The 58,515-nt window shown below is 37.0% G+C and overlaps 1 protein-coding gene across 1 annotated transcript; it reads right to left on the bottom strand.

Moving 5' to 3' along the window:
* Positions 1–19,948: 19,948 nt before the first annotated feature.
* On the bottom strand, positions 19,949–55,076 carry LOC145983704 (uncharacterized). Its single transcript, XM_083116757.1, has 7 exons — positions 54,990–55,076; positions 54,144–54,236; positions 42,457–42,588; positions 26,363–26,494; positions 24,717–24,815; positions 23,934–24,059; positions 19,949–20,044 (listed from the first exon to the last, which is right to left on the bottom strand). Exons 1-7 carry the CDS (start codon positions 55,074–55,076, stop codon positions 19,949–19,951), a joined length of 765 nt encoding a protein of 254 aa, XP_082972883.1.
* Between the last annotated feature and the right edge of the window lie 3,439 nt (positions 55,077–58,515).

The following is a 58,515-nucleotide window of genomic DNA, read 5'->3' as shown; positions in this document are numbered from 1 at the left end:
CAATGCAAGACATTGTTTAAAGCATGCATTTCATTTTCAGTTGTCCCCCTCCCTCCTTCCCCTTCTTTCTTGTCCCTGTCATGTTCTGAACAGTGTTGGCAGAAATTCCCTTTTCCAAGAAAAAAATCCCTTGGTTTACAATGATGTGTGGGTTGCCTCCACTCTGCTACATGATCTCGAATGGAAAGGGATTGCAACACTGCATTTGGAACACAACGCTAGCAGTGAGAGTTTAGCCCATAATACTGCGAGCTAGAAGAGAGAGTATCTTCTCTTTTATTGCATACTGCAATCAGCGGCAAATGTGTGAAGCAAACGTATCTCAGCGGCAGGCATTATTAAAGCAAAGCTGGTGGGACATCAGAACGTTTGATATTTAGAAGATAGTGTTCAGTGAATAAGTATAATAAAATTTAATTGCATTGCAGATTTATTTGGGTGTCTACGTTTGAATGTGTAAATAGACAGAAGCTGCTAGCTACTGCCTGTGTCTGAAAAGTTCTGTGGAAGGTATCAGAAAATAAGCAATACAAAACTGAAAACTGCCAACAAGAGCCTCTTTAGGATTTGATAGCACGTTCTTGGATTGCCACATCCATCAGTCATAGAGTCAGTCGCTGATCTCATGCCAGTGTGTGTCAGTCACACTTGCTTAATCATATCCGGGGTTTTGCTTGTCTACTGCTGACCCGACATGGCTCATCCTCAGCCATTTCCCTTCTTGTCACAGAAGTATTTGAACCAGTCACAAACACATTTTCTGCTCACGGCTTACATCTCATACACTTGCACCTACATATCATGCATCTCTGTTGTCATTTTCCTCAATCTGTAGAACTTGATGTTCACTCGTTGCTCTATTGCACTGTTCCGCAACCGATGTGCCGCGGCACACTAGTGTGCCATCACACGGTGAAAGGTGTGACGCGAAATTTTTCCTAATATTGTAAGAAGTTAATTGTCGATTTTAAGTAAGAAGGTGCTTGTTTATTCTTGCTGATAACTTTTATGTTTTCATAGGAATTAAATGTAATTTATTTACTCAATATTGTTATGTTTTGCTCATCTTATATGTATTCTCGCCTGTAATATTGGGCCAGTTTGATGGGTTATAGGCGGCAAGCTTTGTGTGCCTTTTAGCAGCCCGCACCAATCATACAATAGAGCTAATCAAGCGAGTTCTTTGTTTGTAATACTGCATCTTTTGTGTACGACTGGCTGTTTTGGGCCTGTTTGTCAGCGCTTCTTAAACTTTATTGCCCTTTTCCTTCGCCGAAGGACCCACACATTGTCAGACAACAATTACAGTATTTCAGTTCAGTTCTATCACATCTGTACTCTGCATATGCAGATTTATTTGCAGATGATGAATGGGTATCTAAGTTGGCATATCTTTCCGATATTTTAGTACACTTGAATCAACTAAACAGAAAAATGCAAGGTAGAAACGAAAATATTCTGACTAGTATGGATAAGATTCAAGGATTTATTAATAAGTTGAACTTGTGGATACAGACAATTGAAAATGGATCGTGTGAGATGTTCCAAACTGTATGGCCCCTTGCTGACGATAACAAGGTGTTGATGGACTTAATTAAAGAACATTTAGTACTCTTGCAGCAGACTTTCAAAAAATATTTTGGAGAGAGCGTTGAAGATTTTGACTGGGTTCGTGATCCATTCAGTATGGATTCGAAATATCTTCCGAAAAATTTACGATCACAAGGGGAACTGGCAGATTTGAAAGCAGACAGAACATTGAAATTAAAATTTTTCGAAGTGCCTTTGGATACATTTTGGTTGTCAATAAGCAGTGAATACCCGGCTATCTCCGAGATGGCAGTTAATGTTAAGTTATTACCATTTTCAACTACTTATTTGTGTGAAGTGGGCTTCTCGACGTTGACTGCAATTAAAACATCAAAGAGAGAGAGACTCAAATACATCGATGAAGAAATGAGGCTTGCTTTGTCAATGATTCCGCCATGAATCAGCCGTCTGTGTGCAGCTAAGCAGGCTCAAGTATCACATTGAAGGTATGAGTAGAGTTATTTACTTTAAAATTCGTATTAGAAATGTGTATTTTCTACAGTGAATTAAAGTTAATAAATTTTTAATAAATGCATAAGTCTATTCATGTTTTTTAATAATAATAATAACAATGATGATAATAATAATAATAATTGATTACATAACGACGTAATATTTCGTAATTATATTAAGATTCATATGATTTTGAGGGGACAGACATTTTGGTGTGCCGTGTTGAGTCTAGGCCCGTCTGTGGTGTGTCATGAGTAAAAAAAGGTTGCGGAACACTGCTCTATTGCACTGCTTCCAGTTATATATCTGCACACAAAATATTTACTTTTGACTACTAGCATCGGGTTTACCCTGATGGTCACCTGTACTCCACGCTAGGTGGCACTTCTCAACATGGCTCGCATCAGGGGTGGCTCGAAGGGGTGCTTGCACATCCCTTAATTTTTTTTCGCCCCCCTTATTGAAAACCTACATTGAGAACATTTTGAAAATATATTTTCTGTAATGCATTGTAAATTACCAGAGAGAGACCATCTATGTACTTCAGACTGTTACTGGTAAGCATTTTAGTCTTAAATGCATGAACAATTGTTTGGATGAAAAGAAGCATGCTCATTTGAGAGATTTATGTAATTTTTGCTTTTGGTTTGTTATGAGGTGGATGAATTGATTAAGTAATGTAATTAAACAATATGTTATATATAAATAAATGTATTAAATGTACACAATTTAGTGTTAACATGTTTCATATGTGTAAAACATATGTGGTACATGAAAGTCATACATGTCATATGTACAAAAATAATTATTTCTGTCATGCATTTTCTGTCTTTCAAAAACACAGTTTGTGTGCTTGTTTTCAATTATTAGCTAATGTAAAACTGAACATGTTGAAAAAATATTTCAAATTGTTTGTGCAACACAAATGCTTTAGCACTGACTTCTCCCCTTGCATGCATGCATATTTCATGCTTTCCTTATTTTCAACATCACACCCCCAGATGATTAATCCTGGCACCACCACTTCTCTGGATAACCCATGTGCACATGGCTCATGTTGCCATTGATATATTTGACCATTCACCGAAGTGTTTAGACACAGGGTGTATTTCAGATTGTTGGGTTTATGAAAATGTATTGATCAGCTCTTGTACTGGCGGACAAGAGATTAGTGTATTTAACAATAATACAGAGTGATTCTTATAGAACTGGCCTCATGATTTTGCTAATAATGCTGCAGGTGATGCAGATAAACTGCTCACAATTTTGACGTAATAATTCGTAAGCCACGCTGAACCGAAATGGTGTGTGGATGGTCCGACAGGTGGCAGCACTTATGCTGCAAGGTTCAAGAACAACTAGTGGTGCAAGTACGTAAGCGTTAGCAGTGGTCAGGCGACAGTCACTGTTGAACAGCAACCATGGACAGTACCTTATACTGCCATATTTTCGACAAACTCGACAGTTGGATGACCTTATCAGCCTGGATTCTTTCCTGCGAGGTTTACTGAAGGACAGGCTGTATGCAAACAAGCTTTAAAATCTTCTACTGATATCAGGAACATCACCGGAGAAACACTGCAGCAAATATGCAAACACAGGTAGAGGCATGCATTCTTGAAAACGGCAGACACATTCAACACATGCGTGATCACAATCAACGGCACACTATCCAAGGTATGTCATGTATAAATTACATTAATATCTATATGGTATATTTATATTACAGCACATTTTGTCAAGCTAGTTCTATAAGAATCACCCTGTACCACTAAAAAGAAAAAGAGAGGTTTTGTTAATTTATGTTGTTTTAATTACATTCCTTACAGGCGAAATAGGAACTCTTTCCAGTTATTTGTCTGCACACAAAATACTTACCTTATCATTTAATAAATAATAGGACTTAAAGCCATAGATAAAATGTTAAAATTTCTGTGATGTAAATATTGGAATTACCCCACTGAGTTTCTTTGGCGAAAAGAAAGGGAATCAGGAGAAACCAATCATCTATAACTCTATACAGGGTGTATCATAAGTAAGAGCACAAACTGGCAGTTGAAAGTACACAATAATAGAAGCAAAAAAGTCTCAGTAAACATGAGTCTGCAAACGAGCCATTTTTGTGATAATTGCGAATGTGTGGTTACAAGCTGCCACTGACTTCATTGTTTGTAAACATCGTCTTAGTTGGTAAAATGCTAATAATGTGTGTTAGAAACCATCACTGTTTGCATTTTGTAAACACTGAGTGCATTACCCCTTGAGCCATGTCAGAGTATGTAGTACATGCATGATGGAGCATTGGCACATTTTGCTGCTACTGTGATATGACATCTAACACACAGATATGATCAAAAATGGTGTGGCCTCCAAGATCACCAGATACAAATAAATTGTTTGGATTTTTGTGTCTGGGGTCACCTTAAAAACGTAGTGTACAACACTCCCGTTGACATGGTTGAAGAACTGGAACAGAGAATTGTACATGCTTGTGACCAATTTCAAAATGAACCAGGGATGTTTGAATGAATTGAAAACTCAATGCAGAATCACATATAGTATAGCATCCAGATGCAAGGATGACACTTTGAACACCTCCTTTAAGAGGTACGGGTGTACAGTAATTGTAATATGTAACATACTAACGTAGTACTGTATGCCTTGTTCAAGTAAGTATGTAGAATGTTCAATAAAAGAAATGAGATCTCCAAAGACTTTTCTTACTGTATTATTAGCATTTTACCAACTAGGACGACATTTACAAACAATGAAGTCAGTGGCGGCTTTTAACCACACATTCGCAATTATCTCGAAAATGGTTTGTTTGCAGACCAATGTTTACTGAGACTTTTTTGCTTCTATTATTATCGTATAATTTCAACTGTGTCAGTTTGCACTATTACTTATGATACACCCTGTATAGGTGATAGACTGGGGTACATTTCACCCATTGCCGGTTGAATCCCATTGGTGTCCAATTTTTAAATGCTGTACAGTTATTGAGTAATAGTGTACAGCTGACCGCTCAGGAGAAGATCCCTGACGGAAGTGAAGTGACATAGCAGCAGGCGACTCCACTATTAGGGTCGGGGGTATGCACCCTGAGTGAAAAACACATGTGGGCTCGCTGTAACCGGTGAAGCAAAGCAAGTCGTTTAGGGTTACCAGAAGTTCTCTTTTACCCAGACAACTCCTGTTTTTCAGGTACTAAAAATGCTCCGGGTGGGTTTTTAGGAAAATTTGGAAATATCCTATTTATAGGGGTATAGACAGCTGCTTAAGATTAGTAACAAAATGTTATTTGTAAAGAATTATTAATATTGTTTCCGTTTTCAATTTCAAAGTAAAGAAATACAACACTCTCAGTTGCAAGCGCAAAGAAAATAAACTTTTCTTGCAACAAAGAAAAATTGTTGGACCTTTGCGTCTCTTCTGTTGTCACCACCACGCCACGTGAGGTTTTGATTTCAAACAATTTTTGACATCTAACGCGGCTCTTGGTGGGCAGCAAGTTTCTGACAATACATAAGAATATGCAATTCGCCGCGGCTTACTTTGATTTGAGTTTCATGGCAGAATTCAGAAATAAACAGTATTTTTTAACTGCCGTACTCTTGTTGTTCCATGGCAGTGGAGAAGTGAAAATCTGTCGATCAGCAATCTGAACCATGCCACAATGCAAATGCGTTCTTAGTGACGTCTTACAAAAACGGTTTCCTGACTTTAGGCCTGGGAGAAAAAAACTCCGAGGCAGAATGTCAATTTATGCTATTTTTTTAAAATAAGAGACCAAGCTTCAAAACCGTATAATATTAGGATCATAGTGAATAAATATTAGAATATTAAGACATTTGCCTACAATGAGGCCTATTATTAGTTATACGGAAAAGGTGTAAAATTATTTTACAGGGGTGTGTGATCTACAAGCCCACCAAAACACCAGTAAGCACAAAACGTGTGTCTTCGTCTAAAGTTAACAACATTTTGCAATCTAAAAATGCCTTCTTTTTTAAAGTTTGTCATTTGGTAACCCTAAAGTCGTTGCCGTATATTCTTTTAAAATTCCTTGAAATACAGTCTAAATAATGCACAGGATAAGCAATACAAAAGTATTCTGGCCACTGAAAGAAAAGCAGCAAACTATTGCTGCGAACACACGGTCTGCGTGATTGACGCAAATCAACTCCCACGCACTTTGAAAAGCCGGAGCGGAAGGCTTTCTGCTACCCCTAAAATCTGCAAATGGACCGGTCCTTTCCTTCACACCCACTCCCCGTCACCCCTCGTTTGGGTATCTTCTCGTGAGCGGTGAGCTGTATGTTTGACATAATTTTTTTGAAAAAAATTCTTTCTGAAAAAATGGCTACCAAAATTTTCTTTACACCATATTCATTTGTTCTTTACCCTGACATAGGCATGCTATATCACACGTGAAAGAGCCCTTCAAGACCTTTTCAATGCTATCTGAATCACTTCTATATGTGCCTTGATTGCAGAAATATTTCAATTTAAATCTAACAAGATGTTGAAAAAATGGTCAAAGTCGCTCATTTTGCATCTCTGTAATTTCGGAAAGATTTGGATCTGCAACTTTGCATATTTTCCTACCTTGATGGCCATTTCAGCATGCAGAATTTCAAATGAACAAAAAAAACAAAAATAAGGTTGAAAAGTGCATCTTCATTTATTGATTTCAGATAGAATTGCCCATACTGTGTTCTTTTCAAAAAGCTACACACTTCTTAGACATCATGTATGTATGTAAGGATAAGCAAGTCAAGCAACTATTCCCCTCTGATTGTACATAACATGCTTCGAAGCTTCATATCAGTGGCATCTCGTGTCCTCAAATTTGGCCGGGGCTTTTTTTTTTAAAAAAAAAATTAAAATATAATGACAATTCACATGAATTACAAAAAATAGGTAGTTCCTTTCTTCTAGACTACAAAACTGGACTTACTTTTTTGAAAGAATTTAAAATGTAATGACAAATTACATGAATTACAAAAAAACGGGTATTTATCTTCTTCTAAACTACAAAACTGGACTTATTTTTTTAAATAATTTAAAATATAATGACAATTCACATGATTACAAAAGAAACAGGTATTGTTGTGAAACATACCTTTCTACGAATGTTGACTCCTGTTCTTCTGCTCAGCAAATTTTGTTATTTTGAAAAATGTATTGTTTGAAATGTATTCTTTCTCTAATGTAAGCAAGTGCCAAGGCATTTGGTCTGTCTTGTCCCATTGCATTTCTTAAGCAGGTTTTAATACGGTTCAATGTGCTGAAACATCATTCAGATTCAGCTGTTACCACTGGAGTTATTAAAACTATGTCATTTTTACTGTTTCTGAAAAGGTACCCTCTAAATAATTTTAAATAAAAAATGAATGCAATCTACTGATAGAGTTTATGTTTTTCAACTCTTCACTACAATAAAGAACATGAAGTTCCCTCTTTAGTTTTCCCTCTTCTATGAAGGGATAATAAATCTGGGAAGATGCCTCTGTTTAAAGATTGTTCTCTTTCATTATGCCCTCGTAGAGCAAGTTCATGTCGACCACAGAATTTTAAGCAATCGATAATTCTATTTAATATATGCCTATTTTTTTCAGACAAATTCATTGTGTCTTGTAATTGACAGCCTATGTCCTTCATCAATTTGTGTTTGAACTTCAATCCTGCCAAACTCACTCAAACATAGCGAATGGAAGCCACCAAAACACTACAGAACAACACGCGAGATCGAACGCGACACAAATCCATTGCACTCTCCCCTCTTCTCTCTGCTAGCATGTGACCTTCACTGTAGCATAGGTGGGTGTAGGCCACGCCTTCCTTTGCGACGTGCTCCGGAAAATGATAATTGACATCAATGCCGCTAGGAGCACTGTCGTATCCATTGCAACAGACGATGAATTTACGTGGGTAAAAATCGCCTTTTAAAAGACTGTGTGAAAGTTAAGCGTTATGGTGATTGATAATTACGTGAATACGTCCGTTTTTCTATAGGGGCTAAGCCCCGGAAGCCCCAAGGGACGAGACGCCACTGCTTCATATGTAGAGCTGAAGAAGAAAGACAAACTGCCCCCTTTCTTCCCCTGCTGTACCACCTACAGTAACATTACCACAGGAAGCTTCAAAATCATAACATTACCACAGGAAGCTTCAAGAACAAAATCACTCTCCATTGTACATACTTCTAGTAATTTAAAAAACAGGTCCTTGGGCCATCAATACTATACTTCAGAGTAAAATAATAATAATAATTCTTGCACAATAACTCCACAAATGTGATTTTATTTATTTCACAACACAGAAAAAGAACATCATTACAAAGTTCAATCTAATGCACTGGGAGACATAAATCTAGAAATTCAACACAAGCAAACTTTTCCTCCAACATTTTAATAGTGAATTAATGGAATTAATATGTGATATAATTATATATATTAACTTCATTTTTCAAAAAATAAATAATGACAAACATGTAACTATACTACTGCTACTACTACACACTGTGTGACAGAATTCAACTGACGTAATAATCAGTTAAAGTTACACTTGAAGTTCCTTCAGGCATGCACATAACATAAATAAAATCACGACTATTAATTAAATAAATATAACTCTGTGAGATGTGAATGGCAGAATTATGATATTAGTATTTTGTGTTTACAATAAGTAGACATCATAATTCAACTGAAGAACAACCACCTATGGAAAGAAGAAAATATTTATTACATTTAACGTCATAAGTATCTACAATGTATCGGAACAAATCTTTAAGAAATCAATAAATGCCTTAATTTAAAACACACATAATCTGATCAACACTGTCTTAAATTTCAACTCTCCCACACAATGAAAGACTGAGATGAATGAACATACAATAGAGAGTGTGCTGATACCTTTTCTCTATATAATTATTTTGCCTCCCGATTTCGCAGTGGTTGCATCGTCGCCTTGTATTCAAGAGGTCTTGGGTTTGATACCCGGTGGAGCCATACAGTGGTTTGGATCCCACTTTAAACTGTAGGCAGTCCCAATTAGACTTACTGTGCATAAAGCAGATTTTAAAACACCAACTCAATCAATCAATCTATATTATTATTATTATTGTAACTATTAACCTTTTACCCTACCAAGTTAGAAATAAACACAACACTCTTGCAGATCAACTTAGTAATGTACTATATAATGTCAATACCATGCCAAGAAATCATAATTTGTTACAAAATTTATTAATCACAATATAAAAAATAGCAAGCATGCATGAAGTGGTACATACTCACAATTGGTCATGTGTACAAGTACACATCTAGACATAATTTTCTTGATTAAGATAGTTTTGATGGGAATGGGGGTAGTGGGCATGTAGCATTAGAATAATTAGCTTTTCATTTAGTTCTTAGTCTGATGAAGACCCTGATACAGGGTAGAAACGTTTTTAAATCTCAATGAACTGCCTTGGGCAGCAAATTTAGTGTTTTTAATATGGGAACAAGGCTTAATTATATTACCACTGAAACTATACTATTAAAATATTGAAATATATGTGTAGAAAGTATTTCTACAACTGCTTGAAAACCTTTGGTATGAGGACATTGAGGCTTTGACATGTCTGCCACTTCCATTTCCTCACTGCCTTCTGATTAAATGATAGCAACTGAGAACAATGATGGAATCAACAAACTGGTATCATGCTATGATAAGTGCTTGAATGGGCATGGCAAATATGTGGAAAGTAGAGTAAGGTATGTACTTTCTGTACCACAGATTTTTTTGCACACTTTTGTTGTTTGTGTTTTACACCAAAATATTCCTTTTCTTCTGGATGACCCTTGTAATCTGTTATTTTAACAGCCAATTTTCCAATCATAGATGCCGGCCCCCCAGAGTGGCAGAGTGGTTAACACATCACACTATGATACCAGGGGTTCCAGCCTGGGCATGGATGATTGTGACTGTCAATTCATCAATTTCATCATATCATCACTCATCCTCATCTTCGCAAATTAGCCAAAAATGGCACAAGAAGCAAAGTAAAATAAAGCAATTCAATCAATCAAAAATCCAATCATAGATAAGCAACCTTATACAATCCATATTTTCAGGCCAGGCTACATAACGGAGAAAGTTCTCCCTCCCATATAAACTTTATGATGAGGGCTCGATGTTAAAAGTTACATTGATCAACATTCTATGTACTATGGCAGCTTTCAGATTGAAGTGACAGGAAACAAACGATGGAGGGGTGGTTGCACACCAAAGGGACAAGCGACACAGCCCCTTTCAGTCTGTAAGAAAATATTCACGGCATATGTGTGTGCCCAAAAGACAAAGGTGACACAATGAGAAATGGACCAGTCCAAGCAGAATGAAAGCAACAATAATAGTTTATCGTGTCACTTCAGTTAAATAGGTTGCATTTTTTCTGAATGTTGATTTCCAAGAGACATGTCTCATTTGTTGCTTGATGCATGTCACTTCAGTGCAAGAGATCCCTGTGTTTTAGATTCACTTCCACCTTGTACTATTACTTACAGTAGAATAGGAGAGGAAAAACCAAGGTATGTGTTGTTATTTTCTCCATCTTTAATAAGTTAATTACCTATACCTTGAAACAGAAACTCTTACTTGTAACTTCATTACATCCAAAGACTGATCTCAATGCTTGTAATAGAAGTAAGAGCTGTGATATTTTTTTATGAATATGATAATAACACTGGTCAACAAAAAAAAAATATTTTTTCTGGCATGGACTTTTCCAACTCTTTTAGACTAACTTTAGTGTGCTGATTCTAAATCTGATATCAGATTTGCTCTATCACATCTCATTTGTATGCTATAGGCAAATCCCATTTTCATTGATTGTACCCGGAATTGACCGGTGGTCACTTATGATTACAAGTTGTTGCGAGTCAGTGAGTGCTTTAGTGATAAAATATGACGTTGTATTTGTACGAGGGTCACTATTTATATTTTGAGCCAAACAATGAAAAAACAGGAATTTGGCATTGAAAACTGCTTTATTGTTTTTCGCAGTATTCTCCTTTATGGTCAATACACTTTTGCATTCGTTCGAACCATTTGTCAAAGCAGTTTTTCCAATCTTCTTGAGACACCTCCATAATATGGTTTTTGAACGCATCAACGGCATCTTCCGCCGACGAAAATCGTTGTCCACGCAATTTATTCTTGACATTCGGGAACAAGAAGAAGTCATTGAGTGCCAAATCAGGACTGTATGGTGGATGACCCATCAATTCGATTTTTTGACTGTTCATAAAGTCGGTTGTTAGACGAGATGTGTGAAGCTGGCATTGTCTTGATGAAGAATGATCTGACGGCGTTTGTTTGTTTTCCATATTTGCCCGAAGACCTCTGGCAAACAAATTGTTGTGTACCATTCAGAGTTGACCGTTCTACGTTCCTCTAAAGGCACAGTTGCCACATGACCAGTTTTCCCGAAAAAACAGGCGACCATTTGTTTCGATGTGCTTCGAGCGCGAACAACTTTTGTTGGATTGGGTTCATCTTGAAACACCCATACAGTCAACTGCTGTTTACATTCCAGCTCATATGCATATATCCATGATTCGTCACCTGTTACAATCTTATATACGTCTTTTGAAGCACCACGATTGTATTTATTGAGCATTTGTTTGCACCAATTGACGCGAGCATCTTTTTGAGTTTTTGTCAAATTGTGTGGGATCCAACGAGAACATACCTTTCTCACAGCTAAATGATCATGTAATATTTTATATATGCTAGTGGAACTAATGCCTATGGTTGCCTCAATCTCACAGTATGTCACATGATGATCTTGCAGTATTAGGTTTTGCACAGCATCAATGTTTTCTTGAACAACAACTGATTTTGGACGACCTTCGCGAATCTCGTCTGTGAGCGAATGGCGGCCACGATTAAATTCGTTATACCAGCGTTTCACAGTGGCAAAGGATGGGGCTTCATCGCCAAATGTGGAAGTAAGTTGATCGATGCACTCTTGTCTTGATAATCCGCATCGAAAATCGTAACAAATCATCGCACGAAAATGTTCACGAGTTAATTCCATTTTATTGTTGTCGCACAATTTCCAAGGCAACATAAACAACACAAATGAAGCTATTGACAAAACATTTGAAGTACGTTATGGTCAATAATGCCAGACGATTCTGTGCAAACGTCAAATCGCGCCTAACTTCAATCAGTGTTGCCAAGGCTCAAAATATAAATAGTGACCCTCGTAAGATAGTGTGTTTATAATATGCTCTTATGTAGACATCAACATTTATGTCATATTTTTCATCTGCAGGTCGTGATCTAACAATGGCTACAACATTCGGAAGAAGGACTTGCCGTAATGACGCAGATATCTTCTGCTACATCTGTGGCAGCTTCACTTTGAGGGATCAAAGACACAACATCAATACCTTTGTCAAGAAGGTGTATCTTGCCTACTTTAAGGTATGACTGGCAGACCAAGACAAAAATTGGGCTCCCAACAAAGTGTGCAAGACCTGTGTTGAAACTTTGCGGTCATGGTCTAAAGGAAAGAATACTAAGCTGAAGTTTGGTGTGCCAATGGTTTGGAGAGAACCAACAAATCATTAGGATGACTGCTACTTCTGCCTTGTCAATGTAAAAGGTTTCAATAAGATGAACAAACACCACTTACAATACCCAGATATCCCATTTGCCAGACGACCAGTTGAACACTAAGAGGAAATACCTGTGCCTGTATTTACTGACCTACCAGAGATTGATGTTGAAACCCTCACTTCACTTGTTTCTACAGATGATGAGGATGATGATCTGACTGAATATACACCATCTGTTGCAGATGAAATTTCTCTCTTTAGTCAGCCTGAATTGAATGATCTGGTAAGAGATTTGTATTTGCCAAAGCAGTCTGCTGAAGTGTTGGCTTCCAGGCTGAAAGAGAAAGGACTACTCAGACCTGGCACGAGTGTCTCCTTTTATCGAAACAGAGAAGCAGCACTACGAAAGTACTTCCATTCAGATGGTCAACTTGTTTAATGTAATGATGCTGAAGGGCTTCTTCTGAGTATGGGACTGCCTGCATATGATTCAAGTGAATGGAGACTTTTTATTGACAGTAGTAAAAGGAGTTTGAAATGTGTGTTACTGCACAACAGAAATATATATGGTTCAATCCCAATAGGACACTCTGTACGAATGAAAGAAGAGTATGCACACATCAAAACAATTCTGGATAGATTGGAATATCATGTTCATGGATGGGTAATTTGTGTTGATTTGAAAATGGTTAATTTTCTGCTGGGGCAGCAAGGAGGTCACACCAAATACCCTTGTTTCCTGTGCTACTGGGACAGTAGGGCTACATTAGAACACTGGGTTAAAAGGACCTGGCCACCAAGAATCAGTTTGACGCCTGGTGACAAGAATGTCAAGAATGAGCCTTTGGTTGATAGGAATAAAATTGTATTTCCCCCACTGCACATAAAACTTGGATTAATGAAGCAATTTCTCAAAGCTCTTGATCACACTGGAGACTGCTTCAGCTATATATGTTCAACCTTTTCAAGTGTTAGTGCTGAGAAGAAAAAGGCAGGACTATTTGATGGCCCTCAGATAAGAACACTCATCAGGGATCCACACTTTGTTACAACAAGGACTGCGGCAGAGGCTAGGGCTTGGAATGCATTCTCTGATGTGGTGCGGAATTTCCTTGGGAACAGGAAAGCGGACAACTATGAAGAGATTGTGGAGGAGATGCTCTTGAGTTTCCAAGCACTTGGATGTAGGATGAGCATAAAGGTTCACTACTTACATAGTCACTTGGCCGACTTTCCAGAGAACTTGGGTCATTTGAGCGAAGAGCATTTATATTCATTAAAGGTTTGTTCCTTATTATTGTATATTGTATCTTATCTTATTCTCATCTGTATGTCTGTTTAGCTCTTCATGTTCATAAATGTGCTGTTTTAATTGAAAATGCAATATTTGATATCTCAAAAACCTGATGACCACCTGACCACCGGTCAATTCCGGGTAAAATCAATGAAAATGGGATTTGCCAATAGCATACAAATGAGATGTGATGGAGCAAATATGAGATCAGATTTGGAATCAGCACCCCAAAGTTACCTTAAAACCATTGGAAAACTTTATGCCAGAAAATGTGTGTTGACCAGTGTAATTGATTTGATGTAGGATTCAACGATGAGTGTTACTTTCTGTTCAGGTTGTTTGATATGCAGTCATCAGAAGTTGTACGGCCTTCATTCAACACTTTACTTTGGTTGGCAAGTTTCAGGCACAAACTTTACACTAAATTCAACTATGCTCTATCCAGTACCTTGCAAAAGGACATCAGAACAGGGATGACACTTCCACCTTAATATCATCATGCAAAGACAGTAACCGCTTCTCCCAGTCATGTTTAAAAAATCTCAGAAGAATCCTTTTGAACATTTCATTCATTTCAAATGGCTTTTGGAAAAAAATTGCTCAATTGTTTCCATTGACTACAATGAACAAAATTGAAAAAGGAGACTCCTTACAAAGGAAAATCTGTTTAACTTGATGGCAAGATCATGAGTCAAATCGCTTCACTTGTCCAGCCAACTGAACCAGCTCAGAATTCCATAATAAACACATTTATTTGCTACATACAGATAATACTACCCAGCCATTAATAAAATAATGTCCAAAAAATTATGTAACCCTGTAACAATTATATGACTGAATAAAGGGTATCACCAACCTTTTTACTTCCGGGCCCGTTTCTTCACTGGTGCTTTCCTTGTTTGCGGTTTATTCCAATTGTCATTCTTTCCTGTAGACTTCTTTTGCTCCTCTTTCTTCTTTTTCTCCTCTTTCTTCTTTTGTTCCTCTTTCTTCTTTTGCAGAACCGGAATTCTACTCCTTGGAACTTCAAAGTAAAGCGAGAAAATATAAAGATAATAGGTCTTGAACAAATACCTTACCTTAACCTAATTAATCTAAGATTTCAGGATTACAGCAAAAAAAGCTGTAGATACTCAGGACATGACTCAAATCCAGAAATTTCAAAATGAGATTATTGTGAGTAAAGAATCTAACATGCTCATTTTTGTATCATATTATTCCATGATGTATTTTGTGGAAATGCATTCTTACTTTGGTTGATGTCATTTCCTATTACTTGACTCTAAAATGTGTAACCATATAATATCATTTTCAGATACAATTACCAATATATATACAGGTAATGGACAAAATAATATGAACACCTTGGTTTGCAAAGGCCTATATACGCCGTCGTGGAAAAGGAACAACACTCAGCAGAGATTTCAACCATCTAGTGGCGATGAAAGCAAACATATCAGTATATCAGAAGCTGGTGTGAGAGTTGCATGCGAGCAGTCAGCTATCCGTCAAATGCAGGTATGTCCGACCTTTCAGACTTCAAAAGAGGCATGATCATAGGAGCCCGCCTGGCTGGAGCATCTGTCACAAAAACAGCTACACTTGTTGGTGTAGCACGAAGCACAGTGTCAATTGTTCTGACAGCCTACAGACAACATGGAAAGACAATGTCTGCAAAGGAGAATAGTGGGCGAAAAACAAAGTTATCCAACAGGGATCGATGTGTGTTGAAGCGAATAGTGAATCGAAAGCACAAGACAACACTGTCCCAGATAACCGCAGAGATGAACAATCACCTCCAGGACCCAGTATCAACGAAAACCATTCAAAGGGAGCTGCATTCTGTGAACATTCATGGCAGAGTTGCCATCCCCAAACTGTTGGTGGCTCCACGTAATGCAGTGACATGAAGAAGGTGGTACCAAGAGCACAAGAATTGGACACAGCAGCAATGGGAACATGTGATATGGTCAGACGAATCGTCTTTCACATTATTTCAGACCACAGGACGTGTTTATGTGTGGAGAACTCCTGCTGAAGCATTTGATATTGACTGCTTAGTGCCTACCGTGAAACGTGGTGGGGGGTCTGTGATGGTTTGGGGGGCTATATCTTGGAATGGTGTTGGCCCACTTGTCGTCCTGCGTGGGAGAATCAACACAGAGAAGTACTGTACCATCCTGGGTGACCACCTCCATCCCATGGTTCAGACTTTGTTTCCCGATGCATGCCCCATCTTCCAAGATGATAACGCCCCTATTCACACTGCTAGGTGCATTGATGCATGGTTTGATGAGCACAGTGATGAGGTAGAACATCTCATCTGGTGTCCACAGTCCCCCAATCTTTACATCATTGAGCCTTTGTGGGGTATTTTGGAGGCCAAGTGCGTAATCGGTTTCCACCTCCAATGACACTTTCGGAACTTGAGACTGTTTTGTGCGAGGAGTGGCTACGTATTCCAGTTCACACTGTACAGGACCTTTATTTGTCTATCCCACGTAGGATACAAGCTGTCATTCAGGCAAGGGGGGGCCCAACCCCCTACTAATACAAGTTTTCTGCAATTGCATTGGTGTTCATATTATTTTGTCCATTACCTGTATATACATCTTATCTTTTCCTTTGCTGTAACTTAAACATACTAAAGTAAAGGCCACAAAAAGAGTCCAATGAAGGTTGAAGCTTCCCCTTGCCTCCTCCACACCCCTGGTCCTCCAGGGTTGCCACACTTCTTCTAAGCTGCTCAGTCAACACTTCGTGCTTTTTTCGTATGCAGTTGATTGCATCTTCGCTGGGGTATTGTGTATGGATTACTTGGTTTTGCATTCAGTATGAATGACATTGAGGAGCAGCATCCTATGTGCGGAGCAATAGCAGGTGTTCGTGCCTGGCGAACGGACATTAAAAACAATGTAAGGTAAACATTGGAAATGTTCCCCAGGTTTTTCAGAAATCTTGCATATAACGAAGAAACAGGGAAGAACATCAACTTTGCACAAGTACAAAAACTAACATCAGAAGCTTGTGGGATATCTGAAAAGTCTGTGCAATGTATCAGCAGTATTTTAACTTTGGCAGAGGCTCGACACGTGAACGTTGTCTTCCAAGCACCAAGAAAGAGTTACAAATGGAATGCAAAAACACTGAACTGGACAATTTTTAACATGTGCTTTGATGTAGTAGTGGCAGACTCTACAAAGATCAGCGGCGGCTGTCTCTCCTTTGCCAGCATTGTTGTTAAGAATTTTTTCCCCTTTTGCTTATTCAGCCAGACAAACCCATTTGTCGTTTTCAGTTTACATTTTATAACCACTTTCTTGAAGTGTAAATGTAATATAGTATGCCATTGGCCTTCGTTGAACAAGCCTTGTTCATTTCAAATTACAAAACATGTGTTTGTTGGCTATTTTAAAATCTTGCAAGAATGAAACACTGCCTCAGTGACACAGTTCAGTAAGCAGCTGAATTTTGCTCTCGATACTGATGTTCACTGGTTAGAGTCCCAGCCTTGTGTTCTTTGTGAGTGTCCATTCATCCTCATTGTCGCAATTGGTCAAAGTTGACAGAAAATCGGTGTTAAATGACACAAAAATTAAGCCAATTACTATAGTAGAATTCACTTTCAATGGTATATTTTTAAGGAAACCTACTAAAAGTTGATTGGTAGTAACATCCGTACATGTTTGTTTCATGTTGTCTTCATTTCAACATTGCACCCCCCTTAATTTGATTCCGCATTTCTCCCAGCACCCCTAGATGATTAATCCTGGTGCCACCACTGTTATAGAGAGATAGTGATGATTCTTATTGTGGACGAAGTACAAATATGTGGATTTATGGGAAATATTTTGATCCCCCAGTAAGTAAATGTAGGCGGGCACATGTCACAGGCAGTGCTCAGATGAGCACAAGATCAATGCACAGCAAAACCAGTTCAAATAAAACATAAAATACAGTTGACATGTCACTCTAAAGATGCTGTATGTGTTCCTAAAATTAATTCCAATGTTTTCTCACAGAAAGTTTTTACGTGATCGAATAGAACGAGAGATAGCCAGCAATGATATTTTACATTACATAACCCGAAATTTTTTGTGAATCTTGGAACATTTTACTTTCTTACTTCACATGCCTATACATTTTGTGTATAAAATACATACTGTAAGCATCTATGAAGCATCTTTCCAACCCTCTTGTGTCACTCCGTCCATTATTTTTTACAGTTTGAAGAAAAACAAAATAATTTCCTCGTGAATTTCATGGAAACATGTTTTTATTTTTTCTAAATGGCCAAGAAAGTATTTCAGTCTAAAAAATACCCCGTAATGTTGTTTACATTAAGTACTAATCTCTAACATTTTTTTCAGAATTATTATTGAAAGCTGAAATTGTTGCTTGTTGGCAACACCATAGGTGGGTGGCGTGGCATTGACTGGACAGTTTTCATGGCATTTACTTTAGTGTTTGTAATTATGAATTATGTTTAATGCAGATGTAGAAAATGAAGGAGAGTGTATGGAGAAAATTTGTAAAAAACAACAAAGTAAACAAAAATGCCAGTCTTGATTTGTTGGTGCTTTTCAATAAATTTTAAAATAATATAGATACACCTACATTGACAATATTGGAAATATGTTGGTTTTCATTTCTCACTGGAATAGGAGTTGCCTGGCGTGTTTCACAGGAGCACAAGAACTCTCATTTGCAAATGCAGAATGATGAACAAAATTTTCTCTTTCTTGGGCAATAAAACATCTCACTTTCGCTTATCCATAGTGTTCATAATGCTTAAAATTCCACAAGTTTCCCCATTCTTCACATGAAAAATGCACCAGACTGGGCAAGTACAAGCAGGAGCATCACCAGTGGCATGTGCTTCTAGTCATTCCCAAGCTCCATGGGGAAAGTGTAAACAATAGAACCAGTGACATATTCTCACATGAGGGCCTAACCCAATGGCGCAGTAGTAGCATTATCACCTTGTAATTAAGGGGTCCCAGGTTCGATACCTGGTGGAGGGACATAGTGTTCAGATTCCACATTAAACTGTAGGTCCAGTCCAAATTAGCCTATTTGTGCATAAAGTGGACTTAAAACAAAAAATCAATCAATATTCTCACATGTTACCTGCTTTACTACTGGTACTCCAAATTTTTTATACATATAAAAACTGCAGCAAAATATGAAGTTGTCAGGTTTCTGTTTTTGTTTTACTTGCATGCCTGCATTGGTGTTTTGTTTCTATTATATTTATTTATTTATCTATATATCTAATTAATAAATAAGAATTGTTGCGGTAATCCAGGTCAAATTTTCAGAATATGCTGTGGTGCCTAGTAGCTGGTGTGACTTTGTTAAACTTTTCTTGGTCATAAGTTTCAGAAATTTCAACAAGATGGCAGTATCTGTCAAGTTCGGGTGGAGAGAATTTGAGAGCAGACTTGTCTGTTACTTCTGAGTATTCTTCTTTTAGCTAGGCTTACCTCTAGCCATTTTATGACAATCTGGGCAGGGAAGTAAATAGTGGTGATTTTATTATTAATACATTGCTTCTCAGCCACATTTGGATAATTATTATGATGAGAATGAGAACTGATGAAATTCACAAAGAACACCCATGACCCAAACTGGGACTCAAACCCAGGAACTTTGGTGGCAAGATCAAAAGTTGACCATTTAACGAGCTCAGCCACTGAATGAGTGAGTTGTTGTTTCATGGACTACTGCCATGAACATGTGTCGCAGTGGTCAGATATGGATTTGGTATGTTTATTTCACTTATCTAATGCTGTTTTGCTACCTCATTAGGTTAATCACAACAAAAATGAACAACAATAATGAAACAGGTGCAAGGACAAAAACAGAAGCATTTGTTTGGTTCAGATCAAACTTTTAAGATAAAGGACCAGTCCCAATTATGCTATCTGTGCATAAAATGGACAACTTTGAAATATATCTATCATACCCGATTCTTCAAAGGATAGTAGTCGTGTCACCCGTCGAAGACTATCAAAGGAAGGCCTGGGCTCTGGTCGTGGTCTCCAGATTTCGGAGCTCTCTGCACGAGGGATTGCTGGGCGTCCAACTGCTGTCAAAAAAATATTTATCATGTAAAAGACATATATGTGATGATATCAACATATTTAATCAAATTATTAATAAGATACACAAAACCAATCTTAATGTCATGATTTTTTAGTATTTAGAGGCAGGATTTAATAGCATAGCTACATCAGTAAACCCATGATGCACAAACAAATAATATAGTTACATCAATTCTATGCAAACACAAGATAGGAATTGAATTGGTATTTTAAGTCCACTTTATGCACATTAAGGCTAATTGGGACTAAACCTACAGTTTAAAGTAGGATCCGAAACACTTATGCCTCCACCGGGTATCAAACCCAGGACATCTTTAAATAACACACTATTTACAATTTTTATTATTACATTTATTTTATTCATGTCTCATTTTATGATCTCAATTTTATTAAAGTAATTTTGTATTGAGCAGTTTCAAAACTATTTGTAATTTTTATTAAAAATCACAAGCTTGCATTAGTTGGCATTCTATCCTTTAAAAATCAGTGCCACAGGGGAGGATCAAACTGGGTACCCTTTGTGTGGTAAGCAGGCATCATAGTGACTGAATCACACCGTCGTTCTTGATCTATCGCTTATATGCTCCTACCCATGTGTTGAAACCATATTGCACTATTCTATCTGCTATTCATAGAAAGTATTTCAATTTGAATTAGAGTTTCTCTAAACTATGAAACATTATGTTTTCTTGTTAACTCTACACATTGCAAAGGAGGAAATTTAGAATTCAGTCACAGATAGGATGGCCCATGTTGTGTATGATTCAACAGTCTACCTACAAAGACTGCTTGCTGAGCATGCACAGTTCTTTGATTGGCAAGCTTCATAATCTCTGTCTGAGCCCACAATTCACATAGTGAATGCGAACGTTTTTTCAGCAGTATGATGTCATCCTTGGTTGTTTTGTAGTTTTGGTTGTTTTTTTGTTATAAAGTATCTGGGGTAAGTTGCACTTACACTGAAATAATGGTTATTTTTTCCTAGTACATGCCTCCACATTTTATTTCACCCACCCATTAAACCCAGCATTCACCACTGGATACTTGACTACTAAAAACAAAAAAACGATTTATGTAACAGGCAATAATTCTCCCTGCTCTTATATGAAATACCAAAAATCTATTCTCACCCTGGGTGCAGAAATCTCATCTATGGAACTTAACACATATATAGAGGTCAATTTCATTAGGATTTCCTTATGAGGTAGAGATGTTCTCATAAAAACTGGAAATATATTTCTGGTTTGTTCGTTTGTTTGTGTGTGTGTGTGTGTGTCTGTCGCAGGAAGAGAGAAAGACATTTCATTGATCAAGTGGATCCCCCTGAAGACTGACTCCAAATTATGCCTGTGAATTGAATATTACAAAATGAATTATCATTGGGAAAATAGATAAATACACTAGAGCTAGTAAAAAAGAGTGTGAGTGAGAGATAAGACAGTAGAACAAGATAAAGAGTAGTTTATGCATAATACTCACATTTTTGTTGCTCACATTGTGCTACACCATCTACCCCACTACCAGCCAGGATCGATTGTTTAGCACCCTGCAAAGAAATAATTCATTATGAAGCAACAGGTCACTTCAGAGGACCAGCAATCTTCACTATCTCTCTCTCCCTCTCACATATGTAATACACAGGGTGTTATTGAAATGACCACAGAAATGCACAGAAAACATCAAAACAAACAAACTTTTTTTTTTGTAGCCTATTATCCTGTATTAATTCATGCAGTTCGACTTCCTTCATATTTCTTTTAAATTGGGTGTTATGATTTGTAAGTCACATTATCATATCTGACTTCTGGCTATACTTTGAGGGGACCTAATCCATCTATACAGAGTGATAAGGAGCATTGCTGTGATGACAACAGATTGATGATGTACATTTGTGACCAGGTTCTCTATCAGACACTTTTCAAAATATAAATAAAAATATAAATTGGGAATGAACCCATTACTGAATCCTTCACGAACCACAATGAACCAATATGCCAACCTTGCCATTTTATATCACACACAAAATATCACTGGATTGTAAACATTTCTTTGGGAAAATATTCCTGTCCACAGCCATTTTGTCAGCAAACTCAATAAATCATGTTATGGCTTGTAATTATTTACTGTGCCATGCCACTATGGCATGTCTTCCCAATGAAAATTGTATATTTGTTTCACCACAAGTTTTCCACTTTCATACATGTTATGAATTGTGGCATTGATATCAAATCATCAAGAGTCACATTTTGGTATGGTGGTCTTTTTCATGCTTTCTGGGGGGCATGAGTTTTCTCATTAGTCACTGATCATTCCATTCCAACAATTCTCACTGAATTCTCTTGACTGTAATTTCCAATGAACTTGATGGAGTTTACATAGACAAACACTTCGTGCTCTGTTAAATTGGTACTAAATATTGTTTTACTACAGATGCACAACTACAGACAAGCAGTCAGTCAGACAGAGAGAGACGGAGGACACGAGAGAGTGAGAGAGAGCACAAACATAAGGTGACTAAAATATAAAATATAATAATTAATTTTCAGTAAATTTTCTCATTCAATTTGTATGATGATCCTGTGTGATAACATAGCATATCAACTTATGAAAATTACAGAACTTTGTTTTCCTATCATAGAAAGAGCACTCTGTATGCATGTGTGTATTATTTGAATTTTGGTAATTTAGCATTTGCATATCTGCCACTTTTGACTGATTGCAAGGACCTTTGGAAGTGAGGTTGAAAGTCGGCCACTTAATGAGCTTGGCCACTGAACTGGCATGAACATAAACATAAAACACACATACATACAGGGTGTCACCTTGCAACACTGACAAATCTTTGGAGTGTGTAGATGTAAAAATTTTGTTCCTTTTTCCTTGACCAAAGTTTGAACCTGGGATCTCTGGCTTTTCAACTCCACACGTAAGATCTGCTAGAGATTATTTTCTGTGTGTTACAGGGAAGATGAGCAATGCAACATGAGAGGTTTGGAAATATTGCCAAACCTAAGAATTTTTCTCTCAATGTAAACACAGTAGCTTACTGTCGGGCCTATTATAATCTTTAATGAGATATAACACACTTGTTTAACTCACTTAACAACAAATAGTGTAAATGTTAACTGTATAGCAGTACAATTAATTGGTGGTGGACACTTCACAACAAATTTCTTCAAAATGACAAGAACAAAGCTCAAGTGACCTTAACATCCACATCTGCTGTACAATAGTCAGCATTGATATCACAGAGATGTGTAAGCCTCTGCTGCAAGGGAGAAGCCAGGGGGTGCCAAGGGGTGCTTGTGCACCCCCCTTCAGCACCCCTTATTCAAAACCTACATTGAAACCATTAATTCAAATAATAAATTTAAAAATAACGTCTATGGAACAAATGCTCACACATTAGAAGAACTGAAGGAGAATATCAGGAGAGAAACTGAAGCAATTTCATAAGCTGAACTATTACATGTAAATGGAAATTTCCTGAAATGATGCCAGAAATGTGTGGATGCACGAGAACAACATTTCGAGCATCTCTTGTGACAAGGTACGTGCTTATTTTCATTGTAATTGTAACTGTAATTCTGAGAACTTGGATGTCATTTAGAAGCTAGAGGTTTCCATAGCGAAGATATCACATGCGATTTGCTGAGAGTTGCCATCTGGCCAGCCACCAAGTGGACCTCTGACAGGCAGCATAAGCGATGGAAAAACACACTGTACAAGAAGAATATGTTTGGGTATCATACAAATATCCGAAATATATGAAATCAGTATGAACAGCATAAATACTCAGTAAAAAATATGTTAGAATGTACAAGGTAAAACTCTGTTAAACAAATAAAGTAACAGCAACAAATAAAGACTTACACTTTGTATTTGTGTCTTCTTCTTCTTCCCTTCCCCTTCCTCAGATGCAACTGCAAGTTTAGAATCTCCAATATGTATGTGTTCTGATTCATATTCAGTCACATCTCTAGCTGCTGATTGTTCTTCCTGAAAATGTTAGACCATTATATGTTATTATTTAAAACAATGCTCAAATAATATTTTAACTTATTAACATTTTCCACTTACGTGGTGAATTAGTTACAATAGTCAAGATTTTAGGATTCACATCACTGAAATGTTATATGAAAACATTGGTATCTCATAAGGAATAACCTTAAAAAAGAATACAAGCACATCGTCCCTGTGTGCTGAGAGTAAACTTTGTCAACTTTCTCTAAACGATCTAAACTATGTTGAATATATTAACATGATAGTTTGCACAAACAGGCTTAACACTTGGTATTTGCACATTCACAGAATGTGCCCCATACAAACCTCTCTACCAAACTCTATGATATTCATGCCTCACTATTGACAAAAGATCCAACACCTTGCCCAATGGACTATCTTAAGCTGCTTACAGAGTGAGGGACTGTGAGCTGCTTAAATTTGATTAATTATTAGTATTAAATAATAACTACATTAATAATACTATTAATTATATAAAATTTTCCAGTTTATGTCATGCAAATGTTGTGTAAATAAGTGAGATCCAAAATTCTGAACATTAAATGTAAACTATTTGTAAGGAAAATATGTATTACCAAGAAAATCATTAACTTCGTATTTGTTTTTCTGTTACATTCCAGTTGGTGTTATTACCTTTTCTTTCATTTCTTCCTCGTGCACATCAGAAGTTGCAGGTTCAAGTTCACATACAGCTTCAGGTTCAGAAATATCTGTAGAGGTTTCTGCTTCCTCCTAAAAAAAATAATAAGACATTGTACATACAACATGGCTCAAATATAATATCTAATGAACATATTAAATTAACCTGGCTAAAAAATTAACAACTCGTGTCTATGTCATTTCTATTTAGATCAATTTGTTGAAGCATTACATTCAAAAATCAATATGCATCATGTGTTGATTTTTTTACATTACTTCATATATTTGTGTTTCTATATCTTACAAATAACTGCCATAAATAATATCAGTACGAGGGTTGTTGGAAAAGTTTCTGCAAACTACCACCAACAGTGGCGCTAGCGTTCCGCTATTATAAAAAATAGGAAGAATAGACCCTTTTTATGATTACATTATCTCTGATTATTTGTTTAAGCCTATTCATTTATTTTTCACAGCCGTTTGAAGAAGTAGTTTCGTGTGAGAAATGGAAATTTCTTCTGAACACTCGGGCAATGATTTCTTATGATTTCAAATGTAGTTTAGCACCAAAACAATACATCGAGCGACTTCATTTGGCTTTTGGGGATGAAGCACCATCCAATAGGATTGTGTACAATTGGTTTTCCGAATTCAAGCGTGGTCACACATTTCTCAGTGATGAATTTCGTGAAGGTAGTCCATCCACGTCTGTTGTTGCCAGTAATATTGATGCTGTGCGTGAAATGATTGAGAGAGATATGCATGTGACATACTGTGAGATTCAGGCATCCTTGAACATTGACATGAAAGCAAATTTTGCATGGTCATCTGAACATACGGAAACTTTCAAGCCGTTGGATCCCACAGAACTTGACCAAAGCTCAAAAACAGGCTTGTGTAAATTGGTTAAAGAAATGCTCAAAAAATTCAACCGAGGCAAGTCAAATTTGGTGCACTACATCGTTACGAGGGACGAAACTTGGATCTATTCATATGAACCCGAAACTAAACAGCAATCCATAGTTTGGGTGTTACAAAGTGAGCCGAAACTGCCAAGCAAATGATTGCTTGTTTCTTCGGTTATACTGGACACGTGGCAACAATATCTTTAGAAGATCGAAGGACTGTAAATGCTGAGTGGTATATAACAATTTGTTTGCCAGAGGTCATCAATGAATTGCTTAAAACAAACCCAAATCATTGCATTATTCTTCACCACGATAACGCCAGTTCCCACTCAGCACACCAAACTGTTGACTTTTTGTCCAGCAACAATGTTGAATTAATGACTCATTGTTCATACTTACCTGATGACTTCTTTTTGTTCCCCCATGGTGAGCGATATGTGTCGCCTGAAGCAGCTGTTGATGCATTCTGAACAGCGGTTTGAGGTATCAGCTTCAGGGTGGAAAAAATGCTTTCAAAACTGGTTTCAGTGTATGCACAAGTGTATCAATCTTAAGAGTGAATACTTTGAAAAACAATAAAGCCATTCCCAGAATTTCACATGTCTTTTTTCATATTGATTGCAGAAACATTTCCAGCAGCCCTCGTGTGTACAGCCTAAATAATTAGTGGGAATATGTTAGAATGTACAAAAGAAAACTCTTTAGCAAATAAAGCAACATGTACAAACTTACACTATATATTATAGTCTTCTTTTTCTTCTTCTTTTTACCTTCCTCATGTGGAACTGCAAATTCAGGTTCTCCATCATGTAAATGTTCTGATTCATATTCAGTAGCATCTCCTCTAGTTACTGGTTGTTCTTCCTGGAAATTTTAATGGTCATCATAATATATTATTAAATAAAACACTGCTCACATATGACATTTTCACTTATCAACACTTTCCACTAATGTGGTGAAATAGGACATCTTTATTTACATCACTGGAATGATATACGAATACGTTGGTATCTCGTAAGGAAAAGAGCAATTCAATCCATAAAGTTGATACTTTGTGTCTGATACAAATATTATACAAACACCAGTGTTAAAAGATTAAAAAAATGATAATTTTCAACTATTTAGAAGGAAGATGTTAGAAAGAAAACCTTAAAAGTTGTATTCATTGTCTGATTTGTTTAAGAAACTTACAATTGTTGTTGCTGATTTGCTTTTCTGACTCTTTCCATCTTCATGTTCATCTGAAATGCAGGTTCCTGTTCATGTGTAGGTTCATAAAAGTCGATTCCTACTTGCGCAGAGACTTGTTCTCGTTTGTCTGGTCTACAGTTACCTGGTACAGATAATAGAAGGCCTGTGTCTTACAGTCTAGCCTTTCCCATGTTTGATTGATTGATTGATTTGGTGTTTTAAGTTCACTTTATGCACAGTAAGGCTAATCGGGACTGGACCTACAGTTTAAAAGTGGGATCCGAACCACTATGTGCCTCCACCGGGAAACAAACCTTTCCCATGTTTGAATGAAGCTGAAGTAGAAGGTAGTTGTAAAGAATATCCTTGGAAATAACAAGGCAGATAACTACAAAGAACTTGCTAGGCAATGTCTTGATAACTGAAGAAACTGAGATGTAATATGTCCCTAAAATTCCATTTCTTGGTCTAACATTTGGACTTCCTCCCCTACATCACCACACATACATATCCTATTTTATCTGCTTGCATTACAGAAGTACCATATTTACTCATGTATAACGCACACTTTTTTCCAAAATTTTTGCTCCCAAATCTTTCGTGCATATTATACACGGAATGATTCGGACAGCCAACATGAAACCGTATGGGGCCATTCCATGATGTTGTGACACTTGCATTGATTTTTCATGTTTACGGAACCCTATCATGTTATATCGTTGTAAAGCTTTAATTCTGCGGTTTCTGAATACAGCAACAGTATTACATTCAAGATGGTGAAACTAATGTGCAATGAGATTGAAATAAGCTCATCACAAAATGAAGGAACGTTCTGATTTTTTATTGTACTTTGGGTTAATGAAGAGATAAGGAAAAGAAAATAATAATTAAAATGTATTACTGGCCAAACAATATGACATCCATGGAGTGTGTAAATGCTTTAATGGAGGGTCCGTCCTGAATGTGCCTCTTATAAATATTACGTTCATCATGGAAAATATACACATTTTGAAGTTTTTTTTAGAAAAAGTAAAGAGGAAATTAGCAAAACCATGTATAAAATTCTAAAGGCCATTTCCCATGATTTTTCACTTTGTAGTGTAATGTTCTGCAACACCAAGATAAGCAGCACTGTTTTGGCAGAATTCAAGCATGCACCTTCCATCACATGGGATGTGTATCACTGGTATTTGTTGAGCGAAAAATAGAAAATAACTTCCTGAGCACTGCAAATCCATAATGTAATTTTGATCTCACTTTCTACTATTACAGAATAAATAAGGTGGTTAAAGAGTGAAAGCCTTGAAGTAGTATAAAAGTATATAGGATAAACTCAAGAAAGTATGAACCCCCCTCAAGCAGATTTGGCTATACTTAAAACAAGCTCAACATGCCCATATGAGCTTTTTGCTCAAGTGTGGAACCCCGTCTAATCCAAGATTTTTGTAAAAAATGCCCTCGGGAATTTCTCGGAAAGTATGAACCCCCTCAGATTGATTTGTCTATACTTACAAAAGGCACTTCTGTGAGATTGTTGTCCATAAACTTGTCAAAAATATGCCCCTCTTGATATTTTTTTAGCCATACTTAAAACTAGGCCAAGCTGCTTATAAGAGCCACCTACACACACACCCACACACATATTTACTTCTGGTTTAAGTTCAATTTGATACCAGCTTCAATTTGTTTATTAAAAAAAATGCAATATGCAGAGACCCTCTAGAATTGCTCTGTGACCCTCTCATTTCTTACATCATAAACATATGATTTTTCACCTATGAGAATAACACTACATATGGTGTCATCAGGTAATGCCTCATGGAATTCACAGATAATTTTAATGTTTGTCCTGTCATTAACCACAACTTGTTTTCTTTTTGAAGTGTTGATTACAAACATGGGTCTCTGTGCTTTGAATTCATCTGGTGTGTAATACATGTCAGTATTGCCAATTGTAGAAAACAGTAAACAAAATTTGCCTGTTTTAGAGATAATCCAAAAAAATATATATATTTGATAAGCAACAACAACAGGGCCATCTATGTGCAAATGTCTGAACTCGGTGAACACTTGGGAACAAGTCAATTTTTTTCAATATGTCAATATTTTTAACTCTTTTTGCCAGTAATAGGGAATGGTAGTAAGCATTAGACAAAGTACTTTGCAGCCGAATATGCCTTTCTTAAGACGTCGTATATTGCTAAAATATCTTTAATTCACATATTTCTCATACCGCCGTATCTTGTTCTATTAGGCCTCTTCAAGAAAATTGCCAATTAGTGAAAATTAATTGAGCACAACAGCAAAAGAGGTACTAATAGGGCAAGCATACAATGATATGGGGATATGTGAATTGTTTTTTCTTCAATTCAGATAAATGGATTGAATTGAAACTGGGATATTTTGCATTTTTTTATACAAAATTTGATATTTGTTACATCCAGTTTGTTTGTTGTAATCTATTCATATTTAGAGTCAGGCCTATATCTGTCTAAGTTGTTATATAAAATCAATATACATGGCATTAGGTCAGTGCCTTCTGGGACATGCATGTCTGTGCAGGTATTTGTGCTAGGTCAGTGCCTCTGAAGGCCGCTGAAAAAAAGCCTGCAGCACGGCCAGTTCCTCTGCACGGATCAATACTCGGGCAGTTTCTCAGATTCTCGCACCGAGGAGCTGCGGCACGGCCAGTTCCTCTGCACGGATCAATACTCGGGGCAGTTTCTCAGATTCCCGCGCCGTGGAGTTGTGGGATCAATATTCCCCGCCCGGGCAGAGGAACTGGCCGTGCCGCGGAGTTGTGGGATCAATATTCGGGGCAGTTTCTCAGATTCTCGCCCCGCGGAGCTGTGGGATTAATATTCCCTGCCCGGGCAGTTTTATTCCCGCCAAAGTGGTTCCTAAATACAAAATCTCAAGAACTAATTGACATAGAGCTATGCAGTTTTTTTTGTCTGTACTGAACCCAACTGATATTTTTTATTAAGCATAGAATTTTGATTTGAACTCCAAGAAATTGTATATAAATACCAAAGCCAAAAATATTAAGTGTATACACACATACACACATACACACACACACAAAGCACAGTGCTGAACCCAGCTGATATTTTTATCCAGCATAGAATTTTGATTTGAATCCCAGGAAATTGTATATAATAAACAACAACAAAAATGCCAAGTCAAAAATATTGTAATCAATGCAATAAGAATATATCCAGCCCTAATTGGGCCAAGCACCAAAAGATTTGTAACCCGGACAAATGCAGAACTCCCACAAAAATATGCCCCAAATGCCATAGAAAATATAACATGCAATACTTCACATATAAACATAAAGATACTTGCTCTGCACAGTCATCAACATTGCCCTCACAACCATCTACTTCTGGTCTGAAAAGGAAGCATGAAGCACCTGTTAATGCTAGAGCAGCAAAGCAGCCATGCTATGCACCCATCCATAGCAGTTTTAATGCCCAATTAAGAGATTATCGGTTTGTATCAGAGCCAAGATGTGGAATTAAGACTTTTTTGAACAGTGTAAATCCTGATCTGCAGGCAATTCTAAATGCACAAAATGGCTCTTATAAGCTGTCCCTCAAATTGTTTACACAATATAAGAAACCAAATGGCACAAAATTTACACAGCCCCACATAACAGAAACTGTACCGGTATATTCAAATTCAAATTCAGACAGAATAATAAGCAGGTTGATGGATCAATTGAACATTAAACACTCTGAATTTGCAGCAAAAGAATCAGGATGGAGCCTATGCGGTTCATCACATAAGTTATATGTTAATATTTCTGAATTCAGCTCATTACAAGGATCTACATATGTGCCATTACCTGCAAATATTAAAAACAAAAGAGCCGTGGTCAATATTGAAAATACCGACCAGAAATGCTTTTTGTGGTGTATATTAGCTGCTTTGTTTCCAGTTTCAAGAAATCCTCAGAGAATAAATTATTACAAACAACATGAAAATGATTTTGATGAGGCAATGGAGGGTTTAGAATATCCAATGTCTGTTCAGAATATTGATAAATTTGAAAAAAGGGCCAAGCATATCAATGGCAAACAATTATCTATTAATGTATTTATTTGTTCCACTGGTAATTGCTTGATAGCACCTCTCAGAATCAGTACAATTGATGATGAATCTGCTGTTCCGATTGATTTGCTCTTAATTGAAGGGGATGGCACATATCATTACACTCTGATACACAGTCTTGAAGCTTTAGTGAGAACACAACTAGACAAATCCAATACAATATTCAAGTTGTGCAGAAGATGTTTATGTGTATTTGATGGTAAAAAAATAATAAAAGGGGTTTGTAAAGTGAATGCAGAAATTGCCAAAAACAAGTTAATTGAGCATCTGAAATACTGTGGCAACCATAAACCTGTTCATATGGTGATGCCAATGCCAAGTGAAAATTGCAAATTCAAAAAGTTTGAAGCCTTGTCGGAACACCCAGCATATATTGTCTGTGATTTTGAATCAAACCTCAAACCTCTTGCATTCTGCAATCCAGATCCTGAAGAATCTGCAATTACACCATACCAGCTACATGAACCTTCCAGTTTTTGTTATATAGTTATACGGGATGGTGTAGCTAGTGAGCCACACTTATACATGGGACCAAATGCCATCAAAGAATTTGCAGATAGAATAGAAAATGAGTGCCGTGACATAGCATCTAATATTTTATTAAAATCAAAGCCTATGTTGCCTTTAACAGAGAAACAGATTGAAGATTTCAACAATGCAGAAAAATGCCCGGTATGTGATTCTGAATTTTCAGATACAAATATCAAGGTTCATCACCATTCTCATACAGATGGTAAATTCTTAATGGCCCTGTGTAATAGCTGTAATATTAAGATCAAGAGACCAAGATTTGTCCCCATATTTTGCCATGGAGCATCCAATTATGATTTCCATCATCTGATCAGGTACGAGGGGTTTGACAAGCAGAATTTAAATATTTTAGCTGAAAATGATGAGAAATATATATCTATTAGCAAGATAATTAAAGTTAATGGTGTTCCTATTCACATAAGATTTCTTGATTCTTACAGAATTTTATCTGCTAGCCTGGCTACACTGGCCACTCAATTATCTGATGATCAATTCAAAATCACACGTGCTTTGTTTCCAAATCAGGACCTGAAATTAATTAGGCGGAAGGGTGTATATCCATATGATTATGTTACAGATTTTTCTAAATTTGATGAGTGTTCCCTGCCACCACAAGAAGAGTTTTACAGCAAAATCAGAGGATCTGGAATCACTGATGATGATTATCACCATGCCCAATTGATGTGGAACAATTTAAAATGCCAGACATTTGGTGATTATCACATGGCATATTTAAAACTTGATGTCACCCTCTTAGCTGATATATTGCAGGCATTCAGAAAATCTTCCATGCAAAATTATAAACTGGATCCAATATATTTTTTCAGTGTTTCGGGCCTAGCATGGTCTGCAATGTTTTTCAACACCAAAAAGCTATTGGATCAGATCCACGATCAAGATAAGTATCTGTTTATGGAGAAATGTATAAGAGGAGGCATGGTGCAATGTTCCCAGAGATATGCCAGAGCAAATAACAAATATATGCCTGATTATGATCCAGCACGGCCATCAAATTATATAGTGTATGTAGATGCAAACAGCCTCTATGGTCATGCCATGATGCAAAAACTGCCATATGCAGGGCTTGAATGGGTTGAAGATTTCAATATTGAAGATCTTAAGGACTTTGATGACAGTAATTATGGCCTATTCTTAGAGGTTGATTTGACAATTCCTGATGATTTACACAACACATTTTCTGATCTGCCCCCAATTCCTGAGGTTAAGTGCTCACCTGGCTCTAAACAGAAGAAGCTCATGATGACACTGGAGCCAAAACAGGGATATGTCATATATTACAAAAACCTCCAGTTCCTGATGAAACATGGTGTTCAAGTGACCAAAGTTGGCAAAGTTTTGAGGTTCAGGCACTCAAGATGGTTGAAGCCATATATTGATACAAACACAGAGCTTCGAACATCTGCAAAGAGCCAATTTGATAAGGGCTTGTTTAAATTGATGGTTAATTCTGTGTATGGCAAAACTATTGAAAATGTCAGAAAACATACCGATGTTAAAATAATTACTGACCCCAGCCTGAGCAAAAAATTGGTTGCAAAGCCTAATTTCAATTATAGAAGAATTTATGATGAGCACATGGCACTTTTCAACATGAAGAAAACAAAAATTAAGTTTGATAAACCTATTTATGTAGGGGCTGTGATATTGGAATTGGCCAAATTACATATGTTAACATTGTATTATGATGTGTTGAAACCTTTTTATGGTGATAATATAAAATTGATGTACATGGACACGGATAGTTTTATTCTTGATATTAAAACAGAAGATGTTTATCAAGATATGTCACAGCCTGAATTGTTTCAATACTTTGATACCAGTGAACATACAATAATTAAACACCACAACAAAAAGGTGCCTGGCAAGTTAAAAGATGAGACACTTGGTGATGTTATTGTGAAATTTGCTGGGTTAAGTGCCAAGATGTACACTTTTGAAACATGTAGTGGCGCTGTTGCCAAAAAGGCCAAGGGTATTGGCAGAGTGACTGTTGAAAAAGAGTTTGTATTTGAAGATTATAAAAATTGCCTCAAATCCCAGAATTTAATCAAAACATCAGAATCCAGAATTCAGAGTGTGGATCACTTATTGACTAGCAATATTGTAAGAAAAGTGGCCCTGGACCCACATGATGATAAGAGATGTATTTTATCATGTGGCATACATACTCTACCATGGGGACATTGTGATTTGAAAAATGGGAATCAATGCCCAATTACAGAGCATGATTTGAAATAAATAAACATGCCTATGAACTTATTTGGGTTCAAAAAACAGGCTATTATGGAGCTGCCAACACCACAACCCTCTTCTGATATGCTGTCTAAACTGAGTGCTTTGTTAATTATTCATCTAAACAGCATACTTACAGATGTTGATGATGAAACAGGTAAAACATTGTACATATTTAACAATAATTTAAATCATTACCAATTACCTGTAGGTGGGCAATTGCAATTTATTACAACCCCTGAGGGTGATGTCAAGATTTCAATAGGGAGAAATATTTATAGAATTAAGCACTCAAACATGGTTTCTGGCATTGTTTATACTGTTTCTGCTGGTGACTGCTTATATATTGAGGCCCCTGGATCTTATGACAAGCTTATACCTTTTTTTATAGAATTAAGAATCAGATACTCTATAATAAATAACCACTAAAACAAAAATGCCTAATGATATATTTGGCCATACAAGACATGAAGATCACAGTGATGAGATTCTGATGCTTGATGTCAGAGTCAAGAAATTAAGAAGTGATTTACAAGCTTTACAAACCACACTCAATGCCAGTCTTCAACTAGAAATTACAAATTTACAATCACAATGCATGGACCCTCTTCTTAAAATTGATTCTGAACTCAAATTGTTGCTTCAGAAATATACTGACCTGGCTACATTGGATAATTTTCAAAGTTTGGAAGAAGCTGTAGCAGCTCTTCAAGCCAAATTTAAGACCCAGGCTAACAACTCTGAGCAATTGAAACAACAATTGGAAGAGCAGATAAATAATGTCCAGGCACAGCTCCAAACAATTGTCAAAAGCATAAAATCACAAGAAGATTTTGATCTAGTGATTTCCACTCTAAAAGAACAGATTCAATCACTCCAGATACCTAATCTGGGCCCTCTGAACAATGCCATAACCGAGGTTAAAGAAAAAATTGAGACACTTGAAAATTTTATGAACAATTTGCCATCTTCTGATGCTTTGAGTGCAATAACTCGGAGTGTTGCAAACATCAAGCTGCAACTTGAAACATATGAAGATTTTGGAAAAATTCAAAGTACCATAACCCATCTTGAAGGTACAATAGCAGCAGTGCAAAATGATTTGGCAAATGTACTAGAATCCCGCCTGCCCGGTATTGTAGATACACTTGTCAGTGTCCAGCAACAAATCACAAAGCTTGAAAACCTCAACACTGAATCTGAGCTATCTCATTTTCATCACTTGATCGATGATATCCAAACAAAACTTGAAATTTTACAACAATCCACACCCACTCAGGCAGATATAGCCCTGCTCCAAAATGCTATGCAAAATGTGGCTGATGCTTCTGAATTAAACAATGTAAAATTGGCACTTGAATCTTTGCAAAATACAGTATCAAATTTGCCTACATCACAGGAACTTAAAAATATTAAGAGGGCAGTGAATAGGATATTGAAATCAGAAGATATCAAGAATATCCAGACAGAGATCAAACATCTCACTCAGACAGTGGCCACTCTACCAACTAATCAACATATTAATGAACTGCATGCCCTGTTTGAGGATATCAGAAGACAGGTCCATGATCTTACTGCTCAAAATTCAAAATTGGCAGTTGTTGAAAATTTACAGCAAATTGTAGCTAATATCAAGCAACAGCTAGGGACCATGGAATCCAATCAAGCAAATGCTCTGTCTGTTTTTGCCACCCAGCTACAAGAGATTGTGCAACAATACAAGAAACTTGTTGTGGACATAAAGATCAAGCCAGGCCATGATGATGTTGTTAGGACCATCAATGAGCACCTTGAATCTGTAACAAGTAGATTGCTCACAGCAGAAAAAGAAATAACAGGCATAATCGAGAATCCAAAACATACAGTAATTCTTGAATTGTACAGCATCCCCAACAAAGAATATGATTCACCATTTACACCAGGTGGCAAAATATATATGCTGTCCCCTGCACAATTTTATTACCAGTTTTTTGTTGGGGGCACATTGAGACCAATCAAGATCAAATATTGGCTTCAACCACAGGCACACCACTACCCCACCTTATCAATAACAAATGCTGACAACAAACCAAAAATCACCAGTGTAGAATTGGAGGATTTTACAGATCCCAATACATTAGAAACAGCCTATACTGAAGATGATGGCTCTCTGGAATTTAAAATACAAATAGGGGACAAATTATATTTAGAAAATCCTGCAGTCTCAGCTGCTGAACACCCCATAGTTGCAATATTCTTGTTTACATATTATGTCTAGACAAATTATTGTTGATGAATTACACAGACAGGCCAGACATAATTTTAAGAGACTGCCAGTAGTCACAAAAGGCATAGATGATTTATGGCAGAGCGACTTGATTGAAATGGCAAGTGGACAGTTGAAAAACTTAGACAAAATCAACAAGGGCTACAAGTATCTACTCACTGTAATAGATACATTTTCAAAATTTGCCTGGGCTGTGCCACTCAAATCCAAGACTGGAAAATGTGTTACAGAAGCCATCAGGACAATCATCAATCAGAGTGGAAGATCACCGCGCTATTTGCAAACAGATAATGGCAAAGAATTTTATAATTCTGTGTTCCAACAATTTATTAAAAGCCAGTCAATACAACATTATTCGAGTTACAGTGATCTCAAAGCCTCAATTGTAGAGAGATTCAACAGAACCTTAAAAAATCTTATGTATAAACAATTTACCCTGCAAGGTAATTATAAATGGATTAATATTCTTCCAGAACTTCTACATAAATATAACAACTCGATCCATTCCACAATCAACATGAAACCCTCTGAAGTAACTTCATCTGATGAGCAAAAATTGATCAGGACTGTTTATTATCCTAGATACCAGCCAACAACAAGAAAGGCCAAATACAGGGTGGGTGATCAAGTAAGAATCAGCAAATATAAGCACTTATTCAAAAGAGGCTTTACAAGAAACTGGAGCACCGAATTATTTACAGTGGTTCAAGTTAAACCCGGGACCCTTAACACATATATAATAAAAGACCACCGAGGAGAAATTCTCAAAGGCAGGTTCTATGAACAAGAGCTCAGCAAAACTAAACAGCCTGACACATATCTCATAGAAAAAATCATCCGCAGAAAAGGCAACAAGTTACTTGTCAAATGGCTAGGACTTCCAGAACACAGCTGGATCGATGCAAACAAAGTGATAATATGAGCACCTGGGATGTTATAAAAAGGCTGCCAGAACCTGAACAACAGATTAAGAGAAATGGCAACTTGCTGCCTGATAATATTAGGTGTCTTATTGCTGGGCCATCGTCTTGTGGTAAAACTACACTAATGGTTGATAATTTTTTATTGGCACCCAACTGGTTAGACTGGAAAAACAGGCACTTGTATATCTTCTCTAAGAGCTTGGAACAATTAAAATATCAGCAGCTGATGAAGCTATATGATGGATTGGATATTGCCACTTTTGAACCAGATGTTAAGCCACTTCATGAATGTCTCGATAATTCTGTTGTTGTGTTTGATGACATTATACTGGATAATCAAAACAAGGTTAGAAATTTCTTTACACAGGGCCGGCACAAAAACATTGATTGCTTCTACCTGGCACAGACTTTTTCTAAAATACCGAAGCAACTGATCCGAGACAACAGCAATTTTATATGTGTGTTTCATCAAGATCATACCAACCTCAAACACATACATGATGAATATGTAGGTGGGGACTTGAGCTACAATGATTTTTCCAAGTTTTGCAGTAGGTGCTGGAACCAGGACAGTTATGGGTTTGTCACAATTGATATGACAAGAAAACCCAATAGCGGCAAATACAGAAATAAAATCAACAATTTTCTAGACATTGAAACATAAATAAATAACCATGAAAAGGCCAATCATTGATGATCTTAAGTTAAGAGATTATCTTGTAAAAAGATTTAAGGGATGGAAATCACAGAACCGAGGAATTTATGAACAACACAAACAAACAGAACAGCCTATTATTGATGCTATTAGTGAATTAGGTAAGAATATCAAAACTGTTACAGAGCAAAATCAAAATTTGATCACAGAGCTTGTACCTGTAGCTGCAAGAAACATATTAGATTATCCATTCACCCCACTTTCCAGTATTCATACACCTAGTCCTATTGCTCCTAGAAGAATTGAAGCTACTCAGGATCCTATTGAATTGGGTCTTCTTGCTCAAAAATATTTAACCACACCTAAAGACAACAAAGATGAGGTCTTTGGCTTATATGCTGACACAGAGCTTGATGGCAGCATCATACATAGAATTGGCAATTTCAGAGTAACATTTATGGGAGATGATCTAATTGTATATTCAGAATCTCGTCTCGGAGAAAAAGGTGGTTTTGTTAAATATCCCGGCACACCTGGATTGTGGGAACTGATGACTAGGAAAAGGCCTGGCAGCTATACAGATCAAGACTATGAGCACTACAAAGAAATATTAATAAAATCAGATGCTCTATACCAGAACAATGATCCCACACAAAAAAGAGTCAAGTCTAGCAGTGGAGCAAAATACAATAATTTAATCAAGCCCATATGGTCACAGATTAAGACAGGCAGTGGAATCAAACAATACAACACCCTGCCTAAAGAATTTGTGTGGGTTGATGATGTCAGGAAACTTGTAGATAGGTTATTGGTGATAGCTGGGGAGGAAAATGCTGGCAACCACAATTTTTACAATGAAAAGGTTGGAATTATGGACATGATAAGCACCAAATTGTCTAATTTTATAGTGAATGACACTAAGGGGATTGGATATCTCATAAAAATTATTAATACTCTACCCCCCAAATTTTGGAATATTTCTGAGGGTCGGGGGCTTGTTAATGACATTATAAACAAGCTGCCATTTGAACTACACATTCCAGGCTATCAGTATTGTGGTCCAGGCACAAAATTGGACCATAGATTAAACAGAGGTGATCCTGGTGTTAATCCCCTAGATGCTGCTTGTAGAGACCATGACATAGCATACAACACACATTCCGATCTTGACAAGAGACATGTTGCAGACAAGAAATTAGAAGAGGCTGCATTTGGTAGATTTGTAAGCAAAGATGCTTCTTTAAGTGAAAAAATAGCAGCATTGGGGACCACCATAGCTATGAACACCAAACAAAAACTGGGGTGGGGGCTGTGAATATATATATAATAAACCTAGAATGAAGGCCAAGGGTGTTATGTATCAAATACCTTATGCAGGTCTTAAATCTCTTAAAACTATTGATAGCCTTTTAACCAAAAAGCAGCGCAAGAAAAAAAGCTCTTGTCTTGCAAAGGGCCATGGTATGAAATTGTTGCTTAGTACCCCCCAATTAAAAAAATTACAACAATCTAGAAAAAAATCACATGTGGGGGGTTTCATATTTACTATCCCGGCCATCTTAGCAGCACTTGGGGCTGTTGGGAGCTTGGCTGGGGGATCAGCTGCCATAACAAAAACAGTAATAGATGCCAAGAAGAATAGGGCAGAATTAGATGAATTGAAGCGCCATAACCTGGCCATGGAGAAACAAGGCAAAGGTGTTAAGAGAGCCATGAATAAGTTTAAAAAAAACAAGAGCCGCTTACAAACCAAGATATTGAAGCTTTAATCAAGCCACTGGGCATCAAAAATTTTAGAGGTGTGTACATGTCTGATTCTTTACCAGAACAACCACTCAACAAAGAGTGTGGCATTGTTAATTTGGATAAGTACAAAAATCAGGGCACTCACTGGATTTGTTATCTTAAATATTTAAAAGATGAGGCATTTGTGTTTGATTCATTTGGAGGTGATCCACCTGAAAATTTAGTAAAATATCTAAAATCAGCTAATCTTTATTACAATAATGCCCGTGTTCAAAACTTCGAAGATGTTAATTGTGGACATTTGTGTTTATCTGTTCTTAGATATATGTCTCAAATAAATAAACCATCAATTGAAAATTTTCAAAAGGTCCTGTGGTATTTGAAACATCATGGGGGTATTCCATCTCACCAGCCAAAATTCAATATTGAAACTCAAATTACATGATGATATAGTGTATCCCAAAACAATAGCCCTCAGAGCATTTTATGGCATGTACTTGATCCCTAATATTACACACCACAACAACAAAATTGCAGTAGGGGATCAAAAAATTGTCATCACTCCAGGGCAATATAATCTGTCCACTCTAAATGCTCAATTACCCAGAGGTATAGTGTTAAGTCAAAATTCTGTCACTCACAGAGTAGAGATTGTATCTGCTACAGAAACAGTGGATCTGGGTACTATAGGAGAGCTGTTAGGCTTTGAGAACAACACAAAACTTGAACCAGGCATCAAACACACTGCTATGAATATACCTAAATTCTTAGCCATAGAGACTCTGAATATTCACTGTAATGTGGCTGAGGGTATGATCACCAAATCAAACGGCATAGGCACTCACAAACAAACCGGCATCATTGCAACATTTAAACCTAATTCTGAATTTATGGAGCCAATCATCTACACTCCATCCCCAACATTATATTTTCCTGTGTGTCATAATAGAATAGATAACATTGAATTGATGGTCACTAATGAAAAAGAAGAATTAGTTGATTTTGCTGGAGCCACAACAACTGCAATCATAGAGATTAATATTTAAATAAAAATACATACAATGGAAAATATTGAGAGTTATGAGCTACAATCATTCTCCCCAAACAGGAGGACATTTGCAAATTTAAATCAACCCAACACAGAAATTGAGGTTGATCTTGATGTTGGGGATGGATTTATACACCCCCACAGAGCAGATCTATACATCAAATTTGATGTTGTAAAGCTCGATGGAACAGATTATCCGGCAAATTCAAATATAAGATTGGTGGATAATTTTGTGCCGCATCTGTTCTCTGAAATTGAGATCAGAAAACATGGTGTTGTTATAAACAGAGTGGATTATCCCGGCATTACCTCTACAGCTTTGGCCACATTAAAATTATCCAAAACCGAGGCTTCTTACTACAAAATAGGTGGATTTGAGGCTGGTGATAAAATATTATCTAAGAGTCACACAGTGCTGTTCCCCATGTGCCTGTTGCCAGGATTCTTCTCAGATTACAAAGATATTATGTGGAAGGGTGGTTTAAGAATCACATTTAGAAGAGCTGCCAATGATAATAATGCTTTGATGAGGTACAGTACATTAAACTCTACAGGGGAAGCTCTGCCTAATACCCTACCTGATGAGGGCAAATGCATTATTCAGACTATGGAGCTAAGAATCCCGGTTGTTGAATATGAAGCCAGTTATGCTCTTAAATACAAAGCAGATATTCTAAAAAATCCACAGATTCCTTTACAATTTTATACATATCAATGTGTACAGAAGCCCGCAACTGGTTCTTATTATGAGTTTGATGCTACAAATTCATTCTCCAGTATTCAATATGACATGCCTGATTTTGTAGTGGTACTGTTTCAGAATGGAAGACACAATAATCAGGAAAAAAATTCAAGTAGATTTGATAACTGCAACATCAAGAACATATATCTTAAAAATGGCAGAAATGAGGTATTCCCTAGAGAAAATTACAATTTAGACATGTCCAAGAATGATTTCCTCAAATTATATGAAGCATTTACGGCATTCAAAAGGGTCACTACTGGCAATACTGACATGTATTACACACCAGATGAATTCAAAGCACAGAGACCCATGTTTGTAATCAACACTTCAAAAAGAAAACAAGTTGTGGTTAATGACAGGACAAACATTAAAATTATCTGTGAATTCCATGAGGCATTACCTGATGACACTATATGTAGTGTTATTCTCATAGGTGAAAAATCATATGTTTATGATGTAAGAAATGAGAGAGTCACAGAGCAATTCTAGAGGGTCTCTGCATATTGCATTTTTTTTAATAAACAAATTGAAGCTGGTATCCAATTGAACTTAAACCAGAAGTAAATATGTGTGTGGGTGTGTGTGTAGGTGGCTCTTATAAGCAGCTTGGCCTAGTTTTAAGTATGGCTAAAAAAATATCAAGAGGGGCATATTTTTGACAAGTTTATGGACAACAATCTCACAGAAGTGCCTTTTGTAAGTATAGACAAATCAATCTGAGGGGGTTCATACTTTCCGAGAAATTCCCGAGGGCATTTTTTACAAAAATCTTGGATTAGACGGGGTTCCACACTTGAGCAAAAAGCTCATATGGGCATGTTGAGCTTGTTTTAAGTATAGCCAAATCTGCTTGAGGGGGGTTCATACTTTCTTGAGTTTATCCTATATACTTTTATACTACTCCTTGAGATGCTAAACACAGTGGTGGGAGAAGGGGGAGGAGGCATGGGTTGGAGACTCATTGTTTACACAAGAGGATATTCTCATCTTGGTCCACATAGCAACAGGTGACTCATTGAATAGGCAGGATGACATTCACTTTTGATAGACATAGCAACAGCTTTATGACCTACAAATTTATTATTATTATACTGCGTATTATATATGTCATATAATTTTTGTCACTTTTCCCCAACAAAAAACAGGGTGCCCATTATACATGCACGTGCATTATACAAGCGTAAATACGGTATTATGCAGTGTTGTTCACTCTCTCCATGTGTAAATTGAAGAGTATTTACAGTGACAACCATGAGCATATTTTCCCACCTCCTCATGAATTAAAATGATACAAAAGCATAAATTACTTTAAATTAAAAAATAAACAATAACATGAAAATATTTAAACATACCTCGGGAAATCCAGTACATTCCGTTGAACTGTGCTTCTCTTGTCCCACTTGTATAATCACTGCAGAGCTAGTAGCTGCAGTGGCCTCATTATATGTTGTTGGGAAAGCACTGTGTTTTTCCTGAACTCTTCTCTGAAATTTAAGAATTCATATTTAACCCTTAACTACTATGAACCATCTTTCAGACTGCACTCAATATCTACTTTACTTCATTTTCTCCCACAGCCCTGCAACTACAAGCAAACCCTTCTCCATACCATTTAGTTAGGATACTGGCTACAGGCTGTCAAGGTCACAAGGTCTTGCCTTTGTTGGTTAAAATCTTATAGAATTTTATTTTTGGCAAGCATTCTGGCAGTGACATAACATGACATTTTTGTTACATTATGTGCCAAATGGCTTATAACTCATTTTCAATTTCACTAAAAAATTCCATATTACTTTGAACTAACTACCTCTCTTCCGATATTTAAAAAATTGGGAATTTCAAGAAGAAAAGAAGCAATTATTGCAATTTTGACCAATTTTCTACCCCTCTGCGTAAATTAAAATAACATTTCCTTTAACAAAACAATAATAATTGAAAACTGCTTCACAATAGTCTCTAATAACCATGTCAAGTCACAACAAATGCTTAAGAAATTGAAAACAGTAAAATATCTAGCTCACACTTCAAAATCAAAACAGTGCACAGTGATCCAGAATGCCAAAAAAGTCAGCAAAAATAGAAATTTTGAATTTTTGGTAAGGAGATAAAACATAAAAACTTCTGTACACAACTAAATAAAGCATGAAACTGCAAATTGTTCATTGATATGACAGAATAGGATGTACATATAAATCTAGTGAAAAATCTGTACACGAAACAAACATTTACTAATGCATGATGCCACCACTGTCTAACATGTCCCGCCATCTATGCTATCATATTAACTGCACATAGGTCGATTGCTATGTCACTGGTGGTGTTTGACAGTGCTGTGGAAGGTGGTGACAGAATGTGTGTGGTGTTCATCGCTGTGTGAGTAACCAAGCTGAATTCAGTGCATCAAAATGTCCCGGCAGTGTAAAATGAAACCAGATGTATTTTGTTATATATGTGGTGAACTTACACTGAATAATCATAAATGTAGCCTAACTCCTACACTGAAGAATCATAAATGTAGCCTAACACCTATCAAGGGTGCCCAAAGGGGGGTTTCATGACGTGCCTGCATCATGGGAATTTTATGGGGGACAAAATTTTTTACCAATTCTATATATCTTTTGATTGACTTGTTATTGATTTTAAATTTTGGTTATTATGTGTTTTTCTACCTACCTGTGTGGGACACCGACGATAGGGTTGAAATAAAACACCACATCTTATGCCTTTAGAATTGGTTTGGATGGAGGAGGGGGGGGGTGGTATTTGCATTAATACAAGGTTAGTCGAGCAGAGAAACTGTGCAGAATAAGGTTGACTAACAATGGCAGTGAGCCTAAAGTATCTAAAGTAAACATATATTGCTTAAATATGTCTGTATTATAAAGTGATGCAACCACAGGGGGGGTGGGGGGCATGGGTAATTGCCCCCCCTTCACCTTCGACGAAAATCACATTCTAGGGTAGCAATGGGGGACAAACATTGATGGCCAAGGGCACCTCCGGGGGGGGGGGGGGGGCACAGTGGAGCAATTACCTCTTCGACTTCAAATTTTATGCAAATAAAGTTCATTTTGTCAAGTTTTCTTGCTTGCTTCGCTCGCGTTATCTGCTTTTTTCGTTTTCGTCAAGTTCAGAGCTGTAGTTAGGGGTGGCAGGAGTTGGCCGTGGGTGCCGAATGATCTAGAAAAAGTTTTAAAAGAGAGAATGCAATGGCGTCCAGTGAAATTATTTGCACCCTATTAAATCAATATTGTTTTCAATTGCAATAATTGGATCTAAAAATTTTCTTGCTTGCTTCGCTCGCATTCTGCTTGTTTTCTGTAATGTAATGTATTTAAGTGATATGTCTTGTATATTTCTATTGAATAAACTTTGAAGCTTTGAATACGTACACAATTTAGTGTTAGTTTGTTGCATATGCATTTTCTATTTTATGTGGCATATGTCTAATACATATGTGTACATGAAAGTTACACATGTATCTTCGGAATGCATTTATCATTCATTTTCTGCCATTCAAAAATACAGTTTGTCTGCTTGATTTCCATTATTAGCTAATGTGAAATTGACGGTGTTGAAAAAATATTTCAAATCATTTGTTCCTAACAAATCCTATAGCACAGACTTCTACCTCCTTTTTCCCTAATTTATGAGGATAATAACGTATTTGATACTACTAATACTACTACTATTGTTAGTAGTAGTAGTAATAATAATAATAATAATAATAATAATAATAATAATAAAGCCATTATTAATGTTGTTGTTGTTATTATTATAGTACAGAAGAAATCAAATGAAATGTACTTCCCTTTTCCTACCAACTCAGAAGTAAGTTGGAAACTCTTCATTGCTTGTGTACAGATAAGAAAGTGGGGGAGGGTAGTAGCAGACAAGGCCATCAAGCAAACTTGTTTCCGGCAAGCTTTCTGTAGGAGTCTTGGCAGTTTATTGAAGGATTTTATGTTCCTACCCCCCCCCCCCACCTCTCTCTCTCTCTCTCTCTTTTTGTGTTTGTGTGCGTGTGTGTGCCCGACCCTGTGGCCGAGTGGTTAGCACATCGCGCTGCGACGCCAAGGGTCCCGGGTTCGAATCCCGGTCGGGCTTGGTTGTTTGTGAATGTCCATTCATCTATTTCATCATTTCATCACTCATCCCCATCTTCGCAAATTAGCCAAGAGGCACAAAACGCGAAGTAAAATAAACTAAATCAAATCAAATCAAAATGTGTGCGTGTGTGTGTGCGCATGCATTTATTGCATTTCATTGCATCGACTAATTGCTGTCATGACTGGGAATGAACCAGGTTAGCAATGGAGACATAATGAAGGATTAAAAGTACCAACATTCCTGGCATGAGTAATTAGTAGTAAAGGTAAGGTAAAGTTCCTCGTTCATATAGCACAGTCCCATTAAGATACATTTAGGGGATGTTGCAGTGGCAGTAGGGCTCCACATATTCTCGAGTTCGGCCATTTTGGAGGTCATATGATCAGCACCATGCTCCAGCCATCTTTACTCCCCAGGGTTGTAATAGAAATGAGAAAATAAAAATGTTTTACATTCTGCATATGTGACAGCATTCTTTGGATATTGTCTTGGAAGTATCTGTTAATATCCTAACCCACAATAGACTGTCTTGTCCACTAGTCTTTGCCACATCAGGGTGTATGTTGGGCAGTCTTTGTTGTCTTTACTATTGATTGTTTTGTTCCTGTTTTTACATGCAATGCATGTTTTCGTTTTTTTTTGTCACAGTTTTGGCGTTCATGATTCTCATTCCCACAGTTGGTGCACAAGGGTTTGTTTTAGCAGTATTTTCCTACATCGCCCAGATCTCCACATTTCAGGCAACGTGCAACTATGATATAATATTTGATAAAAAGAGATAGGAATGGTAAATATACCTTTTCTGTGCGGAGAAGGATTTTTCTAATTTTACTTGTGGTTTGTACCACTACTGTGTTCCTGTTTTAAATCTCACATTGAAATCATTTGTGTATTGCCCGACCCTGTGGCCGAGTGGTTAGCACATTGCGCTGCAACGCCAAGGGTCCCGGGTTCGAATCCTGGTCAGGCTTGGTTGTTTGTGAATGTCCATTCATCAATTTCATCATTTCATCACTCATCCCCATCTTCGCAAATTAGCCAAGAGGCACAAAACGCGAAGTAAAATAAAACTAAATAAATCAATCAATCAATCATTTGTGTATTCTTCATATGGAATAGATTCTTGGAGGTTAAGACTGTAAAATTTTGTGTAAAATTCCTCTGGGTCTTTATTGGCCGGAACGTCTTATATGATCAGAAGTGGGTCCTTTTTTCAAGGGTTTTCTACTTGGATGTTATGTTTAGGAAGATCTTGATTATTAATTAATTTCTCAGCTTCTTCCTTGGAAGCTGTTTCCACTATCACCATTTGATTTGTGGTTCTTATGCTTTTGATTTTGATATTTTCCCTCACTGGATTTACTGTGATGGTCAAAATTTTCTGTATCTTCTTAGCACTCATTTTCCTGGCTTTCTGTATTTGTTGTTGTTTGTCGGGTTTCATTGTTGATACAACCTGGGAATATAATACACCTTCTCTAGGGGTTGCAAATTGGACATGGTGATTTCTTTCTTGAAGGATTTTATTTACGGCGTTGAGTGATTTGTTATCCGACACTGTTTCTTCATGTACTTGTTCTAATTTGCTCATCAGTTCTAGGAGGATGGATTTTCTGTCTTCTGATATGTTTTTTTCTTTAGCAACGAGGGTAGTAATTTCTAATACGAGTTTTCTGTGCATCTCTAACTTGATAGTCTGAGAAACGGGAACACTGTCTATTGGAGATACGCCAGTCGTATTGGAATTTGATGTCTGAACATTAGTACCTGGTGTCTGGGAGGAAGGGGTGACTGAGGGGCTGAAAGGGTTTGCAGGTGAGGGGTTGAATGACTTTTTCCAGTGGTCCTGGGGCTGTTGTAGGGGCGAACCTGGCTTCCTTTTTGTGAGACGAGAAGGTGGGGGGGGGGGATGATGGACAGGGCCTCCCTGTCCGAAACCAAAGTGGGTGTTTTGAATTTTTGTTTTTGGGTGTGGCACCACCTGTGGGAGCCATGAGGAACACCAACAGTACTCCAAGTTGTGCGCACTCATGAGATCTGGATTAAAGAAGCCAATTGACGGAGAGCGGCAGTTAACTGCAATGTCATGGTCGCAAACACAGGTTGCCCGGTGCTACGAGAACTGACGCGTATTCTATCATATTGGAATGGACTAAATACTCTCGAGTGACATCACACTATGTGGATGTCCTTTGTAACAGCTGTGTGAGTGAGAACACCCCTAAAACAAAAAGGAAAAGAAATCCACCAAGTAGAAGAAAAAGAAACGCTAGGAGAGCGGCAGCATACCGACTAAAAACAGCAATCGATTTAGTAAACTCTTCCACGCTAAACCCAGAAACTCCCCCTTCATGTACCCATACAGCACATACTTCAATCCCCCGAACCTTCGCGACCTCTCTGCTGAACCGTCCAACCCATCAGAGAATATAAATTCCACTTCTAACACCCATTCCATCCTCAATAACCCTTTTCCAACTCCTTCTGCCCCAATTGAGGTAATAAAACCCGCTCTGACACGGACACCTATATCTGACAAATCATCCCACACCCCTCTCACATTCAAGAAAATTGAACTCACTGCAGAAGACACCAATCTCGATACTGACTCGGAACCTTCATCACCCTCACCAGAACACTCATCCCATCCCTCGGATCTGTACCTAATATATAGAAACTTCGAACACAACTTGAAACTTTCACGCCTAGAAGAGAGAGACATTCTCATTACCACACTGAGACTACTAGTCAGGAAGAAGCATTGCAAGGGCAAAACTATTACCTTCTCTGCAAACATCAGACAAGCAATTGAAAATTCAACACCCAGAAATAATCAAAGGAAAACGAAGGGAAAACCATGGCCAAAGAAACTAACCAACCTCAAGAAACAAATGCAAAAGCCAGGAAACTATATCAAAAATCCATCATCGCACAATATAGAAATGCCAACCTCCAGATTTACCGTGCAAAAAAAAGGCAATACGAAACCAAGCTACTAAATTTTAAGACACAACAATGGAATATCTTCATCGAAAAATGGCTGGAAATAAATGAATGGGGCATCCCGTATAAAATTGCTACCGGCAAAATAAAAAAAACTCAAACCATTTCCACCTTAATTAATGACAAGAACAACACAACTATGACAAAGGATTTCGAAGAAACCATCAACTTCCTAATGAAGAATTTCATACCAGACGACAAACCTGAAAATGACAGCAATGAAAATAAGGATACAAGAAAAATCTATCACCGGCCATATCCAGAATCACCGATATTACCTTTCACTACCCAGGAAGTAGAAAACGAAATAAGCAGCATGAAAATGAATAAGTCCCCGGGACCAGACGGAATTCCTGTGGAAATAATACAAGAAATCACCCCAGTACTTACGCCTTACTCAACTATTTAATGAGTGCCTTATCCAGAAGACATTCCCAGAAACCTGGAACGAAGCAAACTTAATCATCATCAAGAAACTTCCAAATAAAGATGAGACCAGGGGCAATTCATACAGACCAATATGCCTTCTCAACATTTTGGGAAAATTCTTCGAGAAACTTATTCTAAAAAGACTGAAAGAATTCCACCAGGTCAAGCCTATATCAGGGATACAATTTGGGTTCACGAATGGTACATGCGCTGATGATGCATTACGCCTGCTATCGTCTACAACACAAAGCACTCCAAACAAGTACATGGTGGGAATTATGGTGGACATCGCCGGGGCATTTGACAACTTGTGGTGGCCCAGCCTCTTTCAAACACTCAAAAACATGAACTGCCCAGGTACACTCTTTCTACTTCTGAAAAGTTATTTCTCTAACAGAAAAGTTAGCATCAAATATCCAGATCTACAAATGAGTAAGATTACATCAAAAGGTTGTCCTCAGGGTTCCATTCTGGGACCCGAGCTTTGGAATACTAACTTGGAGCCTGCACTTATGAAACTACAAGACCATCCAGATATAGACCAGATCATAGCTTATGCGGATGACATGCTCACTTCCGGTAACTCAAGAAGGGAATTCGAAGATAAAGCATCTACTGCAATCAATATTTTATCTGCTTGGTGTGATCATGCTAAACTCAAAATAGCTTTGGAAAAGACTCATTATATTATCCTTAAGGGGAAGTTACAAAGAAACCCTCAAATCTAACTCAGAGAAAAAAACTCAAAAACAGTAAGTTTCTCTTCAAGAGAAGATGTTTTTAGCAGACACATAGCCCTGGCAACAACCCAGGCTGAAACAACTATAAACAGTCTAGCCACATTGAGTTCTGCAAACTACAACCTTCCACTATCACACATAAAAACATATCTCATTACCATATATAATGCTATTATTTCTTGCGGCTTGCCCCTGTGGGCCATGGAAACCAGTAAACAGTACATTAAAAACAGATTGAGATCTTCACAATGTAAAGTGATACTTCGCATCACGGGTGCATTCAGAACAACCTCAACCCTGGCTCTTCTCATGATTGCGGGTCTACAGCCTATTGAAATTGTCATTAAAACTAGAGCATCAAAATATTACTTTAGAAATAAACAAGAGGATGAAATCTATAATCTAATTGGAATGCACCCTGCCACGGTACCAGAAATTCACCACCACTTGCTTAGCATCTGGCAACAGGAATGGACACAAGCTACACAAGGAAGGAGACTTCACAGCTTCATTCCAAACATAAAAGAGCAACTATCGATGGACCATTTTCACCCCATGAGAGGTATCATACATTTCCTAACAGGACATGGTCCCTATGGCCAACACCTTCATAAGCACAACCTTAGACAGACTGATAAATGCCTGAAATGTAAAACCGAGACATACACACCGGAACATAAAGCCTTCTTTTGCCACACATCGAACAAACAAATTGAAGATTTAAGCCAAAATCTATCAAACTTCAACACATACCAGTTAATAAGAAATACCGAGCACTTTACATTACTAAACGACTTAACAAACCTGGTGTCGAAAGAGGAACTTTCCCTCTTCAAATCCAGCATCACTCACCTCCCTATTCAACCCCTACCTCCAGAATGTAATATACCCCCCAGAAGATCACAAAGAATCCACCTTCGACAAACTCAACAACAACAACAAGACATCCCTCCTTCAGACTAAGATCACCAAGAGGATAATGAAGCAGAACCTCCCACAGGAACATCAAGAAGGATACACTAATACACAAGACAGTGATACGGCAGAAAGAAAAAAAAGGTTACGCCTCCCCAGAGAAAGGCAAAGTATAATACTGCAAGGATTCGACCCAGGAACCAACCATATTTAACCCAGATTTTTCTTTTTCGTTCCCTTCTTTATTCTTGTTACTAAACACTCTGCAAACTCCTCTCACTGATTCTTGACATTTCTCCATATTTCCACTACCCAACATACTAAAGTACCCGATACTTCCCAGGAAATCCCTCCCTACCTCTTTCCTTCCTGATGATGTCCCGGGTACCAACCATCGTACCGATGTTCATCCCAGTCCGACCAACTCTTGCTGGTCTCCCGCAAGTCTCCCTGCATCAAGCAGCACTCGTTCTTTCATATCCCTTCCTTGTATTAATACTTACATCTCAAACCCAATAATACTCTCACTATCTCAAACATAACATACTAGATCCTGCTTAACATTCATAGAATCATGTTAATGTCGATCCCTCATCTCATTCATCAACACTAATGTATACGACACACAATAAAATTTATCCTAACAAAACATTACCCACCCAATTACACACTTATGTAATTTTGTATCTGCATTCATAAATAATATTAATGTTAAACACTAACATATATTTACTTCCTACCATTACTAACCTTTATCTTAATCTTCTTACCTTGTAGAATGATGTAAAACCAACACTGTTCAGGAAAACTGAACAAATTTGGTTCTTCACACTGGGGCATTCATGTCAATGTCACAGTGAATTATTGTAATGAAAAATGGAAAATAAAGGATGAACCAAAGAAAAGCGGGGGAATCCGTAAAAATTCACGGAACTGACACCCTGGGTTAATTGTCAGGTGCCAGGGCATAAGTGCATACCTCTGAAAGTAGTTTGACTACTTTTTGATCCATCCACACACATAAAATAATAGTCTTTCTATGTAACCATATTTTGTATATTGTTTAGGAAAAAAAAAAAAAAGCACCATGCCATGAAGGCATATAGGGGGTATGGGGGTAACGCCCCATACCCCCTATTTAGGAAAATAAAATTTGCTTTTTGTTCAAAAGTCTTAAATGATTTCGCACACTGCTGAAAGTTGTTGGAATTCTAACAGGCATGCAACAAGGTTACACGAAATACTGTTGCTTCCTCTATGAGTGGGACAGCTGGGAAAGAGCTAATCATTATGTCTGTAAACATTGGCCACCACGACAGGTAGGCCTATACATTCCTGGCACCAAGAACATATCACGAGAATCACTTGTGAACCCCCAAAATGTATTTCTGTCCCCATTACACATCAAGCTTGGTTTAATGAAAATCTTCGTCAAAGCACTATACCAAGAACGACAAGCTTGCAGGTACCTCAGGATGAAATTCCTACACTTAAGTGAAGCAAAGGTTTTTATTGGCCCACAGATTAGAGCCGTTCTTCATGATGGTGCATTTGACGCTACACTTTTTGACCCAGAAAAGGCAGCGTGGCAGGCATTCAAATTTGTGTGTTCTAGTTTCCTGGTTAATGTCAAGGCACACAATTATGTGGCCATTGTTCGTGACACGGTGCACTGATTACCAAACTTTATTATCATGTACTTCTATCTGACATGTCCTATACTACAGATGTACCTACTTGTACAAAATTGTAGTCCTTGGATGCAAATAAATCATATCATATCATATTATATCATAGGGTGCCACATGTCCCTCAAATTACACTCTCTGGACTCACATGTCGGCTTTTTCCTGCAAAACCTGGGAGCAATCAGTGATAAACATGGGAAAAGGTTCCATCAGGACATTGCTGTGTTTGAAAAGTGCTTCAGTGGACATTGGAATGGCAGTAGGCTTGCTGATTATTGTTGGTCTATCATCGGGTAGACACACTGCAGATGTGTACAAGTGTAAATGCTCCACAATGTCATTTTCGTAGGTACTGATACTGTGTTTTCTTACTGTGCAGTGCATTGTGATACACCTTTCACACATACTTGTAGCAATGCATCAGATGGCTGTCCAATAAAAATGAGACATGATAGAACCATACAGTTTTCACACTTCAATTCTGTATTGTTGGCTTAGTCCAAATCACACGATTTCATTTAAAGAACAGAAAATGTCTTCAAATTTGTTGTACAGTGTAATCAATTGTATGTCAATTCTGTAGACCCAAAGTGTCAACTTTTCCTTGAAAATGCTAATCTTACACATTTAAAATGATTTAGGGGACAAATAGCAAAGCTTCTGATTTTTGCCGATTTTTTGGCATTCTGGATCACTGTGCAGTGGTCTTACAGACCTCTCCAGAGTAGTTGTGTGATAACGCTGGTCAACAATGATTTTGTTAAATGAATAATTTTCACTGATTCTTGTTTTTCTTGGTGTGCTGATTCTGAATATGACGTCAGAATTTCTGTTTCGGGTCCCAAAACATGAATAAAAGTGACTTGCTTTGCTTAAAATGTTTCTGCGGAAGGCAATTATTGATGACAACAGTGGCATTCTTGACAACAATGATAAAATACTGATTACCAACAGGATAAACAACAATGGTAACATTTCAGTTAAAATCCAGTTCACTTATGTTTGTGTAATTAGCAATTCATTTTTCTTGGAGTACTTCACTTTTCTGAAAATGTTCCATTGCTTTGTTAACACTCTGTTCATATGCGTTCATTTTGCATAATACATAGCCTACCTTCTGCCCAAATGCTATGGTGTCAGGACAAAATGCTAAGTGCACAGCAACTTCTTCATTAAAATTTCTTTGGCCACACTTGGAAAAGTCTGAAAGGAAACTACCGTCACGATACAACTTGTGTTAAATAATTTCCCAATAATGACCTGATGATACTTGAAAGCAACTGAATTTTTTGTTCCGATGCGACGAGGAAGAAATAGTAGGTGGACAAAAAGAACGTGTATCAACAGTGCAAAGGAAAACATGCAACAACTAACACTGAGCTATATATATTTATCAAAAAACAGACTACTTGATATTGATATTGATATGTTGTTTTAAGTCCACTTTATGCACAGTAAGGCTAATCGGGACTGGACCTACAGTTTAAAGTGGGATCCGAACCACTTGTGCCTCCACCGGGTATCGAACCCGGGACCCCTTGATTACAAGGCGACGACGCTACCACTGCGCCATCGGGGAGGCCCCAGAGACTACTTGAAACACAAGAAGAAAAAACTCTTAACAGCAATTCTGAAGAAATAAAGACAAGGGCCACTGATGTTTGTAGACTGCTGACAGTACAGGAAAATAAATGTTGAATCTTTACAACATGCTTGCCTGTTGTAAATAATAACAGCAGACTCACTTCAGTACCTAATATTCGACCCTCAATACGACAACGATATGACATAATTTGACACTGTAAGAGGTAATGTTTTTGGTAGAATATAGGTTTTGGATAGGGGGTGCTGGAGTGGTGAGCAAGCCACCCCTTCGTGCCCTGCCCCTGGATAAGATAAAGCTTCCCATGCATATAACACCATGCCATGAAGGCACATTTAGGGGATGTGGGGGAACTTTGTTTTCTATGTGCCTGACAAAAGTTTATTATAGGGTAAAGGGTGGCAAGTTTACGTGGTCAGGCAAGAGTTTGTGTGTGTGTGTGTTAGTTTTGAACTTGTGTTTGGACCATAACTTTGGTTTTTGTCCCATTCAATCTGTAATTTATAGAGGTAACTGTATGTATTTGAGAGTTTTTACTACACTTAAATTACCTGCTTTTGCTTCATGTTCTCTGCTGATTCCGATATTTTTAATGTTCCTTCGATTGTGATCTTGTTGCATATACACTGAGCATGGAAACGGATCTGGAAGAGAAATATACTATAATGCAGATACAAAACACTAAGATAAAGAAAATCATCACTGATCGAATTTAAGAAGTACACATTAATTAATAGCAGGTAATATTAATACTTTATCTGGATTATTTGTAGTTTGATGAACACTAATCAACCTGTTTATACTGGGTTACAATCAATACCATTGATAACATAGAAGGCAAACTGTCCTCACTATTTTTGTTCCTCTTTATTCTACATCCTACTTTGGAATTTTTATTTGTGACCTTAACATTGCTAAAAGCAGAGTAAATGAAACTGACAATAGGAAATTTGCCTACTTTTCATTTTAATAATTAAAAAAAAAGTTTTTGCAGTTAGCTGTTCCAAGACACGTAAAAGTCCTGACTATTCATAGATTCTGACTTGCACCAGAGCTTATATGCAACTCTACTAAGAGTACATAGCAATCCTTTTCAGCTTCAAGATGGTTAACAACATATTCAAGACACACCAATAAAGAGAAGAGGTGGAGAGAAATAGCCCTTGTGCAGGCTTACCAAGCATTCATAATGGATTTGGTGCATATTACTCACAATATTAAATATTAAAAAAAATATTTCTATTAAGAATTCAATAAAAATATCAAATAAAAGCTATTTTACTTTTGTATATGTGAGCCTACTCCTTGAGTTAGCTACGTTTCGGGGAAACGACTGCCCCCTTCCTCAGGCGTTCTTTAAGCATCCAATACTGCCAGGCTGCATCATTATATCATACAAGGAAAGGTTGGATGGGTAGGATTGGGGAAAATTTATCAGATAAAACTATATCCCTTTCAGCCTGCATTCCCTTAAAACTTGTCATATTCACTATAAATTCACTTAAAATGCATTAAAAACTATAAAAGCGAGTTAAAACTCCAAAATCTGTACTCCCTTCCGTCTATGTGAAAGTCAGCTGGTGTTCTGCGGGGAATGCATACCTTCACCTCGGTTATAACTACGTTATTTCCAGGTCAAATTCATGTACTTTCTGTACGGCAGCGATCACTTCCAGGGTCACCTGAAATCCTATTTCTTCCCTCTTTTGGCTCTTTTCCCATCTTTTAAATAGGTTTATGCATATTTTGTCAAGATTTCCATCTTCCCAATTGACTTTATTGTCCCTATCATTACATCAAGGGAATCCAGGGTGAAAGGGATATAGTTTTATCTGATAATTTTTCTCCAATCCTATCCGTCCAACCTTTCCTTGTATGATATAACGACGCAGCATGGCAGTATTGCATGCTTAAAGAACGCCTGAAGAAGGGGGCAGTCATTTCCACGAAACATAGCTAACTCAAGGAGTAGACTCACATATATGTAAGTAAAATAGCTTTTATTTTTTATTGAGTTCTAATAGAAATATTTTTTAATATTTACTTACCAAGCATATGATTTAAAATGAGATAGAATTATTGAAATATTATTACAATGAAAGTATTACAATCAATACATTTTGAAATAGTGTACAATTTACCTTCTTCAAAATTTATAGTCCTGCATTATGTATTTTTATTACAAGTTACATTTGCATAATATGTTTCTTTTATATATCCAAAAATGTTCACATGCAATAACAGTTATCAATAATTTTAAGTTAATCGACATTACTTGATTTCCCTTAATATAATAAATAATTAAAATTTTGAGAAACAAAATAACAAAAACACCATTGATCTACACAAAGTTAACTAAAATTTCAGACATAATATTGCTACTTACTAATTTACAAATGCCGCAATATAATTTTCTTAAATAAAAATTACTCTACCACCCCTCTCTCTCTCACACACACACATACACACTCACACACTCACTCTCCCTGATTTGAGTCTGTCAAAACCACTCCCAACATATTTACTTGTTCATATTCATGAGAACTTTATACTCACACATCTACCGGTATGTATTACACTATATCTTTCCCCTTCCTGTAAAATGCTTGTAAGAAGTTTATTCCAGAAATACTGAGGTCAATCATCCTGACAGGATTTTCTGTGACTTCTTTCAGTATCTCCATGTGTACAATGGAAAAGTACTTTCAATGAAAACCATGGATATTATTACCCCAAAACAGAATTTCACCTAAACCAGCAAACCAAATTATTTAAACATACCAGATGGTAGAAATCGCTACATGACGATGTTGAAGCAGAAGGTTCGCCTGTCATTGTGTTCACAATTGTCCTATCCCTAGAAGCATCCATCTCGCTCACTTGTATACCATGTGGGACATGGTAACTAGCTGGTTGGCAGGAACCTTCCTGTAGATAAAGAATTCAAGTTTAATCGAATAGATTACATACTAGAAAGGAAAAAAAACATGATATTTTGAGGAAAGTTATTACTCTTGAACACTGCAATTCTGAAAAAAGAAAAATATTAAGGTTATCAAGTCTTGAAGTAAGTCTTTTCAGGTGATGAGTGAAGAATAAATTCTCGAAGGGGTCAATTCTGGAACAGTTTCCAAGCATTTGAGAGCTAATGTCACTCTCATCTTCAGGATAGAAGTGGATTATATATAGTACAGTGGGACCTCGATTTTACATTCCCCAGTTTTACATTTTCCTGCATTATACATTAAATCTGCATAGTCCTAATAGAACAAATGGTATAAATTTTTCCCAGATTTTACACTTTTTCCATTTTAAGTTCTAATACCTTGGTCCACTGAAAAACACAAAAATGAAGTTCCTCTGTATTTACTGTGAATGATTGTGTTCTTTGTCTATAAAGATCATGTTACCCTGTATATGCATACTTACTTAGAGTCTTTTGATGTTAATTTAATTCAGTGATGTCTGTTATTCAATAATAAAACATATCAGGAGGTTACTTATTATCTGCCACTGATACAGGTTACCTAACGTCCCTCAGGATCAGGTAAGCCCTTCTCTAACAGATACATACAATTCACACCAGTTTGGCAAACTCAGAACAAGAGTGCTGAGCAACAAAGTAATTATGAAGCTACCTCAGTGTGAAGCAGATTGACCTCTTCATCAAAGGATTCAGCTTCGAGTCCCCACTTGGGTAGGGGTATTTCTTGGTGAGCGTCCCTTCATTAGTTTCACATCTAATCATCATTCATCTGCTTCAATGCAGTTAGCAAAAAGTATCAGTAAAGCTACATAAAATAAATTGCTTACATAACTGGACACTTACCAATGTGATGCCTGCAGATGTATTAGCCAGCTGTTGGTCTGTGGAGGCATTTTGTGCAAGGATACCCAGTGAAGGTACTGATTCAAGACTTAACTCCTGAAATACATAAAAAAAAAAAATTGAAGATTTTTACACTTAATTTTTTCACATATCAAATCAATAATTAATTTTCATGGAATCATCATGGAATTTGCCCTCAAAGCAGTAAATATCCTTTAGGTTTGAATCCACTATTGCTTACAGTTATCTACCTAAAGGACTGTACCCATCGTAATGACATGTGATCATACTTATAGTAGATATCCATTGTAGTATCTTTTGGAGGTGGGATTTACATTTCCATAAAATGTTTTTTTATATATTCAAAAATTTGCACATGCAATAACAGTTAGCAATAATTTTATGTTAATCAACATTACTTGATGTTCCTTAACACTAACAGACCATATTTCATTCAATAAAATATTTTTGTCAATAAGTAAATATAGAATTAAAATTGTGAATTCACCCTAAATATTAAAGTACGGACAAAAACGATCTCTCCTCCAACTCAAGAGACAAGGAAGGATTGATGCAGTGTCTAGGCTGGACCCATGAAGACTGCAGTGATGTGGAGAAAGAAGACAATTCATTACAAAAAGTTACAGCATTAAAGATTAATCAGGGTGGCTACAAACAAGCAGAAATGAAATTCCCTGGCTTTTTCAGGTTTTCCAGGACAAAATTTACATTTTTCCCTGACAATTTCAAACTAAACTAAATCGATGTTGTTGCAAATGGAAATAATAAACTCATACAGATCCAGGTATGGATTTGTTAAGTACCAATATTATCTTCTATGAAATTCACTTAATTTCTCTATTCTCTATGATTTGAATTCAAACCAGAAAATAGTGAATTTGGAAAATTATGACAATTCAAAGCTAGGGAATGATTACAGAATTTAATCATACGCAGTAAGTTTAAAATAAAATACTTGATAATTTTTAAAGTTACGACTAAATAAGATACAAGTGAAGAATGATTGATTTAGAAATACAATTTGTAATTTATCAGTCTCCTTACACATTCTCGGTATTATATGTTGATATTTC

This window comes from Lepisma saccharinum, chromosome 2, assembly GCF_977018435.1.
Source record: "Lepisma saccharinum chromosome 2, izLepSacc3.1, whole genome shotgun sequence".
Lineage (NCBI taxonomy): Eukaryota > Metazoa > Arthropoda > Insecta > Zygentoma > Lepismatidae > Lepisma > Lepisma saccharinum.
This window is presented reverse-complemented; position numbering and strand designations above follow the sequence as displayed.

Bases quoted from the DNA above. Each gene is read 5' to 3' on its own strand.
- LOC145983704 (XM_083116757.1), bottom strand. From the start codon at position 55,076: ATGACAAGTTTTAAGGGAATGCAGGCTGAAAGGGATATAGTTTTATCT. The intron at 54,237-54,989 runs GTATGATATAAT...TTTCTCTTCCAG, and splicing joins TACCCATCCAACCTTTCCTT to ATCCGTTTCCATGCTCAGTG. The intron at 24,816-26,362 runs GTAAGTTTGTAC...TATTTTTTTTAG, and splicing joins AGAAGACTATAATATATAGT to GAGGAAGCAGAAACCTCTAC.